At 46.0% G+C, this 72089-nt stretch overlaps 1 protein-coding gene and 2 pseudogenes across 1 annotated transcript; 2 read left to right on the top strand and 1 right to left on the bottom strand.

Annotated features, from left to right (window-relative positions):
- Positions 1–24484: 24484 nt before the first annotated feature.
- On the bottom strand, positions 24485–25962 carry LOC123451030 (annotated as a pseudogene).
- Positions 25963–29059: 3097 nt separating this feature from the next.
- LOC123447319 (suppressor of disruption of TFIIS-like) lies at positions 29060–31660 on the top strand. Its single transcript, XM_045123910.1, has 7 exons — positions 29060–29229; positions 29325–29488; positions 29594–29631; positions 29719–29806; positions 29912–30145; positions 30438–30503; positions 31202–31660. The coding sequence occupies exons 1-7, from the start codon at positions 29193–29195 to the stop codon at positions 31391–31393; spliced, it is 819 nt and encodes a 272-aa protein (XP_044979845.1). The 5' UTR covers positions 29060–29192; the 3' UTR covers positions 31394–31660.
- A 12648-nt stretch (positions 31661–44308) lies between these two features.
- LOC123450184 lies at positions 44309–46686 on the top strand (annotated as a pseudogene).
- Positions 46687–72089: the final 25403 nt, after the last annotated feature.

The raw sequence follows: 72089 nt of genomic DNA, 5'->3' as shown, positions 1-72089 counted from the left end.
GCATGAAGTTGCTCACCATGGTGACTAGTCCGTCTCACGTGATGATCGGACACGGGTTAGTCAACATGGATCATGTATCACTTAGATGACTAGAGGGATGTCGATTTAAGTGGGAGTTCATACTTAATTTGATTAAATGAACTTAATTGTCATGAACTTAGTCTAAAAGTTGTCTTTATAAATATTGTAGATGTCCAACGTCAACCTCAACTTCAACGCATTCCTAGAGAAAAACAAGCTGAAAGATGATGGTAGCAACTATGCGGACTGGGTTCGCAACCTGAAGCTCATCCTTGAAGCAGCTAAAAAGGCTTATGTCCTTAATGCGCCGCTAGGTGACCCTCCCGCTCCCGCAGCAGCCCAGGACGTTCTAAACGTCTGGCAAGCGCGGAGTGATGACTACTCTCTGGTCAGGTGTGGCATGTTATACAGTTTAGAAACGGGGCTCCAAAGACGTTTTGAGCAACACGGGGCATATGAGATGTTCCAAGAGCTGAAGCTAGTTTTTCAAGCTCATGCCCGTGTCGAGAGATATGAAGTCTCCGACAAGTTCTTCAGCTGTAAGATGGAGGAGAACAGTTCTGTCAGTGAGCACATACTCAAAATGTCTGGGTTACACGGTCATCTGACTTCACTTGGAGTCGAACTTCCGGATGATGCTATCATTGACAGAATCCTCCAGTCTCTCCCACCAAGCTACAAAGGCTTTGTGCTTAACTACAACATGCAAGGGATGGAGAAAACCATTCCCGAGTTGTACTCGATGCTCAAGTCTGCAGAAGTAGAAATCAAGAAGGAGCATCAAGTGTTGATGGTCAACAAGACCACTAGTTTCAAGAAAGGCAGGGGTAAGAAGAACTTCAAGAAAGACGGCAAAGCTGTTGCCGCGCCCGGTAAGCCAGATGCCGGGAAGAAGAAAAAGAACGGACCCAAGCCTGAGACTGAGTGCTTCTACTGCAAGGGAAAAGGTCACTGGAAGCGGAACTGCCCCAAATACTTAGCGGACAAGAAGGCTGGCAACGTTAAAGGTATATGTGATATACACGTTATTGATGTGTACCTTACCAGCGCTCGTAGTAGCTCCTGGGTATTTGATACCGGTGCTGTTGCTCACATTTGCAACTCAAAGCAGGAACTGCGGAATAAGCGGAGACTAGCCAAGGACGAGGTGACGATGCGCGTCGGGAATGGTTCAAAGGTCGATGTGATCGCCGTCGGCACGCTACCTCTACATCTACCATCGGGATTAGTTTTAAACCTTAATAATTGTTATTTAGTACCAGCTTTAAGCATGAACATTGTATCAGGGTCTTGCTTAATGCGAGACGGCTACTCATTTAAGTCAAAGAATAATGGTTGTTCTATTTATATGAGTGATATGTTTTATGGTCATGCTCCGCTGGTGAATGGTTTATTCCTGATGAATCTCGATCATGATGTTACACATATTCATAGTGTGAGTACCAAAAGATGCAAAGTTGATAATGATAGTCCCACATACTTGTGGCACTGCCGCCTTGGTCATATCGGCGTTAAGCGCATGAAGAAGCTCCATACTGATGGACTGCTAGAGTCTCTTGACTTTGAATCATTTGACACATGCGAACCGTGCCTCATGGGCAAGATGACTAAGACTCCATTCTCAGGAATAATGGAGAGAGCCACCGGCTTATTGGAAATAATACATACTGATGTGTGTGGTCCAATGAACGTTGAAGCTCGCGGTGGTTATCGTTATGTTCTCACTCTCACCGATGATTTGAGTAGGTATGGGTATATCTACTTGATGAAGCACAAATCTGAGACGTTTGAAAAGTTCAAGGAATTTCAGAGTGAGGTTGAGAATCAACGTGACAGAAAAATTAAATGTCTACGATCTGATCGTGGAGGAGAATATTTGAGTCACGAATTTGGCACACACCTAAGGAAGTGTGGAATCGTTTCACAACTAACACCGCCTGGCACACCGCAGCGCAACGGAGTGTCTGAACGTCGTAATCGCACTTTATTAGATATGGTACGATCTATGATGTCTCTCACCGACTTACCGCTATCATTTTGGGGATACGCATTAGAAACTGCAGCATTCACTTTAAATAGGGCACCGTCTAAATCCGTTAAGACGACACCGTATGAACTGTGGTTTGGCAAGAAACCTAAGTTGTCGTTTCTTAAAGTTTGGGGCTGCGATGCTTATGTGAAGAAACTTCAACCAGAAAAGCTCGAACCCAAAGCGGAGAAATGTGTATTCATAGGATACCCTAAGGAAACTATTGGGTATACCTTCTATCTTAGATCCGAAGGTAAAACCTTTGTTGCCAAGAACGGATCCTTTCTAGAGAAAGAGTTTCTCTCGAAAGAAGTAAGTGGGAGGAAGGTAGAACTTGATGAGGTAATTACACCCCCTCTCGAACAGGAAAGTAGCGCAGTACAGGAAGTTGTTCCTGTGGCGCCTACACCGACTGAAGAGGAAGTTAATGATGATGATCATGAAGCTTCGGATCAAGTTACTACTGAACCGCGAAGGTCCACAAGGGTACGCTCCGCACCAGAGTGGTACGGCAACCCTGTGATGGAAATCATGTTGTTAGACAACGGTGAACCTTCGAACTATGAAGAAGCGATGGCGGGCCCAGATTCCAACAAATGGCTTGAGGCCATGAAATCCGAGATAGGATCCATGTATGAGAACAAAGTATGGACTTTGGTGGACTTGCCCGATGACCGGCGAGCCATAGAAAATAAATGGATCTTCAAGAAGAAGACTGATGCAAACGGTAATGTAACCGTTTACAAAGCTCGACTTGTCGCAAAGGGTTTTCGACAAATTCAAGGAGTTGACTACGAAGAGACTTTCTCTCCCGTAGCGAAGCTGAAATCAGTCCGAATCATGTTAGCAATTGCCGCCTTTTATGATTATGAAATTTGGCAAATGGACGTCAAAACAACATTCCTTAACGGGAATCTTAAGGAAGAGTTGTATATGATGCAACCAGAAGGTTTTGTCGATCCTAAAGGTGCTAACAAAGTATGCAAGCTCCAGCGCTCCATCTATGGGCTGGTGCAAGCATCTCGGAGTTGGAACATTCACTTTAATGAGGTGATTAAAGCGTTTGGGTTCATACAGGTTTACGGAGAAGCCTGTCTGTATAAGAAAGTGAGTGGGAGCTCTGTAGCTTTCCTCGTACTATATGTGGATGACATATTATTGATGGGGAATGATATAGAGATGTTGGAGAGCATAAAGGCCTATTTGAACAAGAGTTTTTCAATGAAGGACCTTGGAGAAGCTGCATACATATTAGGCATCAAGATCTATAGAGATAGATCGAGACGCCTCATAGGTCTTTCGCAAAGTACATACCTTGACAAGATATTGAAGAAGTTCAATATGGAAAACTCAAAGAAAGGGTTTTTGCCAGTTTTGCAAGGTATGAGATTGAGTAAGACTCAGTCGCCGACCACGGCAGCAGATAGAGAGAAGATGAGTTCTGTCCCCTACGCTTCAGCCGTGGGCTCTCTAATGTATGCCATGCTGTGTACCAGACCTGATATAAACCTTGCGATAAGCTTGGTAGGGAGGTACCAAAGTAATCCCGGTGCGGAACACTGGACAGCGGTCAAGAATATCCTTAAGTACCTGAAAAGGACTAAGGAAATGTTTCTCGTTTATGGAGGTGACGAAGAGCTCGTCGTAAAGGGTTACGTCGACGCTAGCTTCGACACAGATCCGGATGACTCTAAGTCACAAACCGGATACGTATATGTGTTGAATGGTGGGGCAGTGAGCTGGTGCAGCAGCAAGCAAGAAGTCGTGGCAGCATCTACATGTGAAGCGGAGTACATAGCTGCTTCAGAAGCGGCTCATGAAGGAATTTGGATGAAGGAGCTCATCACCGACCTTGGAGTAGTTCCAAGCGCGTCGGGTCCTATGACACTCTTCTGTGATAACACTGGAGCCATTGCCATAGCCAAAGAGCCCAGGTTTCACCGGAACACAAAGCACATCAAGCGCCGCTACAACTCCATCCAGGACCATGTCCAAACTGGAGTGATAGATATTTGTAAAGTACACACGGATCTGAATATTGCAGACCCGTTGACTAAACCTCTTCCACGAGCAAAACATGATCAACACCATAATGCTATGGGTGTTCGATTCATCACAATGTAACTAGATTATTGTCTCTAGTGCAAGTGGGAGACTGTTGGAAATATGCCCTAGAGGCAATAATAAAATGGTTATTATCATATTTCCTTGTTCATGATAATCGTCTATCGTTCATGCTATAATTGTATTAACAGGAAACACTAATACATGTGTGAATAAATAGATCACAATGTGTCCCTAGCAAGCCTCTAGTTAGCTAGCTCGTTAGTCAATAGATGATCATGGTTTCCTGATCATGGACATTGGATGTCATTGATAACGGGATCACATCATTGGGAGAATGATGTGGTGGACAAGACCCAATCCTAAGCCTAGCACTAGATCGTATTGTTCGTATGCTAATGCTTTTCTAATGTCAAGTATCTTTTCCTTCGACCGTGAGATTGTGCAACTCCCGGATACCGTAGGAGTGCTTTGGGTGTATCAAACGTCACAACGTAACTGGGTGACTATAAAGGTGCACTACGGGTACCTCCGAAAGTGTCTGTTGGGTTGGCACGAATCGAGATCGGGATTTGTCACTCCGTGTGACGGAGAGGTATCTCTAGGCCCACTCGGTAGAACATCATCATGAGCTCAATGTAACTAAGGAGTTAGTCACACGATGACGTGCTACGGAACGAGTAAAGAGACTTACCGGTAACGAGATTGAACAAGGTATAGGTATACCGACGATCGAATCTCGGGCAAGTTCTATACCGACAGACAAAGGGAATCGTATACAGGATTGATTGAATCCTTGACATCGTGGTTCATCCGATGAGATCATCGTGGAGCTAGTGGGAGCCACCATGGGTATCCAGACCCCGCTGATGGTTATTGGCCAGAGAGGTGTCTCGGTCATGTCTGCCTGTCTCCCGAACCCGTAGGGTCTACACACTTAAGGTTCGATGACGCTAGGGTTATAGGGAATTGTTATACGAGATTACCGAAAGTTGTTCGGAGTCTCGGATGAGATCCCGGACGTCACGAGGAGCTCCGGAATGGTCCGGAGGTAAAGATTGATATATAGGACGGATGGTTTCGGACACCGGAAGTGTTTCGGGCATCACCGGTAACGTACCGGGACCACCGGGACCACCGGAGGTGGTCCCGGGGGACCACCGAAGGGGGGCTGCGACCCCAAGAGGTAAGATGGGCTAAGTGGGGGTGGGAACCAGCCCCTAGTTGGGCTGGTGCGCCTCCCCACTTAGCCCATGGCGCAGAGGAAAGAAAAAGAGGGGGGAACCCTAACTTAGGTGGGCCTTAGGCCCACGAGAGGGGTGCGCCAACCCCTCCTCCCCATCTGGCCGCCACAAACCCCATCTGGGAGGGCTGCCGCACCCCCTAGGGTGGGAACCCTAGGGGTGGCACCCCCTCTCCCCTTCCCCTATATATAGTGGGCACTTTTGGCCTTTGGAGGACACAGTTTTCCCTCTCCCTCGGCGCAGCCCTGCACTTCTCCCTCCTCCTCTCTGCCGGCGCTTGGCGAAGCCCTGCCGGGAGACCTCGTCTCTCCACCAACACCACGCCGTCGTGTTGCTGGTCTTCTTCCCCAACCTCTCCCTCCTCCTTGCTGGATCAAGGTGCGGGAGACGTCACCGGGCTGCACGTGTGTTGAACACGGAGGTGCCGTTGTTCGGCACTAGATCGGAATCACCGCGAGTACGACTCCATCAACCGCGTTCTAGCAAACGCTTCCGCTTAGCGATCTTCAAAGGTACGAAGATGCTCTTACCCCTCTCTCGTTGCTGGTCTCTCCATAGGAAGATCTGAACATGCGTAGGAATTTTTTTGAATTTATGCTACGTTACCCAACAAGTGGCGCCCCCCCAGGCCGAGCCAGTTGACTGTTGAGCCGAGGCAACGACTCAGGCCGGCGGGAGAAGCCTCTTGGGCCGAAAGTAAAAGGGTCCACAGGACGGCCATTTTGAAATTTTCGTTCTCTGTCTATTTAGACAGATTTAAAAGTGTGTTCTAGACATTTTTTCTATGAAAATATGTTTAGAAAAATAGAAAGCAAAAAATGTTCAAAGTTTCTGTGTATATTTACAGAATTGTTATATATTTTTTCTGTAAAAAAAAGTAGAAAGTATTTTGAGAATAAAATAGCTTTCTCAGAAAAGGAAAAGTTCATGAATTTTATAAAAGCGTTAATAAAGTTCATGAATTTTACTTTAAATGTCAGAATTATTTTCTGTAAAGTTAAGAGGCACATGAAATTTTATTTCACGTTTTCCGCTGCTAAAAGCAATATGGAATATTATCATGTTGTTATTCTGACCGACGTTGTTTAATCACACGGTCATATTGCATATTGCAAAATGATGCATTTATTTCTATCATTTGCCCAACGGTAATGTAGATTAATATGCATATGCAATTATATGATTATGTTAACCAACGTTATTTAATGCAAATGATTGTCGTACTGACTTCGCTTATTTGGTGATTTCAGGAGGTTTCCATCTGATGAGCTGCCTCAAGGAAATTCCGACACTCAGGGGGGACAACTACTCTGAGTGGAGGAAGAAGGTGGACATGGCTCTCTGCATCGCACAGGTGGACTGGGTTCTGGAGGAACCACAGCCAGCTGCACCTGCAGACCCAGTCAGAGAGGCTGATGAGGGTGATGAGAGCTGGGACAAAAAGCAAGGAAATTATGAAAAAGAGGTGATGTCACACTCCATCAACAACAGGCTATGGTTAAATGCCAACAAGAAATGTTTGGCGTTTATAAAGAACAACATTGAGACCACTATCGTGGGATCAATTGTTGATTGCCCTACGGCAAAAAAAATGCTGAACAAGATAAAGAGTCAGTTTAAATGCTCTTCTAAGACGTATGCCACCCAGTTGATCAAACAACTGGTGACAGAGAGCTACCATGGTGGTGGCCATGGCATAAGGGAGCACATCCTTAGGATGAGCCACACGGCGGCTAAGCTCAAACCTATGGATGCGGATCTGGAGATAAAACCAGCTCTCCTTGTCCACCTGGTGATGGCTTCGTTGCCTAAGGAGTTCGAGACCTTTGTAGTCAAATACAACATGCATCCCAAGACTTGGGACATAGAAAAGGTCATCGCAATGTGCACACATGAGGAGGAGAGGATTAAGGCCTCACATGGTGGCTCTCTTAACTATGTGAAGGAAAAGAAGAAGGGCTTTCCGCCCAACAAAGCTTCTCCCTCCAAGCCACATGGCAATGGCAATGGCAATGGCAATGGAAAGCTCCTGTCCATCATCAGCATAGGCACATTCCAGTGGACAGGGAAACTTGCATCCACTGTAAGGAGAAAGGGCACTATACCCAGTTTTTCTAAAGACCTTCATGGCCAAGAGAGGTAAAGATATTGTTTCTTTTGTTAGTGAATCCTTGTATACAAAGTTTACGAAATCTACTTGGTGGATTGACTCAGGAGCAACTGTTCATGTTGCAAATTCTTTACAGGGATTCAGTTCGACGATAACTTTGCAAAGAGATTCGAGAAGAATTGAAGTTGCGAACGGTGTCCAAGCCGAAGTTGAAGTTGTGGGTGACGTCTCCTTGGAGCTAGCTGTGGGTGGTTTCAAACTTCTACTTAGGGATGTGCTTTTCGTACCTTCATGTAATAGGAACTTAATAAGTGTTTCCTGTTTAGACAAAGACGATTATCAATGTTTCTTTGGATATGGCAAATGTGCCATTTGGTCTCATAATGATTATGTTGGGGATGCATTTCTACATGATGAGCTTTATTTATTATCGCTATGTGAAAAAGCGCCCTATGTGTTGAATGTGAATGAACAAAGTACTTCGTCGAACAACGATCAAAAGAAAAGCAAAAGAACTCACGACTCCGCGAAACTATGGCACTGTCGATTGGGCCATATTTCCACGGGGAGAATAGAAAGATTAATCAAAAATGAAATTCTTCCAAAGTTGGAGTTCTCTGACTTAGAACAATGCGTGGATTGCATTAAAGGAAAATATGTAAAACATATAAAGAAAGGAGCAAACCGAAGCACATGCACACTGGAAATTGTCCACACTGATATTTGTGGACCGTTTTCGGTGAAAAGTGTGGATGGTTATGATTCATTCATAACGTTCACAGACGATTACTCCCGCTTCGGTTACATTTATCCAATCAAAGATCGACATGAAGCATTGGATAAATTCAAAATATTCAAAGCTGAAGTTGAAAATCAGCTTGATAAAAGGATTAAGATGGTGAGGTCTGACCGTGGGGGGAGTACTACGGTCGACACACTCCATGATGGGGTTATAGTCCTAGGGTAGGGTCATAGGCCTGCCCTATAGGTCCTACCCAAGGACTACCTCTCCCAAAGGACAAGGGCCTTAGTCAGTTCCGACTGACTTAAGGAATCCCCATCATCCAGTCGGTAGCAGATCCTCGATGACGTCCAGTCAGAGAGTAACATTCGGAGCGTATCTAGCTGACCGACTAGATACCACTCGGTACACCGTGACCCCTGTGGGAGAAACGGTCGTACGCTTCCAGGTGCATTTATTAGCATTTAGGTCGTCCGTTACCTGTAACGTACACATTCAATCCGTTGTGGAGGGCAGCGCACTCTATATAAGCCACCCTCCCCCACTGGCAAGGGGGTTAGCAAATCATTGTATTCCATATTACACTCGACAACAAGCTCCGAGAGCACTGAGACGTAGGGCTGTTACCTCCACCACAGAGGGGCCTGAACTTATACAACCTCGGCGTAGCTAGGACTCTGCCCATCTCATTCGTACCCTACACATCTACTGTCAGGCTTATACCCACGACAGTTGGCGCCCACCGTGGGGCAGGCGTCTAAGCGACTTCCGGCGAGTTTGCGACTACTTCCTTTCGTCATGTCTACCGGTGGAGATTCGAGCATGGGTCACCAGATCTTCTTCGGCGCTCTCTCCTTCACCGTCGACGGTTCGGCGTGGCTTCGGGAGACACCTCTCGACGTCGAGGCGCTTCCCCGTCGCGGGGCCACGCACTTCCGTGCCGGCGCCCGCGACGTTCTTCTTCTCCAACAATCGGCTCCGTTATCGACCTGCACCTCCGTCATGCGCCGTAACAAGCGGTCCCGCCGTCCGCGTCTCCAACGTTGGGTGCAGCATGCCCGAGTGCGTCAGATCGCGTCTTCTCAAGTGGCGGTTCTGGAGTCTGTTGTGGTTGCCCCACGTTCCCGGCGCTCGGGCTCAGTTCCGACTGAGTTTCCTTCCGAGTACGCGGGTCGCGGGCCTGCAGCAGAAGTACACATGGCCAACTCCCATGAAGATCCCCGTCAAGCTGGTCGAAGCGAGCGCGAGGTCGGTGAAGCATCCGGTGCACGCCGTCCACCTCACCGTTCTGCGAGTCGACACACTCAGCGGAGCAACGTGGAGTTGTTCCGCACGCCCCTCCTCAACTTGGCTGCGGCTCCCAAGATAGCCGATTCCCTCCAGCCGACTGATTCGGAGGCGGGAAGGGGGATTGAGCAGATCCGAGCCCGGTTGCACACGACGCAACATAAAAATTTGGCAGTCTCCCAGTCGCACAACCGGATCTACAATAGTTCCGTCCACGCAAACACGCATCGGTCGGTTCACAGCCCTGGATCCCATCAGCGCCACAGGGGAGGCAGCCGTTCCATGATTCATGAAGATCGCCGCCGCTCACGCACCCCTCCGCGGGGTGGGCCCTATGGGTCCCGACATCATGATGATCGGCGTTCAGTCGGCGACACAAACGACCCAAGACCCGACGCAAGAGGACGTATCGCCCAGCGAAGAGTCGACAGGGGTCGAGCCCACCGTGATGGTCACGATATGGACCGTCCGAGTGGAAGCAGGGCCATCGTGTCCGGTCCCGAGTGTTTTAGTCGAGCCATCCGCTCGGCTGACATCCCGCCCAACTTCCGATTGACATCGGGAATCAGTAAGTTTACAGGAGAGTCCAAGCCGGAAACGTGGTTGGATGACTACCGAGTGGCAGTCCAGATCGGAGGAGGAGACGACCATGTCGCTATGAAGCACCTCTCTCTGATGCTCGACGGCTCGGCGCGAGCGTGGCTGAACCAGTTGGCCCCCTCGAGCATTTACAGTTGGGCGGATCTGGCCCGAGTGTTCATCAGGACCTTCGGAGGGACGTGCAAACGCCCTGCAGGCCTTGTGGAGCTCCAGCACTGTGTCCAGAAGCCGAATGAGCCCCTGCGCGACTTCATCCAGCGTTGGACAACTCCCTACCACACGGTGGAGAACGTCACCGAGCATCAAGCAGTCTGCGCCTTCAAGGCAGGCGTGCGGTACAGAGAGCTGTACCTAAAGTTCGGTCGAACAGGCGACATCTCCATGAGCAAGATGATGGAGATAGCAGCTCGCTATGCAAATGGCGAGGAAGAAGACCGCATCCGGAGCGGAAAGCACAGGACAGTTGGCGATGTTGACGGAGGTAACACTCGGAAGCAGAAACAGAAAGCTCCGCCCACACCGCAAGCAGAAGCTGCAGCCGTGACCAATGCCAAGTTCAAGGGCAAAGGGAAGGCGCAGTTTACCCCCAAGAAGAAGCCGTTCAACAATCCCATCCTGGACTAGCCTTGTCCGGTTCACACGAAGATGGACGAAGAGGGCAACCCCATATATGCGAAGCATACCACTCGACAGTGTCGCCTCCTGATCCAGGGGTTCAGCGAAGGGAAACCGAGTGAGAAGGACCATGAACAGGATGAAGAGGATAAAGAGGATCCGTTCCCCCAAGTCCATGCAACCCTGATGATCTTTGCTGATGTCGAGAGCAAGAGCCGCTGAAGCTGGTGAACAGAGAGGTGAACATGGCCACCCCTTCCAACCCCAAGTTCCTCAAATGGTCCCAAACTGCGATCACCTTCGACCAGTCGGATCATCCGGCACATGTACCCACCCTGGGAAGACAGGCCCTGGTCATCGACCCGGTGGTAGAAGGAGTCCGACTGCGCAAAGTCCTCATGGATGGCGGCAGTGGCTTGAACATCATGTACGCCGACACCCTCAAGGGGATGGGCATCCCGATGTCCAGACTCAGCGAGAGGAGCATGCAGTTCCACGGAGTCGTCCCTGGACGGAAGGCCAAATCACTCGGCCAGATCGCATTGGACGTCGTTTTCGGCTCCGACAAGAACTTCCGCAAGGCAAAGCTGACGTTCGAAGTGGTTGACTTCCAGAGCGCTTATCACGCAATCCTGGGTCGCCCAGCGTATGCGCACTTCATGGCCCGTCCATGTTACGTCTACCTGAAGCTGAAGATGCCAGGCCCTAAGGGCGTGATCACCATCACAGGCAATCGGCAGCGGGCTGAAGAGTGTCTGCAGCAGGGATCAAGAATCGCCGACCAGCAGATGGCCGTCCTCGAGCTGGACGAGTACAAGAAAACAGTCGACCCCGCTGACCTGATACGCTCAAAGAGACCAGCTTCTGAATCCGCATTCCAGTCGGCGGGAGAGACGAAGAAGGTCAGCATCCACCCGACGGACGACTCTGCTGCCCCGACGAACATCTCCACCACCCTCGATCCTAAATAGGAAGCCGAGCTCACCCAATTCCTCCGTGAGAACTGGGACATCTTCGCATGGAAACCCTCTGACATGCCAGGTGTACCCAGGGAGTTGGCTGAGCACCGACTGCACATGGATTCCACGGCTCGGCCTGTCCGAGAGCGCCTGCGCCGGTCCGCCGCGCACAAGAGAAAGGCAATCGGGGAAGAGGTGGCCAAGCTGCTAGCAGCCAACTTCATTCGCGAGGTTCACCACTCCGAGTGGCTCGCCAATGTTGTCATGGTGCCCAAGAAGGACAAGTCGCTCCGAATGTGCATCGACTTCAAGCACCTCAATAAGGTCTGTCCGAAAGACCATTTTCCGCTCCCCCGCATAGATCAAATTGTCGTTTCGACTGCGGGTTGCGAGCGTCTGTCGTTTCTCGATGCCTACTCGGGCTATCATCAGATCCGTCTGTATGGTCCCGATGAGTTAAAAACAGCCTTCATCACCCCATTCGGGTGCTTCTGCTACATCACTATGCCTTTTGGTCTGAAGAATGCAGGAGCTACCTTTATGCGCATGATCCAAAAATGTCTCCTCGACCAGATCGGTAGCAATGTGGAGGCATATATGGATGATATCGTAGTCAAGTCACGCAAAGGTTCCGACCTGCTGACTGACTTGGCAGAAATATTCGCCAACCTTCGTAGGTACGATATCAAGCTCAACCCAGCCAAATGTTCATTCGGTGTTCCCAGCAGAAAGTTACTCGGTTTCTTCGTTTCCGAACGAGGGATCGACGTCAACCCCGAAAAGATCGGGACCATCGTCCGAATGGAGAGGCCGGTCAGAATACACGATGTTCAACGGCTCACAGGTTTCCTAGCGGCTTTGAGCAGGTTCATCAGTCGACTCGGCGAAAAAGCGCTTCCTCTGTACCGACTCATGAAGAAATCAGATACCTTCGAGTGGACAGACGAAGCCCAAGTCGCATTCGACGACCTCAAAGTCCTACTTTCCACCCAGCCGGTTCTTACTGCTCCACTCAGTAAAGAGCCCCTTCTTCTATATATCGCGGCTACAAAACAAGTCGTAAGTACTGTTCTTACAGTCGAGCGAGAAGAAGAAGGCAAAGCATACAAAGTTCAGCGGCCAGTGTACTACGTCTCCGAAGTCCTGACTCCTTCCAAGCAGAGGTATCCCCATTATCAAAAACTTATCTATGGGATCTATATGACTGCGAAGAAGGTGGCTCATTATTTCCAAGACCACTCGGTATCTGTCGTTTCTGATGCTCCGTTGTCAGAAATTCTCCACAATCGAGACGCATCAGGCCGAGTGGTGAAGTGGGCAATGGAGATGCTGTACTGTGACATCAAGTTCGAGGCCAAGAAAGCTATTAAGTCTCAAGCCCTGGCTGACTTTATAGCAGAATGGGTAGAACAACAGCAACCGACCCACATCTACTCCGCTCATTGGACAATGTTCTTCGATGGGTCTAAGATGTTGAATGGCTCCGGTGCTGGTGTTGTGATCATATCACCAAAGGGCGACAAGCTCAAGTACGTTCTGCAGATACACTTCGATTCCTCCAACAATGAGGCAGAGTATGAAGCTCTCCTCTACGGGTTGCGTATGGCCATCTCACTCGGTGTCCGTCGCCTGATGGTCTACGGCGATTCGGATTTGGTAGTCAATCAAGTGATGAAAGAGTGGGCGTCAGGAACCCCACCATGACCACATACTGCAATGCAGTGAGGAAGCTGGAGAAGAAATTTAAAGGTCTAGAACTCCACCATGTTCCGAGACTGAAGAACCAAGCAGCTGATGAGTTGGCAAAGCTCGGATCCACCCGGAGACCAGTCCCGAGTGATGTCTGCCTCGAGCACCTCCACCTTCCCTCGGTCAAAGAAGATCCCTTCACAGAGGAACCGGTACAACCCAAGAGCACAACAGATCCGACTGAAGTCGATGTACCTGCTGTGGTTGATCTGGTCATGGAGATCCTGGCTGTCATTCCCGATTGGACTGTGCCGATCATTGCATATATCTTGAGGCAAGAACTTCCAGAAGACGAAGTCCAAGCCAGGCAGATAGTCCGCAGGTCGAAGTCATTCACTGTCATCGATGGCCAATTATACAAGGAAAGCGTTTCGGGTGTTCTTCAACGATGCATCTCCCCAGAAGAGGGGCAACTGATTCTAGAGGATATTCACTCGGGAACCTGCGGTCATCACGCTTCTTCGAGAGCGATCGTCGCCAAGGCGTTCAGAGCCGGTTTCTTCTGGTTACAGGCAAGCAAGATGGCTAAAGATATGGTCGACCGATGTGAAGGTTGTCAGTTCTACTCCAACAAGTCCCACAAGTCGATGTCTGCGTTGAAGACGATCCCTCTTGTGTGGCCGTTTGCAGTGTGGGGATTAGATACAGTCGGCCCGTTCAAGACAGGCCAAGGTGGATTCACACATCTGTTGGTGGCAGTCGACAAGTTCACGAAATGGATCGAAGCGAAGCCCATCAAGAAGCTCGATGCCTCAACAGCCGTCAAGTTTGTCACGGACATCATCTTCAGATTCGGTGTACCTCACAGCATAATCACGGACAACGGGACAAATTTTGACTCGGACAGATTCAAAGGCTTCTGTTCAAGACAAGGCATCCGAGTGGATTTTGCTTCCGTAGCACATCCCCAGTCCAATGGACAAGCAGAGCGGGCAAACGGACTTATTTTGCAAGGTTTGAAGCCCCGACTCCTGCGAGAGATAGGACATGCCGCTGGCGCTTGGGTTACCGAGCTACCTTCAGTGCTTTGGGGCCTCCGCACCACTCCGAACAGATCAACGGGGCGATCACCGTTCTTCCTCGTTTATGGAGCAGAAGCGGTCCTTCCGAGTGACCTGCTTCATAATGCCCCACGAGTCGAACTCTTCTCCGAAGCTGAAGCAGAACAAGCAAGGCAAGATGGAGTAGATCTTCTAGAGGAGGAACGCGAGATGGCACTAACTCGCTTAAAAATTTACCAGCAAGATCTGCGACGCTTTCATGCGCGTCACGTTAGGAGTCGCACATTCCAAGCAAGCGACTTAGTGCTCCGAGTGGATCAGCAAAGACCCCACAAGTTGGCTCCGGCCTAGGAAGGGCCTTTCATCATCTCCAAGGTGCTGAACAACGGAGCATACAGACTCTACAACATTCAGAGGGAGACAGACGAGCCGCGCGCATGGAACGGAGACCTCCTCAAGCGCTTCTATACGTGATCGTCGACTGAAGCAGTGTAACGAACAAGCATTGATGAAATAATATACAACAGATTCAGTTTTTTTTTGCAGATTCAGAGTTTTTCCACGGTCGCAGACTCCGGTCACACACACACAAAAAAAAAAACTTAGTTGCGATCCTGAATCGCCTAAGTTTTACCTTTCTCCGAGTGTGCACTAAACGTCGCACTCGGAGACTTAGCTGCGATCCTGAATCGCCTAAGTACTAACTTCCTCCGAAGTGTGCACTAAACGTTGCACTCGGGGACTTAGCTGCGATCCTGAATCGCCTAAGTTCTACCTTTCTCCGAGTGTGCACTTCATGTCGCACTCGGAGACTTAGTTGCGATCCTGAATCGCCTAAGTACTAACTTCCTCCGAGTGTGCACTAAACGTCGCACTCGGGGACTTAGCTGTGATCAAGAATCACCTAAGTAATAACTTCCTCCGAGTGTGCACTTCACGTCACACTCGGGGGCTTAGCTGCGATCCAGCATCGCCTAAGTATTAAACTTCTCCGAGCGTGCACTTCACGTCACACTCGGGGACTTAGCTGCGATCCAGCATCGCCTAAGTATTAAACTTCTCCGAGTGTGCACTTCACGTCGCACTCGGAGACTTAGCTGCGATCCTGAATCGCCTAAGTACTAACTTCCTCCGAAGTGTGCACTAAACGTCACACTCGGGGACTTAGCTGCGATCCCGCATCGCCTAAGTATTAAACTTCTCCGAGTGTGCACTTCACGTCGCACTCGGGAACTTAGCTGTGATCAAGAATCACCTAAGTAATAACTTCCTCCGAGTGTGCACTTCACGTCACACTCGGGGGCTTAGCTGCGATCCAGCATCGCCTAAGTATTAAATTTCTCCGAGTGTGCACTTCACGTCACACTTGGGGACTTAGGTGCGATCCAGCATCGCCTAAATATTAAACTTCTCCGAGTGTGTACTTCACGTCGCACTCGGGGACTTAGCTGTGATCAAGAGTCACCTAAGTAATAACTTCCTTCGAGTGTGCACTTCACGTCACACTCGGGGGCTTAGCTGCGATCCAGCATCGCCTAAGTATTAAACTTCTCCGAGTGTGCACTTCACGTCACACTCGGAGACTTAGCTGCGATCCAGCATCGCTTAAGTATTAAACTTCTCCGAGTGTGCACTTCACGTCGCACTCGGGGACTTAGCTGTGATCAATAATCACCTAAGTAATAACTTCCTCCGTGTGTGCACTTCACGTCACACTCGAGGGCTTAGCTGCGATCCAACATCGCCTAAGTATTAAACTTCTCCGAGTGTGCACTTCACGTCACACTCGGGACTTAGCTGCGGTCTAGCATCGCCTAAGTATTAAACTTTTCCCAGTGTGCACTTCACGTCGCACTCGGGGATTTAGCTGTGATCAAGAATCACCTAAGTAATAACTTCCTCCGAGTATGCACTAAACGTCGCACTTGGGGACTTAGCTGCGATCCTGAATCGCCTAAGTTCTAATTCCCTCTGAGTGTGCTCTAAACGTCGCACTCGGGGACTTAGCTGTGATCAAGGATCACCTAAGTACTAATCTTCTCCGAGTACGCACTAAACGTCGCCCTCGAAACAACATTCAAACACAAGAGTAAACGCTTTCATACGGATTCCAAAATACTCGAAAAGATAGCTAACTCGGTGCGGATCAAGCTTACCCACACCGATTTAAAAGTGTGACAGCCAACAGAAGTGGCCAAAGTACCTTACAGATAAACACTCGGCATACCGAGGATAAAGTTTTCTTACGCGTCAGATGGACCGGCGCCAGGACTGGAGGGCTCCACGAAAGTGTCCAAGTCGATTCCGTCGGCGATGCAGGTAGCACTCTCAAGGAACGTCTCCATGAAGTCTTCGAATCGAAGCTTCTTCGTGTTGGCGACCTTTAGTGTCTTCAGTTTTTCCTCACGCACCTCCTTGCAATGGACTCGGACCAAGGACAGAGCAACATCTGCACCGCAACGCGCTGCCGATTTCTTCCAAGACTGCACTCGGCTCAGAATCTCCTCCAGTCGCGCCATCAGGTTCTCCATTTCCTGCCACGACTCGTCTTCTGGCCAAAGTTCCTTCTCAATTCGGCCAACGACCTCTCTCAGTCGACCGATGAAAGGACCCACTTTGCCTACGCGGATATGCGCCCGGAGCAGATCCCGATTGGCGTCCTCGCCGAGTGGCACGTTGTCCTGAATGGACCGCTCCACAGCCGCTGCTTCAGCTTCAACATCTACGCAAAAATTTGCGACAATAGGACAAACAGACAATAAGCGTCGAGTGTTACGCGCATAGGACAAACAGACAATAAGCCACTCGGAAAAAGCTGGACTTACCAGCCAGACGCGTCATCATCTGCTGAGCCCAGTCGCTGACATATTTCCCTTGTGCTCTGCATCGTTTGTTCAGCACATCCATCTGAGTCATCAGCGCAGTCCTCTGTTTCCCCATCTTTTCCACTTCTTCAGTCAACACCTTGTTCACTTCACGCGCTTGCTCCAATGACTTCTCCCGTTCCGCCAGAGCATCCTTCATGCCGGCCATTGCAAGCATGGCCGCATCAAGTTCACCAGCGAACTGATTCCTCTCCGCCTTGAGAGTCTCATAGGCCGTCCCCATTTCACAAGTTTTCTGCCACCAACAAACAAGGGACAATCAGAAAGTTCAATAGTTAACAGTCTAAGTTCTTCAGACCCCTGCCGACGCAAGCAGTCGACAACGGTCTCGGGGACTACACCCAGTGGGTTCACTAAGAGTGACCCCACTGGCATGCAGCTCAAGTAGGCCTGCCCTATTGAGATGCATGTTATCACCTACGCCTCCGAGGCCAATACTACCCGACCTGAGCACAACTTACTCTCGGGGACTCTTACCGTAAGTGCACTTCGACTGCAACAACTACTCGCACTCGGTACTCCTATCTACACACACAACCAAACTCAAGGCAAAATGTATAAAGACAACTGTCGGTGCAAGCACTCGACAGAAGTCTCGGGGACTACACCCACTGGGTTCACTCAGAGTGAACCCATTGCAAACAACAGCTGCTATTCTAGAACACCCAGTGGGTTACAGGGGAAAAGTAAGTACTTATGAGACCACTTACTCGGATATCATCGCGCAGCTCCAAGCTCCGCTGGTACAAGGCCGCAATGGAGTCGTAGGCCCTCTTGGCTTCTCCAGCCATCAGCTCCGCCTGCACCATAGCCCCCTTGGCCGCTCCCACCTGCTCCTCCGGAAGACGCTGGATGCTGAATTCAGCATTCGACGAACCTGGAATCGTCGGAGGTTCCTGAGGCATCCCAAGGTCCGCCCCAGTCGTCTCCTCATCCACCAGCACTGGTTCAGTCGGTGGCGGCGCCTCTGTCGGCATCACGTCGGTGACGAGAGCGGCAGCGGGAGGAGCAGCCTCAAGAACATGCTCCACAGCTGGGTCGGCTCTGCCCTGGTCGCCCTCATCCAGGCACATCGCTCCTGACAGGCCGAATGACACGAGGTCTCAGAAAAAGAAAGAAGCACCTGGCTAGGACGTGATAGTATAAAACACTCGACGTTCCTACAACGCACCTGGCTGAGACGAGACGACGTTGTCCGTGTCCATGGGGTCGTCTTCCTGACGCGCCAGAGAGGTGGCAGAAGTAGCGACCCTGTCGAGTGAGATCCATTCGGCCAGTAAACAGAAGTTCACTCGGATATCAGAAAGAATTGAAAGCTGAGTACACTTACGTGGAGGTGACGGGGACGGCGACCCTCATTCGGGGCAGAGCCTTCCGAGGCTTAGGCCCACTCGGCTTGGGCGCCTTAGAAGATTGGCCCGCGGGCTCAGCGGCAGCATCCCTGGTCCTCTTAGTGCTTCGAACACTCCGGACCACTGGAGCAGTAGGCGGAGCACTCGAAGACGCGGGAGGAGCTGAGGGGACAGCGGGCTCGTGTCGGCGCTTGGTCCGATGCTCCAGTTGCGGAGGTGGCGAGTCCTGCTCCTCGTCTTCTTCCTCTTCCTCGCTGCTCTCCTCCTCCGATTCCCCGCTGTCGGAGACGTACTCGGCGCTCTCCACACTGCCCTCCTGGCTGCCTTCCTCCTCTTCCTCCTCCGGATTCCCATTCGAGACGGGGGAGAACCAGTTGGTCCACTCCTGCATAAATTTCAGTCGGCAACATCAGACATCACACAGAGATATAGACAGACGACAGGAAGTGAGACAGTTCAGTGCACTCGGCCAATGTCGCTCACCTGATTCGGTGGAGGATGATCCGCGCTGTAAGGCCTCACTCGCCGAGATCCTTTGGGATTCTCGCAGGGGCCTGTGATTTGGAGCACCCACGAGGTCACCCTCTCCTCAGTCACGGCCACCACGTTGGTCCGAGTGGAGTCCTCGGGGCCTATGTAATGCCACATAGCATGGTCGCGAACCTGCAGAGGCTGGATCCGACGACCAAGAAAGACCTCCAGCAAGTCTATGCCGGTGACCCCCCTCCTGACGACGTCCACGAGTGCCTCAACCAAGGGCTGAATGTTGTCCTTCTCCGCCTTCGAGAGCGCGAGTTGCTTAGGTGGAGCAGGCCGATCTAAACTAAAAGGAGGCAGCCCAGTCGACGCATTCGTACAGGCGATATCCTGGCAGTAGAACCATGTCGACTGCCAGTTCCTGACCGATTCGCTTAACTGAAGGGCGGGATAGCTACTCCGACTCTTCTTCTGGAACCCTAAACCCCCGCAGAGCTGGAGGAGATGCGTCTTATCATCCGACTGACTAAGTCGTTTGATGGTTTGGGATCTGGCGGAAAAGATGTGCTTGAACAAATCCCAATGGGGAGGGCAACCGAGGAAACACTCGCATAAAGCTATGAAGGCAGAAAGATGGGCGATGGCATTCGGAGGAAAATGGTGGAGTTGAGCCCCGAAGTGGTTCATGATGCCCTTAAAGAAAGGGTGCGGGGGCAAAGAAAAACCTCGGTGGACGTGGCTGAGCAGCAGGACGCGCTCCCCCTCCCGAGGCGCTGGCTCGACCTAGTCCTCCGCCGGCAGCCTCCAGGACTTGTGCACGATCATCCCGTGCTCCACCAGCTGCAGTAGATCCCCCTCCGTCACCGTGGAGGGGAGGAAGTCGCCCTGGATCCATCCCACCGGCAGCGGTCGCTGCCGCCGCTGAGCAGGCACCGCCGTCTTCCCCTTCTTCTTCCTCGCCTCCATCTTGCTGGTCTGGCCCTTGGTCATGGCGGCGGCTGCGAGCCCTCGGGAGGAAGGAGAAGGGAAGAGTATAGGAGCACTGGAGGTGGCGAGAAGGACGGGGCAGGCGAGAGCAAGGGATTCGGCGAGCGTAACAGAGAAGCCTCGCCGCCGAGATTTATATAGGGTTCCGACTGGGTCACTGGCAAGTGGCCCCGAAACCTTATCCACCCGACCCACCGCGGCGATATTAGTGGAGAGGCTGAAGGCGCGAGAATCGAGGCGTCAGGCGCTACTCGAGCGCGCTGGCGTCATCCCCGCTGAGCGCGCGGAAACCGAAATTTGAGGATCCCGGAAAATCCGGCGCTGTCAGTTGACCGGTCGCATCAGAAGATGTCGCCGAAGCACTCGGTTCCTGATAGTCTGTTTCGCGAGTACTTCCACTCGGATCGTCGATCAGAAAAGTCAAAATGGACCGAGGCAAGCAACACCCAAGCCGAGTCCGTCCCAGTCGGATCCAACTTCAAACATCGCTTCGTCGTTCCAACCCCAATCCATTCGGGGACTAATGATGGGGTTATAGTCCTAGGGTAGGGTCATAGGCCTGCCCTATAGGTCCTACCCAAGGACTACCTCTCCCAAAGGACAAGGGCCTTAGTCAGTTTCGACTGACTTAAGGAATCCCCATCATCCAGTCGGTAGCAGATCCTCGATGACGTCCAGTCGGAGAGTAACATTCGAAGCGTATCTAGCTGACCGACTGGATACCACTCGGTACACCGTGACCCCTGTGGGAGAAACGGTCGTACGTTTCCAGGTGCATTTATTAGCATTTAGGTCGTCCGTTACCTGTAACGTACACATTCAATCACCACTACTCCGCCCCTGAATTAGAACCTTTGTGGAGGGCAGCGCACTCTATATAAGCCACCCTCCCCCACTGGCAAGGGGGTTAGCAAATCATTGTATTCCATATTACACTCGACAACAAGCTCCGAGAGCACTGAGACGTAGGGCTGTTACCTCCACCGCAGAGGGGCCTGAACTCATACAACCTCGCCGTAGCTAGGACTCTGCCCATCTCATTCGTACCCTACACATCTACTGTCAGGCTTATACCCACGACACTCCATATGGCCAAGTCCCTGGACCTTTTGCAACATTCTTGCAAGAGACTGGCATTGTTGCCCAGTATTCCATGTCGGGCGAGCCTCAGCAAAATGGAGTAGCTGAAAGGCGTAACCGTACTCTCATGGATATGGTACGCAGCATGATGATCTACTCAGACCTTCCGTTGGGATTGTGGATGGAGGCGCTTAAAATCGCCATTCACATTCTCAACAGAGTTCCAAGCAAGTCGGTGCCCAAAACATCGCACGAGCTCTCGACAGGAAGAGTGCCATCCCTACAACACTTAAGAGTGTGGGGATGCCCTGCTGAGGCCAAAATGTTTAATCCAAATCTTGGAAAGTTAGACCCGAAAACAGTGAGTTGCCATTTCATTGGCTACCCTGATAGGTCAAAAGGCTTTCGTTTCTATTGTCCAGACAGATACACAAAGTTTGTGGAAACGATACATGCTGTCTTCTTAGAGGACGAGATGATGAGGGGGAGCCGGGTAGCTCGGAAAATTGATCTTGAGGAGAAAAGGGTGCATGCACCCATTCCGATGATTCAAGAGCCATTTTTCTCACTACCCGCTGTAACTCCAACCATGACAACTGCGGGAGAAGACCCGGAACCTGTCCTTCAGGAGCCGACTGAACCCGTTGTTGATCATGAATTGGAAATACAGCAAGAAATAGTAGAAAGTGTGCCCGACAATGAGGCACTTAGAAGGTCTAATAGAACAAGAAGACCTGCTATTTCTACTGATTATAAAGTATACAACACAGAAATGGCCCACATGGAAGGTGATCCCACCACATATGAGGAGGCCATTAAAAGCCCTCACTCATCAAAATGGATAGAGGCAATGGAAGATGAGATGAAATCGATGAGTTCCAATCATGTTTGAGACTTAGAGATTATTCCTAAAGGAGCAAAGAAAGTAGGCTGCAAATGGGTCTACAAAACAAAGTATGACTCCAATGGGAATGTAGACAAGTATAAAGCCCGACTTGTGGCAAAAGGATTTACACAAAGAGAAGGAATAGATTACAATGAGACCTTTTCTCCAGTCTCTTGTAAGGATTCCTTCAGAATCATAATGGCACTAGTTGCTCATTTTGATTTAGAGCTGCATCAAATGGATGTAAAGACGGCGTTTCTAAACGGTGATTTAGAAGAAGATGTCTACATGAAACAACCCAAGGGTTTTATCATGGAAGGCAAGGAAGATCTAGGTTGCCGTCTAAAGAAATCCATTTATGGGCTAAGACAAGCCTCTAGACACTCGTACATCAAGTTCAATGATACCACTAAAAGATTTGGATTCCAAGAAAATGTTGAGGATAATTGCATTTATGCTAAGTTGAAACATGGGAAATATATTTTCCTAATCTTGTATGTGGATGATATCTTGCTTGCAAGCAATGGTATTGGTCTACTACAAGAGACAAAGAAGTTTTTATCCTCACACTTCGACATGAAAGACCTTGGTGAAGCTTCATATGTTTTGGGCATTGAAATTCACCGAGACAGGAAGAATGCAGTCTTAGGACTCTCACAGAAAGCATATTTAGAGAAAGTTCTCCAAAAGTATAATATGCATAAGAGCAAAGCCACACCTGCTCCCATAGTCAAGGGCGATAGTTTTGGGAAATATCAATGTCCCAAGAATCAGTACAAGCTCAATGAAATCAAAACAGTACCGTATACTTCGGCTGTTGGAAGTTTATAGTACGCACAAGTGTGCACACGCCCTGACTTAGCTTTTATCACCGGAGTACTCGGTAGATATCAAGCAAATCCAGGCCAAGAGCACTGGAAGATGGCAAAGAAAGCTTTGCGTTATGTGCAAGGCACAAAGGAAATCATGCTGACATATAGGCGATCTGATTCCCTCGAGATAAAAGGGTACTCAAACGCCGATTTTGCGGGAGATAGAGATGATAGAAAATCCACGTCTGGGTACGTGTTCACTCTCGCAGGGGGAGCTATTTCATGGAAAAGCTCTAAACAGACCATAGTTGCATCGTCTACGATGCAAGCAGAGTTCATAGCATGTTTTGAAGCCACCGGGCAGGTGATATGGCTAAAGAAATTTATACCCGACTTGAAAGTAGTAGATTGTATCCACAAGCCACTAAAGATATAATGCGACAACCAGCCCGCAGTATTCTATGCTCACAACAACAAGTCCAGCAATGCTGCCAAAACAATAGATATAAAGTATTATGTTGTGAAAGATAAAATCCAGGATCAAACTATAAGTCTCAAGCATATAAGTACGAAGTATATGCTTGCGGATCCGCTAACGAAATGCTTGCCACCCAGTGTGTTCAACAAACACTTAGCCGGCATGGGTTTGATGGAAAGCTATGATTCATGGATAATAAGAGGCCCAGAAGTAAATGAATTTGTTTCAAAACAAAAGGTGTGTTGTGGTTGTATGATTCTATCGACAATTAAGCTGTGACGATGAGACATGCTCTACACGCCTATATGTGATGGAACAAATAAAAGTATAAAGTCAAAATGAAAGTTGAGATCAAGGGGGAGAATGTTAGGTTGATCTCTTTCGCGTGGGCCCAACGGCCCACCGGGCCCTTGATCTATGCGCCCTGATCGGGGGCGCCCAACCCGTTATGGTTGGTGGGCCCCTGTGACCCACGTTATAAATAAAGTGGTGGGGGCCGGGGCGCGCGGTACGAGGTTCACCGGACTCCCCACCTAAATCCCCTTCCGATCTAGGGTTAGCGCAGTCTCACGGGAAGCACCACCCACGACCACACCTCTTCCCTCACGCCACCGACGACTACACCGGCACCGATGGTCGGAGCAGGGAGTTCCTCGGGCTCGGGATTAGGTGAGTACAATGGTAACTCCGGATCTATCTATGCCTAGTTGATCTACGGCTTCAACAGAACTTAACTCAGTCATGCGGAGTACGTGGTCGTTACTCAGTCATGCGGAGTAGAGGGATCTTATGAATATTGGGTGCAACCAATGGGAGATGGCCGCACGGGTTATATTCAACCGATTTGGATGGCGTGCTAATAATAGACTAGATGCATAGGTATCGTAGTCTAAGTTTAGATACGCCGGATGTGGCATCTTTTTACTATTTCATTCATGCTTTCTTTTACACTTTGGGCTTTTTGAGCTCTTTGGATCCGAGATACTATTTTATTTATCTTTAATAATATGGCTGCATGCGTCGATTGATGTAGAGGCCGGGGGCTCGTTTCCTCTTTATAAAAAAAACAGAACTTGACTCAAATTTACTCAGTTATGCAGCTTAAAAATGAACAGTCACACGACCTTAAAACGAATTTGCAGCTTCACAGCACCTGTGATTTTGTTTCTTCGAGGTACAGTCCATGTGGTTCTCTCAAGAAGGAACGGAGTGCTGCTGCGTCCAGCAGAAAGCAAGAGAAACATTTTTTTTCAGTAATCAGCTGATTTCAAATCCACGCATTTTTTGCGATCCCCTCCCAAAATGCAACCAGAAATCAAACTCCCATCACAGCGTCGATGCATAGATAGATCGGCGATGGCGATTCCTCGTCTGTCAGGAGGCGGCCACCAGCCGGAGCGTCTCCTCCGGGTGGTTCTTGGCGCCCTGCTCGGCGAGGAGAGACTGCAGGTCGCTGCCATTGGCCAACCTGTTGAACTCGACCGACCTGGACGGGTCCGTCGGGTACCTCCGCTGGCAGAAGGTCATGAGCCGCTTCACCGACTGCAGGTACTTCCTCGTCGTCTCGTCGTTCATCACGTGGGCGACGCCGTTGGCGTGGATCTTCTCCCGCGCCGACCGCTCGTGGATGCCCACCATGGTCACCCCGATCGGCCACGGCGAGTTGCCGATCGCCAGCTTGATGTAGCTGCCCGTCGCCGCCAGGTAGTCCCGCCGCACGCAGCACCGCACCACGTCCGCGAGCGCCCGCCGGACGTCGCCGGGGAGGGCCTTCCTGTTGCACAGCCTGAAGAGCGGCTCCAGGTAGCGCGCGCACTGTTTGCAGGTGGCCGCCGCGGCCTTGCCCTTCGCCGTGGCATCGGGCATCTCGTCCAGCTCGCGGCTCCACTCGCCCAGCAGCCGCTTGAAGAAGGCCGCGATCTTGTCCTCGTCGCAGAGCTCGTCGAACGGCACCTCCTCTTCTCCTCGCCCCTCTCCGTCGCGACGGCCTTGGGCTTGGCGGTGGCCTTGGCACGCAGACGCAGGGCATGTATGTCGCGGAGGAAGTCGTTGGTCTGCCCCTCCCCGATCTCGGCGGCGTCCACGTCCGCGACCGCGGCGGGGTCCTGGAGCGCGTCGTGGAGGCGGCGAAGGCGCGCGGCGTCGTCCTCGCCGAAGAGCGTGGCCGGCTGGCGAAGCAAACGCAGGAGTCGGATCACCTCCTCCCTCGGGAGCGACTCCACCATAAAACCTTCCGCGCGGTCGCCGGCCTTCACCTCGTCGGCGACGGCAGCAGCTGGAGGTAACGAGAAGGAGGACGCGGCGGGGTGGGACCGGAGCTGCTCCTCCTTCCGACGCTTCTGGACGAGGCGCTCCCGCTCGGCGACGCGGAGGCGCTGGATCTCGCGTGCCTCGATCTCGGCGCGGCGGAGGACCCTGCGGCCGCCGAAGTCGGCGTCGAGCTGCTGGCGCTTGCGCTGCAGCTCGCGCTTAAGGACGTCCATGGCGATGGCTCGAGTCGATCGATCGGTATGCTGAGGGCTGAGGAGGCGCGGAGTGGATGGTTCTCGAGGAGGCTGAGGCTGCGACTGCGATGGATCGAAGCGCGGCGCGGCCGGCTTTTGAGATTTCGCCGGAGCTGGAGCCGCGGGGTCTGGAAGGTTCCAGAGTTCGCGTTCTGGATCCATGGAGAAGGAAGAGGGGGAGCGAACTCGCGCGAACACTCTCCAGCCTTTGAACCTCCAAGGCAATTCTCGGCCCGCTACATTTTTCCCAGACAGGCCCAGGTTGCACAAGGCGCGAGGCCCAGCTAGCAGCAGCCCGGCGTGGCTATGCTGTCCTCAATTATATCTAGCTACAAAAGGCTTTGCTAAAAAAAAAGGCACACGTAAAAAAAAAAAGCTAAAAAAAGGCTATGCTGTGTCCTCCCTCGCTGTCGAAATTAAAGTTTCGTTCAGAAAAAAATTCTAAATTCAAGTGCGAAACAGTGGATATTCTGTATGGTTGATGCACCGCCACATGCAAGTTTGATCAAGCTGGTAGTGACGTTTCTGACGATCTGGACTGCTAGACGAAAAGTAATTCAGGAAGAAGACTTTTAAAGTTTACATTCTATCCATTAAAGTCTGAAGATTAAGGAAAGAAAGGCTTTGTCCTTATCACCTCTCGGGCGGGAGAAAGGGGCATTTTATATCTATCCCTAATAATAAAGCACTCAATATTTCTATCGTACGTTGTGGTTGTTTAAAAAAAACCGACATTTTCTGAATTGTTTTTTGCATTTTTTAGAAAACCCCTGATGTTTCAGGTAATCAGCCCGCAGTCCGGATTTAAGTCAGAAAATCGTTTTTTGTATTTTTTAAAAAATCGTCCGATGTTTCAGGTAATCAATCCACAGTCCGAATTTAAGTCAGCCGAAACGTTACCTGACTTGTTAATTAATCCATATTTTATTTAAAATAAAATTATTCATATCTTTTAAACCTCCGATTTTAACATGTTATATATGAAATTTGATTAAAAAAATATGTAGAATCTAAATAGAATGTTATTTTTAGATGTTGAATACTTCTTAAATATTATTTTTGATGCAAACTTAATTTGTAGTGCACGGTCCTTTTTTTTTCTATTTCCGACGACGATACAAATTGCAACAAACATCCATTAAATTAAAACCAAATTGAGAGAAAAGAAATTATCGTTAACCACACATGCACACCTTTGGAAAACCTCGTGGGGGGAGAAATAACATATTTCTCATTTTATTCCGAGCGACTGTACATTCAAACGTTTTTTCGTTGTGTGAGCACTAAGACCATCGTCGGCAACACAAATATGACGTCATGTGAAAATATATTGCGTTCAGAGCGTGTGTTATTTTCTATTCTGTTGCAACGCACGAATATTAATTCATCCATCCAAATTACCGTCCGTCGTCAATATTGTGGCATGAGTCTCTTTTCGTATTTTTTTCTATAACATTGTATCCCAAACCGTTTCACTGCCTAAACCTTGTGCATCGACGACATTAATATCGTCATTTTTGAGGGTTCGCGGCTATAAGATGGGGTGAGGGGGGAGCCGGAGTGCGCGTTCATCGAGTCAGTTCGTCGGCGCCGGCGTGTGCGGGGCGAAGATGGCGCAGTGGAGAGAGTGCGTCGCAAGCGCTCGTGTGTGCCGCGCGCGGAAGCGGACGTCCCAAATACATAGCGCGCGATGACGATTCGGACCGCGCGCCCAACTCTATATGCCGCGCGCGCGGTTATTGCGCGTCCGCTGGAGACACTCGCGCTAAAATGGATAAATTAGTGACGGGCGCTTGTTTAGTGCGGCTGTTGGAGATGCTCTAAGGCCAACTCCACTGCGCGACCCCATCCTGTCCGCGCGCGTCCGTTTGGGGCAAAACGGACAAAACAGAAGGCCGAGCGCGCGGGAGCAAACGGGCGTTTGTCCGTTTTGTCTCCGTTTTCGACCCATCCCCGGCCCAACTTTGCGCCGATTTTGGGGTGAAACGGACAGCGCGCGGACAGGCGGGACGCGCGTTCGTCCGCTCGTGGCCTGCCAGTCGGTGGCACAAAGTAAAACCCACCCCGCCCCTTTTGGCGACATTTTGCCCCAAACCCTCCCACTTCCCACCGTCTCCCTCTCTCTCCCCCGTCCATGGCCGACGCCCACCCGAATTCCGGCGGCCCGCCGTCCACCAGCCCGGAATGGCCAAGAAGAAGAAGGCCAAGGCGTCAAGGTAGGCGTGGGCGGAGTGCACGGCGGAGAAAATCGCCAAGTTGAACGCGGAATCGGCGAAGAGGAGAAACCGGGGAGCGGCCGTGAAGGACAACGCCGTCGCGCGCAAGTTCGCCGCCGAGCGCGATGCGACGGATGTCACGCGGCGCAAGATCGAGGTCGAGGAGAAGGAGGCCATCGTCAACAAAGCACACGCCCTCCTCATGCTTGGCATTTGTCGTTCGGCCGGTTTCTTTGCAGCGGCCGTCGGCTGGTTGTGTTGTCGGTGAACAAAAATATTCATTTTGAAGGCTGGTTGTGTTGCCGCCCGCTGGTTGTGTTGTCGGTGAACAAAAGTATTCATTTTGGAGGCTGGCTGTGTTGCCGCCCGTTGGTTGTGTTGTCGATGAACAAAAGTATTCATTTTGGAGGCTGTCTGTGTTGCCTGTCGTTGGCTTTGTTGCCGGCGAGGACGTGTAAGCCCTTGACTGTGTTGTCGGCGTGAACTAGGGCCGTTGACATCTGAATCGTTGTTTTTTCAAAGACTGACAAGATAGGGCAAACGGATGCGGCCTAGCTGGATGCGTGGCAAGCGCATCACAAGACAGGGCCGGACACGACCCTTCTCTCCACTCAAATGGACAGAATCCTAACAAAGCGGACGTTCGTTTGGGATCGCGTGATGAAATTGGCCCAAGATGCTCTTAAAACGGTAGACACGGGACGCAGCCGTGAGCCAAGACCGCCCGCCCGCCCGCCGTCCCAATCCATCAGAGGCACTGAGACGCGTGGGAGCTCCGCGACGCGGCCCCCGTGCGAACGCGAGGAACACGAGCCGCTTCCCCGTAACAGACCCGATCGGAAAGCCACCTCACGCACATGCACGCGTGTGTACGCACCAACATTCCCCTGTCATCCACTCTCTCCTTTTCCCCCTTGCGCCCACCTGTTCTGCTCCCGCTCTATTTAAACGCCCCGACCCGCCCCCGTCTTCCCTCGCTCTGCACATCAACCACCCACCCCGACTCTCCTCAAGTCTGAACAGGCTCCTCTGCTCCGTCTTCAAAAGTTCGATCGACCGTTTCCTGCTCCTCGCTCGCAGCTAGCTCTCCGGCCATGGCCTTCAATTCCCCCTTCGACTGCCTCCTCATCGGTAATCAATCAAGCTGACGACATGTACCTTTCTTCTTGGTTCCGACGATCACCATCTGATGAGTTCCTCTGCTCTGCTCCGTGAACTGAATCAAGACCTCGACGACACGCTGTACCCGGGCAACACCGGCATTGGCCCGGCGCTGAGGCGCAACATCGACGAGTTCCTTGTGGCCAGGTTCGGCCTCGCCGCCGACAAGGCCGCCGCGCTCCGCGCCGACCTCTTCCGCTCCCACGGCAGCACCCTCGCCGGCCTCATCGTACGTTTTCTTCTCTTCAAACCCAAAACGCACACGCCAACTTTGCCTTCTCTTTTCTCACGTGTTCGTGTCTGTCTTCCGTCCGCCCGTCGTCAACTTCCGCAGGCGCTCGGCCACGACGTGCACCCCGACGAGTACCACAGGTCGGCACGCTACAGCAACACCCACCTTGTCTTTCTCCAACTTGTCAAACTAATCGACGGCACGTCTAACCATGGATTGATTTGCAGCTACGTGCACGGGAGGCTGCCCTACGACGTGATCGCCGCCGACCCGCAGCTCGCCGCCGCGCTCCAGAGCATGCCCCAGCGCAAGATCGTAAGCACATTACCATCTCTCTCTCTCTCTCGATCGAGCATCAACGGATGATCATCCGACTGAACGAGCAAAATTGATTTATGTTCGCCGCGTGCGTGCGTGCAGCTGTTCACCAACTCGGACCGCGCCCACATGAGGAGGTCGCTGGAGCGGCTGGGCCTCGACGAGGCCCTCTTCGACGACGTCGTGTGCTTCGAGACCATGAACCCGCACCTCTTCGGTGAGGAGGCGGCGGAGGACGACGCCGCCGACGTCGACTGCCCCGCCGTCGTCCTGAAACCGTCCGTCCACGCCTTCGCCACCGCCCTGCGCGTCGCCGGCACAAACCCACGTCGAACGGTAACCATCTGCTGATTTTTTAAGAACGTATCGCAGTAGAAATCAACGCGCATAGCCTCATCTGCTTATAATAATGTAACGAACTGAACCCGATGGACGGAAAGTGACACCGGAGGTAACACAAGCCACCAGCTTTAAAAAACCATTAGCAGCTAATCAAGCCCTTATCAGCAATTATCTTTCGATGAAAGCAAAGCTTATGATAGTACTATATTACTTGTCATCGTCGCGTGCTTGGTTTGTGTTCTTGCCTGATCATCACAAAACTAATAGGTGGATCTCTGTGTGTCAGCTCTTCCTCGACGACAACGAGAGGAACATCGCGTCGGGAAAAGCTCTCGGCCTCCGCACAGCCCTGGTAAATGAACTATCTAATTCATCTCGACCGACCTAATTTAATACTGTAATTCATATCGAAAGCACATGCATATTCTCTTCATCTTTCCTCGACAGTTTATTAGGCTTGCGTGTGAAGGGTCCGTGCTCGATGATTCACAAGCCACAGTAATCAATCTAGAACAGAGGAAACTTGACGCAATTTGCGCAAAACTGATTAGATAGCAGCCAACTAAACGACGCTGAACTGAAGGTTCCGTGGCGCCGAGTCAGTTCCCAGTCGCGTTGCTGTCCTTCGTTGTTGGATGGGTAAAATTAGGTCGGCCGATCAGTCCATCGATCAGGTGGCCGGTGCGCGCTGATTAAGATAGATAGAGACGCCATTATTCCATGTACGAGCAGCTTGGTTTCCAATTAGGCCATCTGGGTTCACATCATTGGGTGGTATTATGGCGAGCGATTAGCCTGATTCTGCACATGCAAGCCTTGGTTTGTGGCTGTCATTGCCCCCAAAGAATGTGGTGGAAGAAACGGGACAAGGAAAAAAGATCTCCCGACGGAATGTGCCATCTTCCATTCCGTCAGCAATCGCTGGCCCATCGCATCAATCAGATAGCGTTTCCTTTGTCGCCGGTCGATTACGTGGCCGTCCAGCATTCTGTACAGATGAAATCGCCGTCGTCATCAAAGGACCATCGTCTGATCGAGTAGTGTTTGCAGGTTGGCAAGAGGGTGAGGAGCAAGGAGGCGGACTATGCGCTGGAGACCATCGGCGGCCTCCGGCGAGCCATCCCGGAGATCTGGGGCGGCGCGGCCGACGGCGAGCTGCAGCCCGACCACAACGTGGAGAGGAACAAGAGCATGAGGGCCGAGCTGGACGCCGTCATCCAGCCCACGTCCATCCAGGCATGATCGACCCACTGATCGATCGATCGCGTCCAGCTCCAATCCAGACGCTACCTGTCCATAATGCAGCGTCGCTAATAAGGCTCCCCTCCTGTATGTATGTGATGTTGTGATCAATCTGATTAAGTCCTGATGCTTAATTATGCGTGTGTACAGTCGATATGCATGTACAGTAGTGGTACCTACCAGCTGACAAACAGAATAAAAGGCATGTATGATTCTGATCAGCACCGTGTTGCAAAGCAAATTAAGCAAAGCAGCTCAATTGCAGTACATGTGCTACGTGCGCTATTATGTTACTTGCTTCTTTACATGATCTATCTATCTATATATATATCTAATCTATCTATCCGTTTGATGTTGCTTGTCGCTTTCGATCAAAGTATTTGATCCTTTGACACCCCACAATCCCTTCCAATGCCCTTTGATCCATACCAAACCGAACAAGGCCTAATGAATAAGATACCTTCAAGCTTAAAAGAAGATGTATTCGCATATCACAAGCAACCATACGCTAGTGAACGGATGAAGTGGACAGCAGTTACAAGCATTCACATAGTGGGAATTTTTCATGTCACCGTTCAGAGCGAAGATTTGATCAAGAAAAGAAGGAGATTCTTTTTCTCAAATAGGTGTGTCGACGTGTCGTGCTCTGTAATGTACCATCACATGCTGTTCTATTATCCATGGTGGCTTAATTTTACGATGCGGTGACATACTGACGCGGACAGGTTTGTACAATTCTTCTTGAATTCTATCTTCCGCCTCATTTTTACATTAATGTACCGAATGATATCTTTTGTATTTTCTTTTGTCAGAGTTGTCGTCGTCGCGGTTCCCTGGACGCCTTTTGGTTGTCGTAGCTGCTTGCATCAACGTTCCGGAGTTTCAATTAAGCCACTCAACATCCAATTGCTACATGTTTATCTTCTAGTTTTAAACTTAAGATAAACGAAAAAAAAACATTTTAACAAGCAAAATATGTACTCCCACCGATCCAAATCAATTGACACGAACTTAGTACAACTTTGTAACTGAACATACTCAATTAATGTGGATCAGAGGGAATAGTATAAATCACCACAAAAAAATAAAAAATAAACATTTTTGTGGGACATTTTGATCGTGTAGCCACACTCAAAATTCCCCCGAGAAAAAAAAACATACATGGTGGTTTGGGAGAACAACAAGATCTTTTTCTGCGAGAAAAAAGGCTTTGTTTTGACCACCTAATTTTATTTTTTGTCTAGATCACCACACATCTTTTCTTTTGCGAGGTACCACACATCTTTTGAATTCATGAACAATTGGAAATCAATTAGAGCAGACGAACATGTTCATCGTTAAATATGTTAGATTTTCTTACCTTTTCCTTTCAATTTCACAGTTGATGAGAGAGCGCAACTCACATTTGAATTGCCTCTTGAGATATTAAAAGAAATCATCGATGCTCATGCCCAATCGTTTGTCACTTTGATGACATATAAGGCTGAAAAGACGGGTTCTAAACAAAATGTAAAAATGTGTCTCAGTTTTCAAATTAGAGAGCGAAATGTGGTGATTTTTCTTTCACACCAAGCTAATATTTCCAGAATGCTAAAACAGACGAGTAGCAAAAAGGTACCCCCAAAAAAAGTGTAGCAAAAACATGAAATACACTGGAATCTTTGAGCCGAAAGATGAAAGGTTCTGTCATTTTCGCTTTTCCTTCATCCAATCTTATATACTCCCTCCATCACAGTTCGAAGGCGTGTTTGGAAATTCTCTGAAACCTATTCGTACTACGCATGCATATATAAGTAGTACAACAGAGTAGTAATTAACTGGTAGGAGTAAATTTAATGCATCCTAAATCTTGTCTATTATGAAAATGCACGTAAATTTAACCGTGCCTTCTAAACTGTGATGGAGGTAATATGTACCCGGATAGAGACATTATATTTTACGGAGAGACTGGACCGAGACTGATCGAGAACGCTTTCCTACCAGCTATACTGACTTTTTTCAGAAGAAGTATATTAGTAGTACTTTTCTGTACGGAGGAAAACTTTTGAAACCTGAGTGTATATACATCATATGTAAAAAAATAGCAATTTAATAAAATATCAAAAAAATCTAAAAATATTTTTAAAATAAACTTGACCTTTCATTGTACCCGACAAAAAAAATATAAAAAGAAAATTACACTTTAACTTCTTTTAAAAAAACAATTTTTCGATCAAAATAGTGGAATAGTGACCTATAATATCAAATATTTTTTGTCTTATTTGTCCAGATGTGAATGTTGAATTTCTTCATGAAAATTTATATACTAGTGCAAAACAAATTCAAGTTTAATCTAAAAATATTTTAAAAACTATTTTGACTTTTTTTTTTCATATAAGGTGCATATACAACCAAGAACGAAAGTGTATTTCCCTTCTCTATACCAGATATTAATGATACTCGTTCATTCGTTCGTCCTGAAAAAATATGATCGCCCTCCGGTGACCCTTCCGCGGGCGACAAAGAAGGCCATCAGATGTCGCGACCCCCGGTCCTCCTCATCCTTCTCTCACCTCGCTGCCGTCTAGGCGCGCTGGCGGGTGAAGCCCGGATGGCTCGCTCATCCCGACGATGATGATGACCAAGGTCACCGCTCTCCTCCTTGCAGGCACCGTCGAGGTCCCTTTCCTACACCCTGATCCCATGTCCGGATGAAGACCCAAAATCTCCTCAGATAGAGCGGCGGCGGCACTACATGTGTCGTGCCCTTCTTGGAAGCGCAGGGTGGGGTGTTCGGATGCTCGGTTAGAGGAATTGTAGGCGGAGGGAACGAGACCAGTGGCAGCGGGTGGTTTTCACGAAGGACGAGCTGCGTGGCATCTGGCACGTCTACGATGGCTGGTCTCGACGGCGTGGAGCAGCGGGATTTTGGCGATGGACTTATGTTGATGAACGAACGCAGGATGATGCCTTGTCTGGCATCGTGGTGACGTTGATAGTAGTTGGTCTCACAAGGTCGATGCATCAATACCTGCTTTAAAGATGAAATGGTGGAATACCATGATGGCGGCCTCTGCAGCGTACGCGTGCGGTGACCACTGAGAGTTCACCATACCTATGTGTGCCCCATACCGACAATGCAGCTTGGTTAGGACCTCCGACATTAGATGTAAGGTTTGGGTGTGCGGCTCAGACAATCTACATTCCTTTATCAAGTCGGTAGGAATAACGGTAGATGTTACCGAAATGACGGCTTTAGACTTATTGTTGTATTACCTTGTAAGGTCTTGATGCATAATTGATAAAACGGCTGCATGCACCATCCTATAAATAAATCTATACCTAATATTTCTCAAAGAAAAAACTGTATACCTTTTTTTTGCACGTTAATGAAGAAACTGTATACTTTAGTAATTGGAGGGTGGATTGGACTGACGCTGCAGCTGCGTGGGCGGTGACGCGGATGGATTGGTACGTTTGCAGAAGAAGTTGTGGTTACGTTGTACTGGCGGCCGGATCACACTGTACTGTACTGTCGGGCTGTTCCTTCCTTCCAATCCATTGGCATGTGGATCGCGCTGTCGTCGCTATCCGGAGTGGCTGCCATCTGCACTCGCTCGTCTGTTCCATTGCCATGCCGCAGCCGTGATGCTCGCGCGTGGCCGCCGGAGTGGAGGCGTGGCCGCCGGACGGGGCGCTCTTATCGCAAAGCTGATAAAACTGTCGGGGTCGGGGATTTCGCTTGGGGCGAGAGATATCTACACTCTCTTCTCGGCGCATCCATGTGAGCATGTGGTCCAGAGGCCTCAATTCTGGTCTGGTCCGCGCGCCGCGTAGACTTTCGACTCCACCATGCGTCCGGATAAAAACAAGTATAATAAGGTAAAGTTAACACGCTGAAAAATTAAAATATGGCGCCATTATATAGCGGCGCGGCACCACATCAGGGCATTTGGTGCGGCAGATTCCTGCGATGCATGCAAACTAATATACCACCATGCCGTTAGCAAAGATTCCTATGATTTTAAATTAAAAAAAGTTTTTATCTCTTAAACTATAAATCTAATTGACGATCCACTTTCATCGTTGGCTTTTTTCGCAACGAGATCTTCGAATCTAGATCCCATGTTAACACATTTCGACAACTTTTTTTTATCGATAGTTGCCGGATTACTATTATTTAATTATAAGATTATGATCCAGTTAGTAGCTACATTTAATTAACTTAGTTGTAAAAAAAAGCTACATTTCAGTTGTCAGTTCCTAATTGTATCCGAGTTCCCATTTTTATTTCATACAACTTGCCAAAAAGTTACACACTAATTGTCATTTAAATTGTGTCGACTTGGCCTTTTTGTTCTATATAGCTTGTCAAGAAAATTACACACGGTTGTCAATTTTAATTGTGCAAGTGGCCAATTTTCTTTTATATAAGTCACCAAAAAAATTACACACAGTTATCAGAATTATATGTTGTGCTTGCCTACCAGATTAATTATGTTAAGTTTTCATGAATCTTATCGTGTAGTTTATACCCAGTTGAATTTTTAATAATATAATATGTAGTCAACATGATGTGTCTTAGTTGTACAAAACATGCTTCTGTGAAAAAAGCATCACTGCCGTATATAACTCTAACGAATATGTTTCATGTAATGCTGAGCACTTGTAGTGCACAGGAGTACATGTAGTCCATGTTCACCGTAGCACGAATATCTATTCTATAGTGGCTTGTAGCAAAATACTGTAGCAAGAAAGGGACACAAGTGGAAAAGGCCCGCAGCACAGGAAAGCAGCCATGTACACGCTTTTACTTAGATTTTTTTATTAAAGTATTATTTTTTTGTTAAGTTGGATGAGAAAAAAGAGAATAATGAAGAAAAACGGTATGTAGATTAACAGTCGTCTGTAGCACGGGCTCCAAGAAACATTGTGAAAACGTAAGGTATGTCATGTATTAATAAAATAGTACCTTTTAACAACTTGTTATTATATACAGTACATGTTAACTGTTAGATCTACTATATATGACATGATAATTTTTTATAGCCAGCAGTTGGCTACACTATTAACCATGCTCTTAGCAGTGTAGGTGTTGTTTGTAGATCACTGCTCCCTCGTCCCAAGTGGGGCGTGGACGCTGACTGGACAGCTGATCGACAAAAGCGACGTGCGTGCGTGCATGCATGCATGCTAATTACAGTACTTGCCACTTTGCCAGAGACGCAGATCGAAGCATGAGCTGTATGGGCTTATCGTGAGAGAAGAGAATCCTCAAATCGTCAATCCAGCATGAGTTCCAATGATGCACCGTGTTGGTGTGGTGCTCCATTGGTTATCCTATACTCCATCTCCGAGCTGGATTGGGGATTGAGGATCATGCATGCTATAGGACTTCAAATCCTGCACACGGTAAATAATTGTAGTTGAAGAAAATTAAACTATTTTTTTTAACTATGATTACTTAGATAGAGAAGGAGTAAGTCTTATGTCAATGTTTTTATGCTAAGATTCGTGGAAGCATTTTTATTTATTTCTACTTTGGTTGAATCACTTAGATGTGTAAAAAATAAGACACATCCAAACCCTAATTGATTAATTATAGAACATATCCCTAACACTATAAATTTTTTCTCTCTCTCGAAAACGGCTTTGCTGGTATAAGATCTTTAGAATCATGGGCTAATCATATTCTGTCAGCTATAATAATGCGAGTCGTCTCTTAAGTACTTGAGTACCAATTTGTTGTCCTTCCAGTGTACTTTCCCAATTGTTCACTTAGAGAGTTTATTTTTTTCTATTTCCTATTAGTTTTATATCATAAGTTCCAATTGCTACACATCTTCATACTTTATAAATGCACATGCTCATACAAATAGTATGTACATGTTTCCAATATGGATAACAGAGAAGCAAAAGAGATATCTATTCACTTGCTTTATTTTAAGAGTAGAGAAGAATAGGACAGGGCTCCATGATTATTAGGCCCCACTATCATTGATTGTACAATGGTGTACCATGCATTGGGTGTCTTCATTACTTACTCTCTTAAGGTTCTCCATATGGTGGACCGCCCGTTATTTATACCTCAAAGCTAAAACACTTTGTCCAACAATTCAAGCTTGTAGGCTCTGCGAGTAAGCGATGACGAGGAAGCAAGAGAGAGCTCGAAAGTGCAAGGAGAGGGAAGGGAAAATATTGTTTGTCTGTTTGCACCTCTAGTGTTGGAGATGCAAATATTTAGCATGGATCCTTTCCTGATGCCCCCCCCCCCCAAAATTCCTAACATCCTTGTGCACTCCTTCCTCTCCTTTTGGACTACACAATAGCTTTGATGGAGAAACAATATATATGTGTCCACATGTTTAGATAACATGAGGCTTGAATGCCAGCGGGAAGTGGAAGAAAAGAGGGCATAAGAGCAGTGGGAGCAGGAACATGGAGGAAATCCTAACTTGCTTTGTTTCCACCTCTCGTGTTGGAGGTGAGACTTGCTTTGGTGTTTTCCAATGACTCCTATTCCTATTGTTCTCAAGCACTCCTTCCTCTTCCTTTTTCGGCTTGCTTGGGTGCTTTAGCTTAGAAACCAAATATGTGTGTGCACATATTTGATGTGGTATCTCAAAGACGAGATAGGAAGAGGAAGAAAGAGAGAGTGTAAGAGAAGTAGGAATGAGAACATCGAGGAAAGCTAATTGGTTCTTCACCTCTTGTTTTGATGTGATGATTCACTTTGGTATTTCCCGATGCCTCTTATTCCTATTATTCTTAGGCGCTCCTTTCTCTTCCTTTTTGTTTGATAAACCACTTTAAAAAATGAAACATACACATCCATAACATGAAAAGGAAAAGAGGAACTAAGAACACGGGCATGGGAACATGGTGGAAGGCTAAGGATCTCATCTCTCGGTTCCGCGTATAACACCGGAAGAAATTTTGGTTGAGTTTTCCTTATGCTTCCCATGGCTATTGTTCTTTTGCGTTCCTTCCTCTTCCTTTTGGGTCGCACGACATGCAAATGATTCATATTATGACATGATCTTATTCAAGGTCATTCACCATACATAGTTGGGTTGTTATTTTCTACGTTATTTCTATGGATTTCCTTACTCCATAATGACACACATGTTTAGCTCCAAATTATTATGCACACGAATCCTTATCATGACGTTTAATTTCCTTGTCAGATATTATGAAGTATACATATCTATTATCTGGGGGGAAATGGTGTTCATAGAAACACGAACACACACTTTCGAGACTAATAAGATGAGACACACAAATTTAACACATATAAGGGTTCTTTATGTTGAACTCATGTTGGTGACTAAACCACATCAATGGCACACCACTTTTAACCACTTTAGGTGAGAGTACGAGCAGAAATCTGAGTGAGAAAGATGGTAATTGAAACACAAAACAAGTCACAATATATACATTGCAGATTATTTTTTATGATCTATTCCAAAAGAGTTCACACATGGGATAGCAAAGTAATTAATAGATACATGGGCTAGCAAGAAAAAACAATGATTGCAACAAGATATATGTGCAACCTCGAAAGTTGTAAACACCACTGGAATTTGTACACTTGATCATAAATGGGAGTTGTTTTCTATATTTACATTGTTTAGAAATGCGGGATAAGGATTGTTTTCCCGCTGTTAAACCATGATAGTTGTTTGATCTCAACACGGGTGATTTTTAATCCTTGGAGGGATGGGGGCGAGCTACAAAGTTGAATTTCGAAGTGCTTCGGCGCGGAAGAAGTACATTACTCTCCTCGAGATCTTCTTATTCCTTCATGTTCGAACATGCTCTGGTAATACTAGGTTGTTCAGCATGTTGCTAGGCGATCCATGTGGAACCGATGTGTATAATGAGTTTAGGTTGAAAACATAATCATTATATGTTCATATTTTTCTCATAAGGATCTGGGTTGATGGTTTCCTTGGACATATCTTTTCCTATATTCCGTTCCTTCCATGTATGTAGTGTACAACCTTCAAAATCTACATATTAAATAAAATACACAACAATAGTATAATACATTTTTTATAAAATTTCCTATATACATTTTGGTTTTGTAATATGAGATTGTTCATGCTTTAATCGCATTTTGCCATGTGCATAGTGCATCTTATATTTGAAGTGCCTTGTGTTCCAATTAAATTGTCATTTGAGTGGTTCTTTGCCCACTGTTTTGCAATTTTCCCATTCCACTTAAGAGGTTTTAATCTCCAATTTTATATTATTTATAGCTCATACCTTATTATTGCTACATATACTGACACTATATTGCTTTAAAAAAGTCCGATACACATATTATGTACCAGTTTCTGATATGGGGTAATAAAGGTAAGCAAAAGATATGTTTAGCCATGTGCCTTTAAGTAAGAGTAGATGAAAATAGGACTAGTGATTTTGTCGCACCATTATCATTGATTGTCAAGCTTGTTGACTATAGAATGATGCTCCCATGCATCGGGTGTCTTCATTATATTGCTACTCCTCAAACATTATGAATATGATGCACCAAACACTTTGTCCAGTAATTCAAGCTTGTTCATTATGATTTTTTGTGTCATTGGATTTGTAAGCAGTAAGGGTAAGTCGGGAAGAGGAAGAAAGAGAGAGCTTAAGAGCAATAGGAATGGGAACATGGAGGAAAACCTAACTTTATTAGTTTTCACCTCTAGTGTTGCAGCTGATAATTTAGTTTGGTGTTTTCCGATGCCTCCCATTCCTATTGTTCTAAGGCACCCCTTCTTCTTCATTTTTTTGGTTTGCTTGATTACTTTAGCATATAGAAACCAAATATATATGTTCACATATTCAGTGTGAAATCTCAGTAGTGATCTAAGAAGACGAAGAAGGCCTAAGAGGAATATGAATGAGAACATAGAGGAAAACCTAACTTATTGATTCTTCACCTCTTGAGTCGAGGTGGAAATCCCGCTTTTTATTTCCCACCACCTCCCATTCCTATTGTTCTTTACCGCTCCTTCCTCTTCCTCTTTGTTTGCTCAATGGTTTAGTGGGAAAATTAAACATATATGTGGATATATTCAGATGACATGAGATGTCCATTGTGAGTCAGGAATATGAAGTAAAGTGGGCCTAAGAGCAGCATGAATAGGAACATGTTTGAAAGTTAAAGCCATCGTTCCTTGTCTAACACTAGAGGATGTTTTGATTTGAGTTTTCCCGATGCTCCCAATTCCTATTGTTCTTTGATGTTCCTTCTTATTCCTTCTGTATCACACAACATAAATAGGATTCATAGTATAACGTGATTTGGTTCAATCTCATGTACTCTGCATAGTAGGAGGGTTAATTTCTGTGTTTTTTCATGATGCCTTAATCCATGGTAGGATAAGATGGTGGATTGCAAACTGGTTTATAGTTGACAATATTGTATGGTAATTTACGCATCGAATTCTACAAGCAGAACCAAACACGTTTTAGCCCCAGATTATTATTCACACAAGTCCATATCATGCCAAGACAATTAATTATGGATCCAAATTTGAAAAGGTCGATGCATTCTTTAAATTTAGAAACGTACACTAGCATAGTTTTAAATTTAGCAAGATGAAACACATAGCTTTTAACACAAATGATGATACATAATCTTTAGTTCACACAAATCTTATTAACGTTTTATTACTACAGCATATACAAGAAAATAGCTGAGAAATGAGCGCTACAAAGCAGTTATAAGTACATGGTTTGACCTATTTCCATCTGTATCAGTTAAGAAATTAAAGGACAAGGAATCGCTTCTCCACTAACAAAAATGGAAACATCCATTATGGGTAACCCTCAAACAAAAGTGATGGAACAAATGTTGACATAATGATTACAATATCAACCATCAACGATGAGAATTGTTGTTAATTTACAACTCTTTCAACCCAACTAACATCACTAGCCAAATGTGTACCTTTACAACCTTGCCACATCGATGTGGAGACATCCCATCCTCACACACATCACTCTGCAATAAAATATACACACCTGATGCAAACATTGCCCTTGGGACAAAAGCTCAGGGCATTTGTATGTTTTACAAACCCCAACAAACCAAGCACAAAAAATATGTGAATGGAACACAAGAAAAAAAGGTAAACTATGAAGCCCATTTGTGTAGCATGACTGAGGTCATCATGGTTAGCTCTGATGCCAATACAGATTGTAACACGAGTTGCAGTTTTGGTTGAATTGTAGACCATGTCGAAGCAAGTACTGCAGGAGACGGGGTGGAGCTGCCTTAGCAGATTAACTATCTTGCTAGTAATATGTTCCATTACGACATCCTTACCTGCACAAAGTATTTGAACTCACTAAAAAAATGTAGTTAAACATATAGTGTTCAACATTCTAAAGATGTCATGAGCCATACAACCCTATGATTGTATTCTAGATAGATTCATGGTGAGTTCACATTACATTCATAGTACATTTCAAATTGTAATGTTTTCAAATTGACTGCATCAATTATAGACTAGACACAAAAACAAATTATATTAGTCTTGAGGAAGGAAGAAAAATTAGTGTTACTATAGAAGGACCGGTGATTCGAAAATAAGATTAAAAAAACTAAGTCCCAACATTACATATATGGTAACGGATGATTCGGCAGTTGAGATGAGGAACAAAGGTTTGCAAAAGGACATACTACTAATGACAGTATTGTGACCAAAAGTTGTCATAGCCACAGTAGGTGCTCCCTGTTTCAGGGTTCAATCTAGAGGTTGAGAGTGGTTAACTAGACACACTAGTTGGTATTGCATTTGTCGATACTCGAAGGTGTATCTATATGCCTATAAGAATAACACAGATGTGTCACTTTGAAGTGTCGATTTCAGACTGATTTTCAAAACTAAATATATAAGAGGCAAAAGTATACAAATATAGTAGAAATTCTTTATGAATCCAAAAACGCGGGTAGATATCTTGTACCAAAAAATGAGCTAAAATGGAAAAGTCAGATTGAAATTCAACAAAAATATAAACATCATGACTTAACAAAACTACACCGCCCACGTGGAAATAATCTTTGGCTATTGCTTAATTCTTAAGCATTGCGCACATTTGTTCATGGACAATCTTTGCCTCAACTAGATCACTTTTTAATAACAAAAAACTTAAGCAAGCAGGAATTACTTAATCAAATAAAATAGTCTTGCATGTGAGAAACACTCATTAAGGAATTGATGAAGTAAAAAAAACTAACTATTAATAGGTAATGCCCCATCATTTGAAACTTCTGGTGAGAGGACATAGCAAAGTGACATCGAATCCTTGAAAATCCAATTAGCAATTCCTGGAAGAACTATTATTTTCCTTTCTAAAATACATAATGACATGTTAAAATTATTGGCATGTTGGGTTTAGATATATACCTCGGTTCAAATCCCCTTTAGTGGGAGCAAAGAGAGAAATATTGCCACAAAGTAGATCTTTAGCTTACAATAGAAATACTGGTGTTGCAGGCGATGTGTTCCCTTTTGAGAATTACGAATTCTCACACTAACTCAAAGAAAAAGGGAAAATATTCATGTAAAATCTGCGTGGAAAACTTAATGAATACTGGTGTACAATAATTGGTTGAATACTATAAGTCCAAAAGGAGTACAAGGTCAATATTAGGTACGACTGCATAGTCTGGTTTCATCTTACAATTCAACACGTTTTGTTAATTCAAAAAAATGTTTACGCATCCCTTAAAGGTTTTGGCTAAATGTTTGCACACGGTATGCCCTCTGAGCCTCGAGGCGATGTTATTTGCTTTCGGTAACAATTAGGAGTGTAGTAATTTCTCGAGGAAAAAATGAATGTTGTACCTTGAATCCGTTTATTATCAAAATAATAATTTCAAACAAGAATACCCATTTCCAAGCACTTTTTGGATTCTCAAGGAAACAAATTGTTAGAAACAATGGTCCTGGCCCATGTATAATTTCTGAAATCTCAAACTAGGCCCATGAATAAATGGCAAGTGGTGGTTTTAAAGTTCAGTACCACCCCGAAAGTTGAGGAGGTGTGAGATATCTTTATATAGTAGGCTGTTTACATCACACTAGCGATGTGTGAAGGAGAAAAATAGAAGACCATAAATGCTCGCTCGCCTGGCCTCGCCTAGTGCGAAATGCGCATGAATGGTCCACCAAAATCCAGTCCATTGCCTTGCAAGGGCATGCTTCCTTTTATCATTTTATTTTTTAATGGCTTGGCAGATAAGTTAATTATTTCTTGTCCGAAAAGTATATGACTTAGAAACCAACCGGTATCCAAAACATCAAGCCGTCATGGTCAAACGGCGCTGAACAAATGGAGCCATGACAGAAGGGCATTTGAGAAAACAAAGGGGAAAAACTAAGGAAAAAGCTGAGCATGCCCGAAAAGTAAGGGCAAAACCCGTGGGTAGGGGGAAGATGAAATTGTCCCTGTTATATATACTACTATCGGCCGCAACCAAAGACATATAAAAAACACCTAGGGTTTTTGTCTCGTAACTTGCATCGTCACCGTAGTCTATTTCAAACCGAACGTCGGTGTGCGGGAGAGAAGGTCTCCGAAATCGTTCATCCTTGTAATCCTACACTGGGAGACGGTGAACTAGGTTTTTGGGAAGCGCTCTGCGTGACTGCTCAAGTTCGTCATCATGGGTCGGCTTCCGTCTAAGTCGGGTGTCACTACTTATCGTCGTCTACAACACCGTCAACACCATATCATCGCCAACATTGTCAACAAAAATGTAACTCCTGCAATGGTTAACAATCATTACTCGATTGCGATATGTTCACGTCTCTATCTGTAGTTATTGTTACATGTGCGATGTTGTTGTGCATGTTTTCCTGTTTATCTAGTATGTTGGATTGGTGCATGCTATTTCATGTTATGATCATGAATTATGTACTAGAATTTCTCATGAACTTGCCTAACATTCCAACACAAATTTCAAACAAGGCCGCCTGTCGCCTGGTCGACCTCCCCTTCCCCATCAATGGAGGCACCACCACCAATAACGGCGTTGCCCCTTCGGCCACCAACACCTACACCGCCGTCAAGCAAGTGGTAAAGTCAGGCGCCCCTCACCCTATATTCTATCTAGCATAGTGTTTCGATGAACTTTTGTGAACTTGCTCTGCTATGCCTATTTTTTGTGAACTTCGTATGCTATGTTCGGTTGTAAAGTAATATTGCTATGTCCGGTCTATGATATGTGCTATGTTCAGTTTATCTACGTACTATTTTGATCACACTACATATGAGGGGTACAGTTTTGGAGGCGGACAAACGAGGGATGACCGGATTTTGTTGGAAAATAAGAGGGTCAAATTAGGACATTGTGGTTATATATGATCCTTACTTTTGTCCCGAAAAATCTTTCATGAAGCCTCCCTTGTCGCCAATCCTCTCCCCACCGTCTTGTCCGCCCACGCCGGCATGTTTCTCTTCTCTATTCGTCGCTGTTTTTTCATTTTTCTTCTACTACTCATTTTGGTTGGTGCATGAGATTAGTCGTGGGCGATTGCCCCGATTGATTTATGGGTGGAGCTCACTAGGCTCGATATAGGATTTGGTTGTCTATTTTACTGTTTCATTGTATTTTTAGAAGAAAGGTGATATTCTAGACACCCCCCTTTCCACCCACTCATCCACCCACCCACATCCACCCAGTTCAAAATAAATATTTCCGCAAGAATAGCTTGATCCTAAATTCATGATTCCTAAGATTAAAGGTCGCGACATTTTAGACTAGAAGACAATTTATTGCCACCAATATCTAACTAAGGTAAACGTGATTAGTCCTCGGTGCTAAGAATTTGTAGTGAGATGTAGATACTATTATCAGTATGTGTAGCAATATTGCCTATTCAATGAGTGGATAGTAATATACATGTATAGATGAAATGATCAATATGTTGTTTTCTGGCTTTGAATATGTGTATCTTTAGTTACTTGCGTGTCTTTCATTGTTTTTGCTATGCAATTCTATGAAAGTAATGTCTACCGCTCAGTTTCCTACCACCCTGCTCGCATGTATCATTGTGGCTGTGTTGGTAATTTGTATGTTGATTGATCCCCTGATACTACTAATACTTAGTTTGAATGAATGAATCATTTCCCATCATATTCTATTATTCAAGATGTAACTTAGTTTGAACGAACTGTCAATTTCCCATCATAGTCCATCCACACTAGAAGTCTGATTGGCGATAATAATGACATATTTTTGTTACTAATGTAGCAATTCAGGTGTATGACCATTCATATTCAATGGACATTCAAAAGGTGCGACACTGCGCCTAGCCCTGGAAGAGAAGGGTATTGACTACACCACATATTATGGCAATCCACTAACTGGAAAAACATGAATGTGGCCTTCTTAAAAATGAACCCTTCATCGGAGCTCCCTATCTTTCAAAGTGGCGCTCGCGTCATCTTTCGTGTCATCAATATCATCCGGTATGTTATTCAATTTAACTTGGGAATGCCTAAAACTTAGACACACTTGTAGTGCACTTAAGCAATGTAATTCGGTTTGTCAATACTGAGACTCTCGAGTCAATGCAGAAAGTTGATGGTTGGATTCTCAAGATGTTCATAGTAACTCTCAGCCCACTAAATTATCGAGCCTTAATTTGTGTCCAAGTTTATATGTCGGGTGTTGATTCATCACATGGTAGAAACCCCAGATTTATGTAGCATGTACCATGTCAAGCTTTGTGATGCCCATGAGAAGACGATAGAGTAATGACCATGAGACTATGTGGAAAAGTGACGAAGATCTGAGCAAACTCCTTGATGATTTTGAGTCATAGCTCAATAATACCAAATATCTCCTTGGTGATGAATTGTGTTTTTAACATAGTACAAACGCATAAGCGCATGTATACGTACATACAATCATTTCAATGAACGCACACATGTACAGCCTACCCATATGAACACCTCGGGATATTGAGTTGGCACATCATCTTCAAGGTGACAAAGTCGGCACATACGCCTTCATAGTCGATGGAAAACATCTCCTCCACTGAAACCACATGTTGGTGATGAATTCTCACTGGTTGATTTGATGTTCATTCTCATTCTTGCATGCATGGTTCTTCTTTATCTGCATGAGGAATATACATCAGTTGCAGCAGGCTCAGGCTCCTGGAGTACCAGACACTAGCCAAGCACAGGCCAAGCAACAATGTTGTGACTAGGGGGTACTTCAATACGGGTGGACGAAGTATCGTACTCTCTTCAAGATCTCGTTCTTCCTTTGTGTCAGGACCTCGTTCCAAAAATACTAGGTGGTTCGGTGTCTTGCGTAGCCGAGCTAGTTGAACCGATGTGTACAGTGAATTTAGGTTAAACATATGACCACTATAGCATCATGTGTTTTTCCTCCAAGGTCGGGATAATGGTTCCTGAGAATTTTGTTTTCTATCCACATGTCTGCTCCGAGGTCGTTGTGTACAACGTACAAAATCTATATGCTGAATTACTTACAGAATGTAAGCCTATATACATCATTTTGAGTTTTCTTATACGATGTAACTTTGTTTATGGTCAAATATTATTTCTATCATTTGTTCTAGCGCTCATCATGTTTGAGGTATCATGTGTACCACTTGTCACTTTAACCTTATTTAAAAAAAATACATTTCCAAGTATGTTAGAGAGCATAGTCATTCCATTTTCATACTCCCTCCGTCTAAAGTTGAGACACTTATTTTGGGACGGAGGGAGTACTATTTATAACCCCTAGCTTCTGATTGGAAATTAATTTGTGAGTTAATTTTGTTGACTCATATTTTTCTCAAAGCATGATTTTTGACATCAACGTCTGCATGCTTGGCCGAATGTGTTTCAACGTTCGGGAGTGGGCCCAGTCCTTGTTGTTTTGGTTTTCATCCAGTTTTCCATAATTAATCGAGCAACAATTTTATGCTTAATTAATGAAACAAGCAAATTTTTTGCCTCCTTTTTATTTTTGTCATAGCTGGATTTTTCATGCTAATATTCTTTTTTAACTCAACTAGCCATAAAGTATTTTCCTACTGTATGAATGCATATTTCCGAGGATATGTAAGCAAAAGATCTTCATGCACATGCTTTACATGTGCAGTACAGGGCAATGGGCCTCATTATAATTACCTCTATAATGATACTACATGCATCGGGTGTACTCGTTGCAAGATCCTCCTATGGATCCTCATATAGGGCACAACACGTCTATTTATACATCAAAGCAGAAACACTTCTTCCAACATTTCAAGCTGGTTGTCCGATACTTTGAGAGTAAGGAGGGAGGAGGAAGAAAGAGAGAGCATAAGAGCACTAGGAATGGGAACATGGAGGAAAGCTTAACTTTTTTGTTTTCACCTTTCATCTTGGAGGTGCAAATATTTCATTTTGTGCTTTCCTGATGCCTCCCATTCCTATGGTTCTTGAGCACTCCTTCCTCTTCCCTTTCGCTTGCGCAACAGATTAATACACAAACCATAAATATGTGTGCACATACTTAGCAACCTGAGGTTGAGAAGGCTAGTCGAGAAGAGGAAGAAAATAGAGCCTCAGAGCAATTGGAATGGTAACATGGAGGAAATACTAACTTGCTTTGTTTTCACCACTAGTCTTGGAGGTGAGAATTGAGTTAGGTATTTCCCGATGCCTCCTGTTCGAGTTGTTCTCAAGCACTCCTTCCTTTTCATTTTGGCTTGCTTGGTCGCTTTAACATCAAAACGGAATATATGTGCACATATTTGACGCGAGAACTCGAAAGTGAGCTATGAAGAGGGAGAAAGAGAGGGCCTAAGAGCAGCGGAATGAGAAAATAGAGGAAATCATAACTTATCAGTTCTCCATTTCTTGTGTTGTGGTGGAAAATTATTTTGATATTTCATGATGCCTCTCATTCTTATCCTTCTAATGTGCTCCATCCTCTTAGTTTTTGTTTGCTAAATCAGTTTAGCAAAAAAATGAACACATATGCGCATATATTTAAATGATATGAGTTGTCTATTGTCATACAGGAAGAGGAAGAAAGAGGGCCTAAGAACGGTGAGCATGGGAACATGATGGAAGGCTAAATACATCAATTCCTCGTCTAACGGTAGGAGAGGCTTTGTTTTGAGTTTCTGTGGTGCCTTTCATGCCTATTGTTCTTTGATGTTCATTCATATTCCTTTTGGATCACACAACCTAAAAAAGAATGGATAGTATATAATATGATTTCATTCAAGTTCATACACCATGCATGGTTAGATTGCTATTTTTGTGTTTGATAGTTAAACAATTTGTCATGCCTTAATACATTCATAAGAAAACATACATGTCCGCTTAAGAGGGCTACTAGTTTATACTTGATAATTTAGTAGCAATGTAATTCATATTTTAGATTCTACTAGCACCATGAAACACACCACAACATTTAATTTACTTGTATCATAGTCTATATATGAAGTACACATCACTATATCTAGAAAAGGGCCAGTTAAACAAGCACATTTTTAGACCTATTCATATGATAGACAAAAGGGATTTCTACTTGTGTGCTCTCGAATGCTTAACACTCCTCGGTTTTCCCCCACCCAACTAGCGCACCTCACTTTTCCCCACCATCACTCGGCCCACACTCAAGTCTTCCCAAAATGGAGCGCTTCCGTCGGGTCAATGTAGTTGACCGTTACCTAGTGCATATATTGACGCATGGGACACCCAGGACCCACCTGTTAGTGTATAGTATATTTGTTAAAAAAATAGTGAAATATACTAATGATTGGGACACACACATGTGAGTGTTTGATTTATTTGCAAAACAAATTGTAATAATATAATGCGGGGGTCGAACTCGAGACCATCGCTTGATTATGCATCGAGCTAGCCATTTCAGTTGTTTGTGTTTGCTTGCTTATGGGCAGAACCGGAGCTAGTCGACTAGGCATTTTTACGTTACAAAAGTGACCACGAATTAGTGTCACTCAAAAGAGAGAACACAACGGTGTAAAACACAACATATTAATAGATTCAGAGATTTGGCTTAAATTAACAAACATGTTCATAGATTAAGAGAGCAAACTAATTCATTCTTAAAAAAAGCAAACTAATGTACCGACATTACACTAATTAATACTATATTTTAAGGGGAGGGACAACATAAGATGGTCGGAAAACACGAGCAGCGACAGCAGATGGACGGCTACTTGTCTTCATCATCCGAAAGGACGATGGTGCACTCATCAATGTTCTGGTCTTCGTCGTCGGAGGAGGATAGGATGATGAGGTCTGGTCCCTCGTCATCCTCCTTGACGGCGGCCGCTGCACGTAGATTAGCAGCCCTCCTCTGCTCTCGAGCTGAGGCTTCTTGTTCAGCCGTCCAGCGAATGACAACCTTTGCATGCGCCATGGATAGAGACGCGGCTAGCACTACCTTGTCGAGTTGCTGCTATGTCGCGCACGGCCTCCTCGGCCTGGGCAGTGAGCACGACAACATTGAGCGCAGGTGGCAGTGTGTATTCCTTAGCCGCATCTTCCACGTCGTAGATGTCGAGGTGCTTTTGCATTGCCTGGAAGGTCACCTCCTCCTCGATGTCCTCCTACTCAAGATCCCTGCTATTATGAGATAGCTCGGACAGCGTGGCTCGAGCTCAGAGTAGTTGGAGTAGGAGCCCGAGCCCAACGAGGATGCGTTAGAGTTGGAGCTCGAGCCAGAGTTGGAGCCCGTAGCTGCTCCACTGTTGGAGCCGTCGCCGGTGTCGGGCAACGGGGCCCCGGGGTAGAGACGTCCTGTGAAGATCCTTGCGACCTGTAGCTGCCTCACCATGGTGGATGAAGTAGCTTTTGATTGTGCAGCGCATGGAAGCAATGGAGTGAAGCGTCAGTGGAACGATGCCGCACGCTGGTATTTAATAAGAGGAGTGTGGGGAGTTCAACAGAGCAGGGGAGTGGACTTTCGGTGCGCGGAGTTCAACGGATTGTTGCCTCCATCTTTTCACATTGAATCAAGGCATGTCGATCGATAAAGTTGCACCCCGAGGGTGCACTAATTCCTTGATGTGACGCAGCTGCGTGCCAGGTGCACGCATGCAGGGCAAACTACTTTGGGTGGCTTCGCACATGCATGGCAGGCTGAGACTAGGCCTCTACAACGGCCCATCGGCCAAGCACGTGGCCCACGGTCGCTGTCCCATGTCCTTATTCCCCCACCGCCAGGTGGGCCACTCATGTCCGCAACCACGGAGCGCCCGCCCGACCCACCCAATCACGCCACATCTCGCGGATCGACCATAGCAAACCCTAGCGCCTGATCTAAACCATTCACGAACAGCGACCCAACGGCCCTAGTAGTGCGGGAATTTGAGATGGGTTTGAGGGGTTTTAAGAGGAGTTTGAGTGCTAGGGTTGGGCATAACTACCTTTTAAAATGAAAGTTGCGCACATCATCATTTTATTTTACAAAGTTAGTAGGAAAAATAAGAAACCACGACTACGGATATTGTCATGAAATCTCCTCCATACAACTTAGCTATCACGAACAAGGGTGTATGGTTTTCAAGGGGAATGAGTTAGGGTTTATGGTTAACCATGGCATAGTTTGTCCAAACATCCCATATTAGGCATGGACCCTCTATTTGCACACTAGATGACAAGGGAGGACGTGGAAAACTCAATCCTTAATTCTAATGTTGATTTTGCACACACCCTTTTTAACTATTATTTTATTATTCCTTGATATTTCTTTTTTATTTCTTCAATATATTTGTTAGACTCCTTTTTTACAAGATAATATAAACACAAGATAATATAGAACACAAGATAATATAACCATAAACTCCAACAGTTCACATACCACATTACAAAACTATACAATCTTCCAAAATTTCACAGCTACATGGACTTTAACAAGAATAAAACATTAGATGATCAAGAACATAGAGGGCTACTAAACGGGAGCGAAAGCCTTATGGAGGGTTGCATGCTGCGCCCTGATCTTGGCATCCTCCCCACTCTTAGATGCATCCCGTCCATGAGACACAAGGTGCCCAAAGAGCCCATCCTTGTGATTTGGTTTAGTGGTACAGTAGGGGCACCACAACTTCTTTCTCTTGTAGTAGGCACTTGTTCCCTTGTCCTTGATCTTCTGAACTTCCTTCGATATGAAGGAATCGACGTTCTCATCGTCCACATCATCTCCAGAGTTAGATTGCACACAAAAATGAGTTCCACTCATATAGTAAAACAAATATACACGAAAGTCACATTGATCATATAATAAAACAAACAAAATTTCAAGTAGGCTTTACCTTGTAGACGTGGTCATCTATAAAGTCAGGATCATATTGTTCGTTAAACCCAGCCTTGGCTAGCTTCATGTTGTTGCCTGCAGGACCCTCCTCCTGTAATATAAAAGTACACCCGTTACTATTAATTATATGAAACCAACAGAAAATTCAAGTATACACAAAAGTCACATTGATCATATTATCCATAATATTAACATATTTTCGTTTTGCATAGGCATGTGAACTGGTTTCACAACAAAGCTAATTAAACTATATATGGTGGAGAACTTTATAATTAGAGGAAACTTAGAGAAATTAAGATTTTATATCTACCTAAACATTTTGATTTTGGATAATGAAGCAAAGCTCCAAACTATGCTGAAAAAGTGGAGTTCAAATAAATTGATACCCTTTAAACTAATACATTCCTTTTCAATAATAGCCAAATCTACACAAGATCAATGCTCGAATTTATGATCAACTGAAGCATGATATAGAAATATATGCCCAAAATGAGTGCAAATGAAGATGACAATGACAAATCTAGCCATGTGAATTAATGAAATCAATTGTAACAGTCGGTTTCCAAATATTTATAACTACTTGATAATATAATTGTCGAGGGGATATCAATTGGCGTAGCAAGCACAAATCTAATACAAAAAACCTCGAACCAACTATACTAATACAAGAATCATAATCCAACTAACTAAACCAATATTTTTAGTCTTAGCACATCCTCGACCACCTGCTCCTTGTTGGCATGCACACATGCATCCACTGCCCCGCTCGACACCTTCACCTCCAAATCCAGCACGATCGAGTCGGATCCGGCCACCCTCTTCTCCACAAGATCCGCTGCAGTAGCTTCAGCTCCAGCAACTACGGTTGTAGCATCTCCCGCATCGTCGTGGACTTTCTCCTCCAGCACATCTCCGGCCAAAGCGGCCTCAGTGTCACGTGCGTCCTCCATCGGAGCCAGAAACAAGCGCTCAGATGGAGAGAAGTGTGGTGGCGGTGAATAAGTCAGTGCGGTGGGAAGTGTGGTGGGGGTGAGTGTTTTGTTGTGGCGAGGGAGGAGTTTTGGGGGGAAATGGTGGGGGCGATGTGTACGGTGGTGGTGCCCCTCCTCTTATACAATGAGAAGTTTTTTGATGTTTTCCATCAACATGCGCGCACCCACGACCATAGTACGATGCACGGGAAAGCAAAACGCACACGTAGAAATACCAGTATACGGTCAGCCCATGTCCAGGGCTTTAGGCATGAGTAAATTAACCAGCGAACGTCCCACTTGTCATAGGCTGTAACTGTCAGGCCCACATGTCATATGCATCCCCATGAGTTAGTAAGTGAGGAGGTAACGGTCAACTACATTGACCCGACAACAAGGCTCCATTTGGGCTTTTGTGAGAGTGAGGCGAGTGGCAGAGGGAAAAAGTGTTGGAAATATGCCCTAGAGGCAATAATAAAATAGTTATTATTATATTTCTTTTTTCATGATAATCGTTTATTATCCATGCTGTAATTGTATTGGTTGGAAACACAGTGCATGTGTGGATACATAGACAAAACACTGTCCCTAGTAAGCCTCTAGTTGACTAGCTCGTTGATCAAAGATGGTCAAGGTTTCCTGGCCATAGGCAAGTGTTGTTACTTGATAACGGGATCACATCATTAGGAGAATCATGTGATGGACTAGACCCAAACTAATAGACGTAGCATGTTGATCGTGTCATTTTGTTGCTACTGTTTTCTGCGTGTCAAGTATTTGTTCCTATGACCATGAGATCATATAACTCACTGACACCGGAGGAATGCTTTGTGTGTATCAAACGCCGCAACGTAACTGGGTGACTATAAAGATGCTCTACAGGTATCCCCGAAGGTGTTCGTTGAGTTAGTATGGATCAAGACTGGGATTTGTCACTCCGTATGACGGAGAGGTATCTCGGGGCCCACTCGGTAATACAACATCACACACAAGCCTTGCAAGCAATGTGACTTAGTGTAAGTTGCGGGATCTTGTATTACGAAACGAGTAAAGAGACTTGCCGGTAAACGAGATTGAAATAGGTATGCGGATACTGACGATCGAATCTCAGGCAAGTAACATACCGAAGGACAAAGGGAATGACATACGGGATTATATGAATCCTTGGCACTGAGGTTCAAACGATAAGATCTTCGTAGAATATGTAAGATCCAATATGGGCATCCAGGTCCCGCTATTGGATATTGACCGAGGAGTCACTCGGGTCATGTCTACATAGTTCTCGAACCCGCAGGGTCTGCACACTTAAGGTTCGACGTTGTTTTAAGCGTATTTGATTTATATGGTTGGTTACCAAATGTTGTTCGGAGTCCCGGATGAGATCACGGACGTCACGAGGGTTTCCAGAATGGTCCGGAAACGAAGATTGATATATAGGATGACCTCATTTGGTTACCGGAAGGTTTTCGTGCATTACCGGAAAAGTTTCGGGCTCATCGGTAGTGTACTCGGAGTGCTGGGAGGGGTGCCGGGGACCATCAGGAGGGGTGTCACGCCCCAAGGGGTCTCATGGGCTATGGGAAGAGATAAACTAGCCCCTAGTGGGCTGGAATAAGTTCCCACTAAGGCCCATAAGGTTTGAGAAGGAAAAAACACAAGGTGGAAAGAGTTTCCAAGTGGGAAGGTGGAATCCTACTTCAAGTAGGATTGGAGTAGGACTCCTCCACCTCCAATTTTGGCCAAACCTTTAGGTTTTGAGGCTGCCTCCTCCCCTCCCTCCCTCCTATATATAGTGGGGTTTTAGGGCTGATTTGAGACAACTTTTGCCACGGCAGCCCGACCACATGCCTCCACGGTTTTACCTTTAGATCGCGTTTCTGCGGAGCTCGGGCGGAGCCCTGCTGAGATTAGGTCACCACCAACCTCCGGAGCGCCGTCACGCTGCCGGAGAACTCATCTACCTCTCCGTCTCTCTTGTTGGATCAAGAAGGTCGAGATCATCGTCGAGCTGTACGTGTGCTGAACGCGGAGGTGCCGTCCGTTCGGCACTAGATCGAAGCGGATCGTGGGACGGATCGCGGGACGGTTCGTGGGACGGTTCGCGGAGCGGATCGAGGGACGTGAGGACGTTCCACTACATCAACCGTGTTTCTTAACGCTTCTGCTGTGCGATCTACAAGGGTACGTAGATCTGAAATCCCCTCTCATAGATGGACATCACCATGTTAGGTCTTCGTGCGCGTAGGAAATTTTTTGTTTCCCATGCGACGTTCCCCAACAAAAAGTGACCAAATTTAAACTCGCTACACAAAGCGGAGCCCAAGTAAGCAAAAACGGGCTAATAAATAGCAAACCCTAGGCAAAACTTCAATACATAGCATAATACAAATTCTTAACTAGTTCCCTTATGTTGAACTCATGTTGTAAACAAAATCAGAATAATGACACACCAGTGCTAACCACCGTAGCTAAGATTCAAAGCATAAATTTTAATGAGAAATATGGTAACTAGATCACAAGAAATTTAATAATACATGCATTGCTGGTATTTTTAGCATTAGTTAGCATCCACCATGTAAAATGTTCTGAATCAGAAAAAATATTCCTTCAAGCTACACACATGCACATAGCAAACTAACAGATAAATGCACATGCTAGTTGTCGATGTCAAAACTCGCATACATCGGGTAGAGAGGACGAGCTATTAGATCAGAACGATGGATAATAGGAGACAACAAACACAATGTTTTACCCAGGTTCAGTCCCTTTTGATAGAGGTAAAACCCTACGTCATGCTCTTTTTTGTATTATGTATGTGATACGTCTCTGTCGTATCTATAATTTTTGATTGTTTGATGCCAATATTCTACAACTTTCATATACTTTTGGCAACTTTTTATACTATTTTTGGGACTAACATATTGATCCAGTGCCGAGTGCCAGTTCCTGTTTGTTGCATGTTTTTTGTTTCGCAGAATATCCATACCAAACGAAGTCCAAACGTAATAAAAACTTACGGGGATTTTTTTGGAATATTTATGATTTTTGGGAATAAGAATCAATGCGAGGCGATGCACGGAGTGCCCACAAGCCCTGTCGCCGCGACCAGGGGGTGGGCCCGTAGCAGGGGGCTTGTGGCCACTCCTTAAGGCGGTTGGAGCCCTTCTTTCGCCGCAAGAAAGATAATATCCGGAAGAAATGTTAAAATTTCAGCCCAATCGAAGTTACAGATCTCCGGGAATTTAAGAAACGGTGAAACGCAGAATCTGGGAGCGCAGAAAAAGAAGGACACAGAGAGAAGAAGAAGAAGAAGAAGAAGAAGAAGGTCAAGGAAGAAGAAGAAGGAGGGGGCTCTCTCCCCCTCTCTCCCGGCGGCGCCGGAACGCCGCCCGGGACATCATCGTGTGACGGCGATCTACACCAACACCTCCGTCATCTTCACCAACATCTCCATCATCTTCCCCCATCTATATTCAGCGGTTCACTCTCCCGCAACCCGTTGTACCCTCTACTTCAACATGGTGCTTTATGCTACATATTATTATCCAATGATGTGTTGCTATCCTATGATGTCTGAGTAGATTATCGTTGTCCTATCGGTGATTGATGAATTGCTATGATTGGTTTAATTTGCTTGTGGTTATGTTGCTGTCCTTTGGTGCCCATCATATGATCGCGCGCGTGGATCACACCATAGGGTTAGTTGTATGTTGATAGGACTATGTATTGGCAGGCTAGAGTGACAGAAGCTTCAAACCTAGCATAGAAATTGATGCATATGGGGTTGAAGGGGGACCAATATATCTTATTGCTATGGTTGGGTTTTACCTTAATGAACGTTAGTAGTTGCGGACGCTTGCTAATAGTTCCAATCATAAGTGCATAGAATTCCAAGTAAGGGATGACATGCTAGCAGAGGCCTCTTCCACATGATACTTGCTATCGATCTAGTAACATAGTCAATTGCTTAGGGACAATTCCACAACTCCTACCACCACTTTTCCACACTCGTTAGACACCCTAGTTGTTTCTTTATCTAACCAGCCCCTAGTTTTATTTACGTGTTCTTTCCTTTCTTGCAAGCCTATCCTATCACTCCTACAAAGTACTTATAGTTTCATACTTGTTCTAGGTAAAGCGAACGTAAAGTGTGCGTAGAGTTGTATCGGTGGTCGATAGAACTTGAGGGAATATTTGTCCTACCTTTAGCTCCTCGTTTGGTTCGACACTCTTACTTATCGATAAAGGCTACAATTGATCCCCTATACTTGTGGGTTATCAAGACCTTTTTCTGGCACCGTTGCCGGGGAGCAATAGCGTGGGGTGAATATCCTCGTGTGTGCTTGTTTGCTTTATCACTAAGTAGATTTATTTGCTGTTCTAAGTTGTTCTCTATCTTTAGTTATGGATATGGAACACGAAATACCAAAAAATTAGGTGTACTTGCTACTCATGGAGATGGGGAACCTCCTAAAACCCTCGAGGCTCGTTATGTGGAAAATATTATGCACTACTTTAATAATCCTCAGAAAGCCCCATTTAATTATATAATGGGATACACGTTGGATCAACGTGAATACTTTAGGGATTATCGCTTGACTCAAAAAGGGAAACTTTTATTGGATCAAATCCATTTGTTGAAATGGTATGCTTGGGAACTATGCAAGAGATATGGTGTTACTTATTGCTCTAGGATGACGGCTCCAGACCTTCCCTTTTCTTGTGAATTTAATGATCATAGAACCTTGGCTTCTTATGCTAATGGTATATATGATTACTATGATGTGGATCAAATAGAAGAGTTTGTTGCTTTTATGGGTGCTTATGGAATTGAGGCTCTGTTTAAAAGGTGTGATGATAATGATGATGCTCCTTACCGATCTGAAAATATGGCTATGCTTCATTATTGTTATACTAATTATGAATATAATGCCCATATTGAACAATTTAAGGAGGAATCCTATGCTGCCCAAGAAGAGACTATTATTTTGCAGGAAACTATGGAAGAAGAAAATGCTAAAATTGTGAGCTCATTAGATGAAAAAGATGAAGAGGAGAGCGAAGAACAAAAGGAGGAAGAGCGGACTAGCTACCCGTGTCCACCTTCTAACGAGAGTAACTCTTCTACTCATACATTATTTAATTTCCCTTCGTTCTTACCGAAGGATGAATGCTATGATCCCTTGGATTCGTTTGAAATATCCCTTTTTGATGAACTTGATGCTTGCTATGCTTGTGGCCATGTTGCCAATATGAATGATGCTTATGAAGATGAGCTAGCTATAGTCCCTTATGTTAAACATGATGATTTTGATGAATATAATATGCATGTGCTTGCTGCTCCTACTTGCAGTTATTATGAGAGAGGAACTACATCTCCACCTCTCTATGTTTCCAATACGATAAAATTGCAAGAAATTGCTTATGCTATGTATTGGCCTTTACTTGGTGTGCATGAATTGTTCTTTTATGACATGCCAATGCATAGTAAGAGAGTTAGACTTCGTCATTGCTTGATATATGTTACCTTGTGCTCACTACTAAATTTCAAATCATTGCTAATTAAAATTGGCTTTGATATACCTTGGGATCCGGGTGGATCCATTACTTGAGCACTTTATGCCTAGCTTAATGGCTTTAAAGAAAGCGGTGCCTGGGAGACAACCCGGAAGTTTTAGAGAGTCATTTATTTCTGTTGAGTGCTTTTATTTAGTTTAAAAACAAAACAAAATTAGAGTGGAACTTAAAACTTTTTCAAAAAGAGAAGTGATTGAAAGGTGATGCATTGCGGAAGTGAGGGTCGACCTTGAACACTTGTGTTCATGCTCATGGAAACAATGTAGAATTTTTCATGGAAGTTTAACACAAAAATAATTATACCCTTGTACAATTCCTTTGTGTTTTTAAAAATAATGTGCCAAGCAAAGCCTTTACAATTAGTTTGGGTGATAGTTGTTTGATCACGCTGAGAAAAGACAGAAACTTTCTGCTCACGAAGTTAATTTTCATTTTGATTATGGAAGAGCTTTTGAGTTTATTCTTTTTGCTGCTGATTGATATGCAAATTTTCCAGACGTTCGTAATTTTTTAGAGTTTTTGAGATATCAGAAGTATACGGAATATACAGATTGCTACAGACTGTTCTGTTTTGACAGATTCTGTTTTCTATGGATTGTTCTCTTATTTTGATGAATCTATGGGTAGTATCGGGGGTATGAACCATGGTGAAGTTGGATTACAATAGATATAATGCTAATATGAATTTAGAATGAGTTCACAACAGTACTTGAAGTGGTGATTTATTTTATTATACTAACGGATCTCATGAAGTTTTGTTGAGTTTTGTGTGATTGAAGTTTTCAAGTTTTGGGTGAGAGCACGATGGATGAAGGAATAAGGAGAGGCAAGAGCCTAAGCTTGGGGATGCCCGAGGCACCCCAAGGTAATATTCAAGGAAGACTCAAGCGTCTAAGCTTGGGGATGCCCGAGGCACCCCAAGGTAATATTCAAGGAAGACTCAAGCGTCTAAGCTTGGGGATGCCCCGGAAGGCATCCCCTCTTTCGTCTACAATCTATCGGTAATTTTACTCGGAGCTATATTTTAATTCGTCACATGATATGTGCAAATGCTTGGAGCATCTTTTGTGTCTATTTTTCCTTTTTTATGCACCATGCTGGTATAAGATAGTCCTTGGTTGGCTTTATAGAATGCTTTTTGTGCTTCACTTATATCTTTTGAAGTTTGGATTGTGTGTTTCCCTACACATAGAAAACCGCCATTTGTAGAATGCTCTTTGCTTCACTTATATTTGTTAGAGCGGGGCATATCTTTTGTAGAAAGAATTAAATTATCATGCTTCACTTATACCTATTTAGAGAGTTAAGAGGAGTTGGTCATTCACATTGTTAGTCATAAAATCCTACATAAAACTTGCAGATCACTGAATATGATATGTTTGATTCCTTGCAACAGTTTTGCGACATGAATATGTGATATTAGAGTCATGCTAGTGAGTAATTGTGTATTTTTAGAAATACTTATGTTAAGGTTTGTGATTACCGTAGCATGCACGTATGGTGAACCGTTATGTGATGAAGTCGGAGCATGATTTATTTATTGATTGTCATCCTTTCTGTGGAGGTCGGGATCGCGCGATGGTTAACTCCTACCAACCTTTCCCCTAGGAGCATGCGTGTAGTACCTTGTTTCGATGACTAATAGACTTTTGCAATAAGTATGTGAGTTCTTTATGACTAATGTTGACTCCATGGATTATACGCACTCTCACCCTTCCACCATTGCTAGCCTCTCTAGTACCGCGCAACTTCGCCGGTGCATTACACCCACCATATAGCCTCCCTCAAAACAGCCACCATACCTACCTATTATGGCATTTTCATAGCCATTCCGAGATATATTGCCATGCAACTACCACCGTTCTGTCTCATGACATGTGCCACCACTTCCATACTGCCATTGCATGATTGTAAGATAGCTAGCATGATGTTTACATGGTGTGACAGCCCGATGCCGACGTTCCAGAAGGTTCCCCCTCTCTTTCCGTTTTCGTCGTGTGTCTGTTTTATTTTGTCGCATCATCATCGCATCATGCGCATCATCAGCATTGCATCGGCATCTCTGTTGCCGCCAGTTTTCAAAACTTGCATTCGTTAGTAGTCGCCGGTTCTCGTCGTCGTCCGTTCTGAGTCCAACCGCACACGCACGCGCCCGCGGCACCGTCGAAACCCTGTTTATGTAGTGCGTTTAAAAACTTTCTCTGATCGAGGTGAAACTTGGCACGCGGTCGCGATTAGATATAGCTAGGCCGCCTGTCGAATTTCGTCGCGATCGGAGACCGCCTGGTAACCGAACGGTCGACCGTAGCGGCACCGTCTTCGGTTATTCGTCGGACGTCTGTCGGTGTTTTAAAAGTCGATACCGCGCCGCACCACTTCCTCTCATCTTAGCCAACGCCACTCTACACACCTAACCCTAACCCGCCTCTCTGATCGGACCGCACGAACGCGTCCGGAGGGTCGAAAAACCCCCAGATACCCTGCACCCTAGCCCCTTTCCCTATTTAAACACACCTCCCTGCCTATTCTGGGCGCCCCCTAGTCCTCCTCGATTTCCGCACCCCACCAAACCCTAGCCGCCCCCACAGCCTCTCTCTGTCCCGTAGCCGCCGCCGGCCCGCGAGGCCCGCAGCAGGCCCGCACCAGGCCTGGATTCGGCCGCCGCCCGAGCCATCCGCCGCCGCTGCCCAAGGATCCCACAGCTCCCGTCCATGGCCTCCCCGTGGCCGGCCTCCTCCTGCCCGCGCCACCACATTTCCCCGCCGGCCCGAGCAGTTGAGCGTGCCCCGCCGGAGTTGGCGCTGCCGGAGCAGCACCCCGCCGCCACAGCCCCGCCGGAGCGCCGCACCGCCTGCCGGAGTTCCCTCCCCGCGCCGTCCGCCGCTCGTCCGAGCTCTCCCTCCGCCGCCTGCGCTAGCACCTTCCGCGACGGCCCCCGCGCCAGATCCGGCCGTTCCATGCCCGGATCCGATCCCTGCCGCCGGTTCCCTTCGCCTCCCATGCCGGCACCTTCCTCTGTCAGCGCCGCCATGGCCTCGTGGCCTCGCCCCGCGAGAACGACGGGAGGGAGCCGAGGCTGCCCCTTCGCCAAGCCGCATGGGCCGGCCCAGCGCTCCAGGCTCCCTGTGAACCCTAGCTGGGCCTCCCCGGGAGGCTCCCGAGCCGGCCCAGCACTGCGTGGGCTGCTCCCCAGCGACAAGGCCGAGGCCGAGGCCTCCTACTCCCTCCCGTCCAGGCCAGCCTGAGCTAGGCCCAATGTGAGCGCCCCTCTGCCCCTCTATCCAGCGCATGTGCATGTTTTTAGTATCTTGCGCTTATCAGTTTTGGCCCGATTAGAATTTAGGGATTTTCTGCGACTTAATAATTTCAGGAAATTAGATTATTTTCGTATGCCCGTATCTTTTTACCTGTAAGTCGGAACGACGCGTATTTATATGCTTTTGGGGTAGTTCCGCGCGTAGAGTACGAATTTGAAACTTGCATATTTATTTAACATAGTTTAACGTGCCAAATGCTCTATTTACCGTGCTGTCCCATTAGGTTTGTGCCCGTATTTATTTTTTGAGCCGATCCGGACTGCCCGTATATCGTAGATTAAATGCCCATGTTTTTTGGGATCTTTTTGCATGTATTTTAGAGCGGTCACTCGTATTTTTCCGTGTAGGGTTTTGCCGGTAGTTTATTTTCCCGTATAGAGGTATTATCTCGCATTAATGTGTGGCTTTCTTTTGTGTTGCAAACCCCACTTATTTTATATGTTTCCGGGGTAGAAAAATCCCATGGATTTTTCTGTGCAATTAGTTTTAGCTTTTGAGGAAGTTTGTTCGTGAGATATTCTGTCGTGAAGCCCTTTTGTTTAATTCGTAGAATTTATTCTGTGCCTCGTTTGCATTAGTTGTCAACTAGGGAGTTGATCTTGGATGTTTTGTTTAGCCCCTGGTATTTTTGGTTGCAATAGAAATGCATGTTTAGGTGTTGTTTGACTGCCCTCAAGTTGCTTGAATAGTGCTGTTTTAGAGGAGCTGAAATATTTCTAAGTCTGGAATCTGTTATTATTTTGTTGCTGTCTTGTCTTGTTTGTATCTTGTGATCTGTAGCTCTTTTGAGGTTGGTCCAATGGAGTTAGTTGTACCCCTTGTGTTTCTCTAGCATGCTGTTAAGTTTCATGCTATTTGGAGTCCTGTAGCTATAGGTTTTGCTGCTGTCAATATGCCTTCAGGCTGAAAACTGCACTTTCAGGAGGTGTTATTTTCACTAAGTCTGAAATAGCGTGTGAGATGCCCTTTTAGTGTCTTCTTTTCCTAGTGCTCCTTGCTGCCATGCTAGTAGTTGTTAGTTGTTTGTAGTAGTGCGTCTTGCCCTCTTTCATGCCATGCCTTGCTTGAGCTCACCGGAGTTGTGTAGCCGAAGTTGTGAGGCGTAGAAAGTGCTACGTGGCTGTTTTTGGCAGATTGTAGTGATTTCTTGTTTTGCTCGTAGTTTTCGAACCGTGGCTCCGTTTTGATCGTGCCCTACCTGAAACTTGCTTAGAATCTCATGTAGTTTCATTTTCTCTTGCTGTTTGTTTGTCTTGAAGTGCTCGTAGCCGCCGTTGCACACATATTGCATTCATGTCATCATATCTTGCGGTGCTCGGAACTTTTGATCCGTAGCTCCGTTGGAGATGTTCTTTATGGGTAGGTTGCTTGCCTAGACGCGTAGAATCACGTGAACCTATTTGTTTTGCTGTTTAACAATGAATTAAATGCATTAGTTCAGATCTGGACAGAATTGTAAATTAACATGTGAGGTCGTATCGGAGGTGCTATATGTCATTTCCGACCTCACTTAAAATGTCTAGATAGGTAGTTTAATTTCCGCTTCACCTCTTGCATGTTTGACAACATTAATATTGCCGTGTAGATAACCGGGAGTGAACTAAATAATTAACGTGGAGTTTCGTCAATATGCAACTCGTGCATATTGAACTTCACTTAATGTGTAGGTGTGATTGTGTGATTTGTCATGCCGTGACTTGCATGTATTCAGTAGCTCTTGCATCATATGTGTTGTGCGTCGTGTGGTGAATATCATGTGTTGATTCTTGTTTCCGGTTTCCCCGTCTCGATAGAGTTCCGCAAGCGTGTCGGATGTGAGGACCCGTTCGACTACGTCGGTTCGTCTGCTTCACGGAGGCATTCTTCTTCCAAGCGGGATCTCAGGCAAGATGATCATTTCCCCAGATACCATTACTATCATTGCCATGCTAGTTTATCGCTTCTATCGTTTATGTCTCGTTGCCTACCACCTGTTAAATGTCAGCCTCTCATCAATGCCATGAAACCTTCAACCTGTTCAACCTAGCAAACCACTGATTGGCCATGTTACTGCTTGCTCAACTATGTTGATAGCGTTGCTAGTTGCAGGTGTAGTTGCTTCCATGTGAAAGCATGGGTTCCTTGTCATATCACCATATTTAATGCTATTTAATTTAATGCACCTATATACTTGGTAAAAGGTGGAAGGCTCGGCCTTTCTAGCCTGGTGTTTTGTTCCACCTTTGCCCCCTTAGTTTCGGCTACCGGTGTTATGTTCCATAATTGAGCGCTCCTAACACGATCGGGGTCGTTATGGGGACCCCCTTGATAATTCGTTTTAGATTAAAGCTGGTCTGGCAAGGCCCAACTTTGGTTCTACATTTGCCCAACATAATAATTTTGATAAATTGAAATGCATAGGGAGTTAGCGCTACCCGAGGAGTAATTTTACATAAACAGGGGGGGCCAGTGCTGAGGGTGTTGGTCCCAAACGGTCTGCCTGCGGGGCCACCGCGAGGAAACTCGAGGTTTGGCACTCGTAGCTAGTTCCATCCGTCGTGTCCTGAGAACGAGATACGCGGCTCCTATCGGGTACGTCGACACGTCGGGCGGCCTTGCTGGATTAGTTTTAACTTTGACGAGATATCTTGTGCATCGGGATTCCGGTGATGCTTTGGGTAATCTCAGAGTTGAGGTTTTCCACTAGGGAATCCGACGAGATCGCGAGCTTCGTGATCGAGGATTTCTATGCGGCTTGTGGTAATTTGCGATGGACTAGTTGGAGCACCCCTGCAGGGTTAAATCTTTCGGAAAGCCGTGCCCGCGGTTATGTGGCAACATGGAAACTTTGTTTAACACTGGTTCTAGATAACTTGAAGTTAACTTAATTAAAACTTGCCAACTGTGTGCGTAACCGTGACTGCCTCTTTCGTGAGTTCCTTCTCCGACCGAGGACACAGTGGGGTTATGTCTGACGTAGGTATGTGTTCAGGATCTTTCATTTGATCATCAGTAGTCACGTCCGTTATGCGTAGATCTTCCCCCTCTAATTCTTGTACTCGTAAGTTTAGCCACCAAATATATGCTTAGCTGCTGCTGCAACCTCACCACTTAACCATGCCTCACCCATTAAGCTTTGCTAGTCTTGATACCTTTGGAATTGAGATTGCTGAGTCCCCTGTGGCTCACAGATTACTACAACACCAGTTGCAGGTGCAGGTAAAGGTTACTTGACGCGAGCGCGTTGATTGTTCATGTGGAGTTGCTTCTTCTTCTTCTTCTTCATCGATCTAGGATGGGTTCCAGGCCGGCAGTCTGGGATAGCAAGGATGGACGTCGTTCTTCTTTTGTCGTTTATTTTCGTCCGTAGCCAGACTCTGCTCTTACTCTTGGTGATTGTGTAATGTACTGATATGACTCTGATGTAGCTTGTGGCGAGTGTAAGCCAACTCTTTATATATCTCTTGTTTTCAGTACATGTACTTGTAACGATATCCATTCTTGCGACACGACGAGATGCGCTTCTATCCCTGACGAGGCCCTCATGCCAAATTGAGGATAGGGTCGCATCTTGGGCGTGACAAGTTGGTATCAGAGCAAGGACCGACCTAGGAGACCCCTTGATTGATCGAACTTGGCCGAGTCGAGTCTAGTGAAAAACTATTTGAGTCTTAGTTATATATCGGAGAGTAGGATTCTTTTTTCTCCTCTTCTATGCGCTGGTGAGGAATCTTGACGTAATAATTTATTCTACTCCTCTTCTCACTCAAAAAATTTTTAGGATCACGCGGATATTCTTGGAATCTATATGATGCCGATGTGACGGAGTTCTGTCTTGGTGCCTCCTGTCTGACTTGATCTTCTTCCGGGGAGTTGAGCTCCAGGGGATTCTCGAGCACATCGTTATCATTCAGATTTCTTAGAATCTCAGAACGAAGGATGTTCGTAATTGCTTCAATACTAGTAGTGGCGAGATAACCCCGATGTCCCCAGTACTGGTGCAGATTGTTCTGGAGTACTGCCATACTTTGTATCGTTGTGATCACGAGGGTCTGTTGTAGATGAAGGTCCGAGATTTTGGTCGTGTGTTGACGGATGTGATACAAGTGACGGGTTAGTATAGGAGTTGTGTGATCATTACTCCTTGTATCCGTGTACCAGATTGCATGACCAGATATTTTAGGAATTCATAGGTGGGAATTCAAGTAGTTTCTTATAGGACAATCTTCCAACAAATGCATGATGTTAGGTTGGGGTTCGACATCTAGTGGATTCGTTTGTTCACGGTCGACTTACAGCGGTACACGTTGTGTCTTAAAGAGTCCTTGTAGCTTGCTACGACTCGGGGATACTTCGTATGTCGGGTGCACTGCCTTGCACTTGATGGCTACTGTAAACCGTGCCCGTGCGATCCTGTCCACGAAAATATCGAACGGAAATCTTTCTCATGAGTTTGTTCTGGCTTGTTTCGTAAGCCTCATCCCTTTGTTTTGTTGGAATATGGTAATTCAGTTGCTTCGATGTCAAGCGGTGACTTCAAATCTTTTTTTAAGCAGTGTTCTCATATTCATATGAGAGTGCAAATTCTTTGCTCAATCAGTTGTCTTATCAGTTCTTGTCAACCGGAGTCATCGTATCAATTCCATTCAACCAGTGTGTTTCTCTCCAAGTGGATTCAATCCTCCCTAATTGTTGCAGATCATTCTCTCAATTCTTTCCGAAGTTCTCTCATCTGTCCCATGTTGTCTTTGTTTTTCCCCGCCCTCCCGCCCTTTTTCTTCAGTGATTCAATTTTCATCCAAGAGTTTTCTCTTCTTTGTGTTTCCGCTATCTATTCTTTTCTATCTTATCCGTTGATTCGTTGTGAAGATTCTCAGGAGCTTCATGTTCATCCTTATTCAGTCTTGTTATTTTTCCGGTGAATTCAATTCAGTTGTCCGTGTTCTTCATATCCTTTTCATCCTTGTAATTCTTTCCTATGTTGGAGATTCTTTCAGCCTATCTTGGTTATTCATCCCTCTCTTTTCTTCCGGAGTGTTGAAGATATCTCGGAAGTTTCGTGTTTTCAATTCTTTTAATTATTTCGAGGTGATCAACCTCATCTAGTTCTCTTCATACCGGTGATATATCAATATTTCTAGTAATCTTTTCAACGGTGGTTTCTTTGAGTGGGCCCATAACCCACAGGTTCTTCCCAGGATCTACCTGGCTCTTTAATCATCTCCGGAGATCCTTAACTATTTTCAACTATGACGTAAGTATGATTTTCATCAGTCATATTCATTCTTCAAGATCAATTGGAGTTAATTCTCATATTTGGCTCAATCTTGCATTCTTCTTTATTCCGGAGGTCTCACCTATTCTTGGTGTTGTTCCTCGTCGTCATTCTTAGCTTGTAAATGTTGGAATTATGCCCTAGAGGCAATAATAAATGTATAGTTATTATTATAATTCCTGTATCAAGATAATAGTTTATTATCCATGCTATAATTGTATTGAATGAAGACTCATTTACATGTGTGGATACATAGACAAAATACCGTCCCTAGCATGCCTCTAGTTGGCTAGCCAGTTGATCGATGATAGTCAGTGTCTTCTGATTATGAACAAGGTGTTGTTGCTTGATAACTGGATCACGTCATTGGGAGAATCACGTGATGGACTAAGACCCAAACTAATAGACGTAGCATGTTGATCGTGTCATTTTGTTGCTACTGTTTTCTGCGTGTCAAGTATTTATTCCTATGACCATGAGATCATATAACTCACTGACACCGGAGGAATGCTTTGTGTGTATCAAACGTCGCAACGTAACTGGGTGACTATAAAGATGCTCTACAGGTATCTCCGAAAGTGTTAGTTGAGTTAGTATGGATCAAGACTGGGATTTGTCACTCCGTATGACGGAGAGGTATCTCGGGGCCCACTCGGTAATACAACATCACACACAAGCCTTGCAAGCAATGTAACTTAGTGTAAGTTGCGGGATCTTGTATTACGGAACGAGTAAAGAGACTTGCCGGTAAACGAGATTGAAATAGGTATGCGGATACTGACGATCGAATCTCGGGCAAGTAACATACCGAAGGACAAAGGGAATGACATACGGGATTATACGAATCCTTGGCACTGAGGTTCAAACGATAAGATCTTCGTAGAATATGTAGGATCCAATATGGGCATCCAGGTCCCGCTATTGGATATTGACCGAGGAGTCTCTCGGGTCATGTCTACATAGTTCTCGAACCCGCAGGGTCTGCACACTTAAGGTTCGACGTTGTTTTATGCGTATTTGAGTTATATGGTTGGTTACCGAATGTTGTTCGGAGTCCCGGATGAGATCACGGACGTCACGAGGGTTTCCGGAATGGTCCGGAAACGAAGATTGATATATAGGATGACCTCATTTGATTACCGAAAGGTTTTCGGAGTTACCGGGAATGTACCGGGAATGACGAATGGGTTCCGGGAGTTCACCGGGGGGGCAATCCACCCTGGGGAAGCCCATAGGCTTTGGGGAGACATACCAGCCCTTAGTGGGCTGGTGGGACAGCCCCAAGGGGGCCTATGCGCCAAGAATAAGAAATCAAAGGAAAAGAAAAAAAGAGAGGGAGGAAGTGGGAAGGGAAGGGGACTCCTCCCACCAAACCAAGTCCAACTCGGTTTGGGGGGGGGGGGAGTCCTCCCCCCCTTGGCTCGGCCGACTCCTTGAGGGTCCTTGGACCCCAAGGCAAGGTCCCCCCTCCCTCCTCCTATATATATGGAGCAATTAGGGCTGATTTGGGACGACTTTCTCACGGCTGACCGACCACATACCTCCATAGTTTTTCCTCTAGATCGCGTTTCCGCGGAGCTCGGGCGGAGCCCTGTTGAGACAAGATCATCACCAACCTCCGGAGCGCCGTCACGCTGCCGGAGAACTCTTCTACCTCTCCGTCTCTCTTGCTGGATCAAGAAGGCCGAGATCATCGTCGAGCTGTACGTGTGCTGAACGCGGAGGTGCCGTCCGTTCGGTACTAGATCGTGGGACTGATCGCGGCATTGTTCGCGGGGCGGATCGAGGGACGTGAGGACGTTCCACTACATCAACCGCGTTCTCTAACGCTTCTGCTGTACGATCTACAAGGGTACGTACATCACTCATCCCCTCTCGTAGATGGACATCACCATGATAGGTCTTCGTGCGCGTAGGAAAATTTTTGTTTCCCATGCGACGTTCCCCAACAGTGGCATCATGAGCTAGGTTCATGCGTAGATGTCTTCTCGAGTAGAACACAAAAGTTTTTGTGGGCGGTGATGTGCGTTTTGCTGCCCTCCTTAGTCTTTTCTTGATTCCGCGGTATTGTTGGATTGAAGCGGCTTGGACCGACATTACTCGTACGCTTACGAGAGACAGGTTTCATCGTTACGAGTAACCCCCTTTGCTCAAAGATGACTGGCAAGTGACGGTTTCTCCATCTTTAGTTGAATCGGATTTGACCGAGGAGGTCCTTGGATGAGGTTAAATAGCAACTCATATATATCCGTTGTGGTGTTTGCGTAAGTAAGATGCGATCCTACTAGATACCCTTGGTCACCACGTAAAACATGCAACAACAAAATTAGAGGACGTCTAACTTGTTTTTGCAGGGTATGATTGTGATGTGATATGGCCAACGATGTGATGTGATATATTGGATGTATGAGATGATCATGTTGTAATAGAAATATCGACTTGCACGTCGATGGTACGGCAACCGGCAGGAGCCATAGGGTTGTCTTTATACTAACATATGTGCTTGCAGATGCGTTTACTATTTTGCTAGGATGTAGCTTTAGTAGTAATAGCATAAGTAGCACGACAACCCCGATGGCAACACGTTGATGGATGATCATGGAGTGGCGCCGGTGACAAGAAGATCGTGCCGGTGCTTTGGTGATGGAGATCAAGAAGCACGTGATGATGGCCATATCATGTCACTTATGAATTGCATGTGATGTTAATCCTTTTATGCACCTTATTTTGCTTAGAACGACGGTAGCATTATGAGGTGATCTCTCACTAAAATTTCAAGACGAAATTGTGTTCTCCCCGACTGTGCACCGTTGCTACGGTTCCTCGTTTCGAGACACCACGTGATGATCGGGTGTGATAGACTCAACGTTCACATACAACGGGTGCAAGACAGTTGCGCACGCGGAACACTCGGGTTAAGCTTGACGAGCCTAGCATGTGCAGACATGGCCTCGGAACACATGAGACCGAAAGGTCGATCATGAATCATATAGTTGATATGATTAGCATAGGGATGCTTACCACTGAAACTATACTCAACTCACGTGATGATCGGACTTGGGATAGTGTAAGTGGATCACGAACCACTCAAATGACTAGAGAGGTGTACTTTTTGAATGGGAGTTTAGCATATAATTTGATTAAGTTAAACTCTAATTATCTTGAACATAGTCTAAGTCCACTTTGAATATATTTGTGTTGTAGATCATGGCTCACGCGAGTGTCATCCTGAATTTTAATACGTTCCTAGAGAAAGCTAAGTTGAAAGATGATGGAAGCAACTTTGTAGACTGGGCTCGTAATCTTAAGCTAATCTTACAAGCTGGGAAAAAGGATTATGTCCTTAATGCTGCGCTAGGAGATGAACCACCCGCTACGGCTGATCAGGATGTTAAGAACGCTTGGTTAGCGCGTAAGGAGGACTACTCAATAGTTCAATGTGCAGTCTTGTATGGCTTAGAACCGGGACTTCAACGTCGCTTTGAGCGTCATGGAGCATTTGAGATGTTCCAGGAGTTGAAGTTCATCTTTCAGAAGAACGCCCGGATCGAGAGGTATGAGACCTCCGATAAATTCTATGCTTTCAAGATGGAGGAAAACTCGTCTGTCAATGAACATGTGCTCAAAATGTCTGGGTACTCAAACCGTCTGGCTGAGCTGGGGATTGAACTCCCGCAAGAGGCTATCACTGACAGAATCCTTCAATCACTACCGCCATGCTATAAAGGCTTTGTGTTGAACTACAACATGCAAGGGATGAACAAGTCTCCCGGCGAGTTGTTTGCGATGCTGAAAGTCGCAGAGTCTGAACTCCGTAAAGAGCATCAAGTGTTGATGGTGAGCAAGACCACTAGTTTCAAGAGAAACGGCAAAGGCAAGAAGGGCAATTCGAAGAAGAGCGGCAAGCCTATTGCCAATCCGCCGAAAAACCCAAGGCTGGACCTAAGCCTGAAACAGAGTGCTTCTATTGCAAGGGTATGGGTCACTGGAAGCGCAATTGCCCCAAGTATCTGGCAGATAAGAAGGCGGGCAAAGAAAAATCAGGTATATTTGATATACATGTTATTGATGTGTACTTAACCGGCTCTCGTAGTAGTGCCTGGGTATTCGATACCGGTTCTGTTGCTCACATTTGCAACTCGAAACAGGAACTGCGGAATAGACGAAGGCTGGCGAAAGACGAAGTGACGATGCGCGTAGGAAATGGTTCCAAGGTTGATGCAATCGCCGTCGGCACAGTGTCACTTCAGCTACCATCGGGATTAGTGATGAACTTAAATCATTGTTATTTAGTGCCTACGTTGAGCATGAACATTATATCTGGATCTTGTTTATTGCGAGACAGTTACTCTTTTAAGTCTGAGAATAATGGTTATTCTATTTCTATGAGTAACATCTTTTATGGTCATGCACCGAATGTGAGAGGATTGCTCATATTGAATCTTGATAGCGATACGCATATACATAACATTGAGACCAAAAGAGTTAGAGTAAACAATGATAGCGCCATATTTTTGTGGCACTGCCGCTTGGGTCATATTGGTGTAAAGCGCATGAAGAAACTCCATGCTGATGGACTTTTGGAGTCACTTGACTTTGATTCACTTGACACGTGCGAACCATGCCTCATGGGCAAGATGACTAAGACTCCGTTCTCCAGAACAATGGAGCGTGCAAGTGACTTGTTGGAAATCATACATACCGATGTGTGTGGTCCAATGAGCGTAGAGGCACGCGGCGGATATCGTTATTTCCTCACCTTCACCGACGATTTAAGTAGATATGGTTATGTCTACTTGATGAAGCACAAGTCTGAAACATTTGAAAAGTTCAAGCAATTTCAGAGTGAAGTGGAAAATCATCGTAACAAGAAGATCAAATTCCTACGGTCTGATCGTGGGGGTGAATATCTGAGTTTCGAGTTTGGTGCTCACTTAAGACAATGTGGAATTGTTTCGCAGTTAACACCGCCTGGAACACCACAGCGTAATGGTGTGTCCGAACGTCGTAATCGTACTTTGTTAGAGATGGTGCGATCTATGATGTCTCTTACTGATTTGCCATTATCATTTTGGGGTTATGCATTAGAAACAGCTGCATTCACTTTAAATAGGGCACCATCAAAATCCGTTGAGACGACACCATACGAACTGTGGTATGGCAAAAGGCCAAAGTTGTCGTTTCTTAAAGTTTGGGGATGTGATGCTTATGTCAAAAAGCTTCAGCCTGAAAAGCTGGAACCCAAAGCGGAAAAATGCGTCTTCATAGGTTACCCAAAAGAGACAGT

This window comes from Hordeum vulgare, chromosome 4H (genome assembly GCF_904849725.1).
Source record: "Hordeum vulgare subsp. vulgare chromosome 4H, MorexV3_pseudomolecules_assembly, whole genome shotgun sequence".
Lineage (NCBI taxonomy): Eukaryota > Viridiplantae > Streptophyta > Magnoliopsida > Poales > Poaceae > Hordeum > Hordeum vulgare.
The sequence above is the reverse complement of the archived record's forward strand: the minus strand, read 5'-3'. Positions and strand labels throughout refer to the sequence as shown.

What these genes read in the sequence shown, in the direction of transcription:
- LOC123447319 (XM_045123910.1), top strand. Translation starts at nt 29,193, where the DNA reads ATGGCCTTCAATTCCCCCTTCGACTGCCTCCTCATCG. An exon ending in CTTCGACTGCCTCCTCATCG is followed by an intron (nt 29,230 to 29,324) that starts GTAATCAATCAA and finishes AACTGAATCAAG; the next exon opens with ACCTCGACGACACGCTGTAC. An exon ending in GCACCCTCGCCGGCCTCATC is followed by an intron (nt 29,489 to 29,593) that starts GTACGTTTTCTT and finishes CAACTTCCGCAG; the next exon opens with GCGCTCGGCCACGACGTGCA.